Source organism: Rhea pennata, chromosome 1, assembly GCF_028389875.1.
Source record: "Rhea pennata isolate bPtePen1 chromosome 1, bPtePen1.pri, whole genome shotgun sequence".
Classification (NCBI taxonomy): domain Eukaryota; kingdom Metazoa; phylum Chordata; class Aves; order Rheiformes; family Rheidae; genus Rhea; species Rhea pennata.
The window spans coordinates 86,610,875-86,671,822 of NC_084663.1; the positions used below are offsets into that span (position 1 = coordinate 86,610,875).

The 60,948-nt window shown below is 46.3% G+C and overlaps 5 protein-coding genes and 1 non-coding gene across 15 annotated transcripts; 2 read left to right on the forward strand and 4 right to left on the reverse strand.

Annotated features, from left to right (window-relative positions):
• Nucleotides 1–3,034: 3,034 nt before the first annotated feature.
• LOC134138173 (C-type natriuretic peptide 2-like) lies at nt 3,035–5,075 on the reverse strand. The gene is made up of 2 exons (XM_062571447.1): nt 4,977–5,075; nt 3,035–3,307 (listed from the first exon to the last, which is right to left on the reverse strand). The coding sequence occupies exons 1-2, from the start codon at nt 5,073–5,075 to the stop codon at nt 3,035–3,037; spliced, it is 372 nt and encodes a 123-aa protein (XP_062427431.1).
• Nucleotides 5,076–10,854: 5,779 nt separating this feature from the next.
• NCAPD2 (non-SMC condensin I complex subunit D2) lies at nt 10,855–34,016 on the reverse strand. The gene is made up of 31 exons (XM_062572621.1): nt 33,890–34,016; nt 33,694–33,769; nt 33,492–33,550; nt 32,857–33,038; nt 32,501–32,640; nt 32,019–32,146; nt 31,811–31,934; nt 31,576–31,723; nt 30,803–31,000; nt 30,108–30,242; nt 29,537–29,621; nt 28,729–28,903; nt 28,346–28,467; nt 27,784–27,993; nt 25,963–26,137; nt 24,081–24,165; nt 23,786–23,919; nt 22,366–22,498; nt 21,088–21,172; nt 20,828–20,989; nt 20,362–20,579; nt 19,035–19,146; nt 18,423–18,546; nt 18,084–18,239; nt 17,701–17,878; nt 16,972–17,066; nt 14,032–14,112; nt 11,878–12,064; nt 11,548–11,674; nt 11,245–11,418; nt 10,855–10,979 (listed from the first exon to the last, which is right to left on the reverse strand). Exons 1-31 carry the CDS (start codon nt 34,014–34,016, stop codon nt 10,897–10,899), a joined length of 4,218 nt encoding a protein of 1,405 aa, XP_062428605.1. The 3' UTR covers nt 10,855–10,896.
• Nucleotides 33,113–33,431, reverse strand: LOC134135798 (small nucleolar RNA U85). The gene has a single exon (XR_009957382.1). It is a non-coding gene; the product is annotated as a small nucleolar RNA U85 (small nucleolar RNA).
• A 243-nt stretch (nt 34,017–34,259) lies between the features above and the next one.
• Nucleotides 34,260–34,997, forward strand: MRPL51 (mitochondrial ribosomal protein L51). The gene is made up of 3 exons (XM_062594808.1): nt 34,260–34,375; nt 34,468–34,575; nt 34,730–34,997. The coding sequence occupies exons 1-3, from the start codon at nt 34,303–34,305 to the stop codon at nt 34,924–34,926; spliced, it is 378 nt and encodes a 125-aa protein (XP_062450792.1). The 5' UTR covers nt 34,260–34,302; the 3' UTR covers nt 34,927–34,997.
• A 2,859-nt stretch (nt 34,998–37,856) lies between these two features.
• Nucleotides 37,857–53,080, forward strand: VAMP1 (vesicle associated membrane protein 1). Of its 10 annotated transcripts, none has more exons than XM_062594417.1 (5): nt 37,857–37,899; nt 38,209–38,338; nt 39,152–39,310; nt 39,538–39,589; nt 52,766–53,080. In XM_062594417.1, coding segments are annotated over exons 1-5 (381 nt in total). In that variant the 5' UTR covers nt 37,857–37,897; the 3' UTR covers nt 52,804–53,080. The 10 variants fall into 10 exon arrangements, with proteins under 10 accessions (XP_062450401.1, XP_062450386.1, XP_062450366.1 ...); XM_062594402.1 differs by lacking the exon at nt 52,766–53,080 and adding an exon at nt 48,968–49,080; XM_062594382.1 differs by lacking the exon at nt 52,766–53,080 and adding an exon at nt 48,153–48,510.
• SCNN1A (sodium channel epithelial 1 subunit alpha) lies at nt 49,788–56,552 on the reverse strand. The gene is made up of 12 exons (XM_062594372.1): nt 56,188–56,552; nt 55,516–55,771; nt 54,485–54,672; nt 53,578–53,678; nt 52,790–52,953; nt 52,364–52,462; nt 52,069–52,186; nt 51,706–51,784; nt 51,338–51,395; nt 51,157–51,212; nt 50,474–50,549; nt 49,788–50,243 (listed from the first exon to the last, which is right to left on the reverse strand). The coding sequence occupies exons 1-12, from the start codon at nt 56,535–56,537 to the stop codon at nt 49,917–49,919; spliced, it is 1,872 nt and encodes a 623-aa protein (XP_062450356.1). The 5' UTR covers nt 56,538–56,552; the 3' UTR covers nt 49,788–49,916.
• Nucleotides 56,553–60,948: the final 4,396 nt, after the last annotated feature.

Here is a 60,948-nt window from a genome sequence, read left to right on the forward strand (position 1 = left end):
GCGCACCCATGCTCGAGGCCCCCCAGCATCCTCCTGGGAGGGTGCGCGCAGCTCCTTGCCTGTGCACGGTAGCGAGCTGGCCCTCCCTGGGGACGAAGGGAGGCTACGTGACCACAGCAGCCCCTCTGTTTGGGGAGGCTAGAAAGGAGCCTGGCGTGGGGTTTGGCCTCTTGCTAGCGAGGGGCTGCTTCCCCCCCAGGCACGTGGCTGCGCACGCCCAGGCCTTGCCCAGCCACAGAGGGAAATGGCGCCCGCTGCTTTCCCTGGCAGCACGGCAACAAGGGGGGTGGCTGCAGCCTGCAGCGCTCCCCGTACCCGCCTCCAGCCCCCCTGCCCCCAGAGCCGGCGGGGAGGGGATGGGAAGGGCCGCGCTGTTGCCGGGGCCATGCCGAGGGCGCAGCAGATTCCCCCCCAGCCCAGCCCAGCCCCCTCTCCCTCCGCCTCGCTGCGGTGCCTGCTGCCCTTGGCCTGTTCTTGGGGAGGGGGCTGCCGTTTTGCACCCACGCTGCCCCCCTCCCGGCCTTGCCTGGCCCCGAGCTGCCCACAAGCGTGCTAGCGAGGCGCACTCTGAGGCTGCCGGCCCACCCAGCCTCCCTGCAGCCGCCGGGCAAGGCCCCGATAGGCTGCGCCGCAGCAGCATGAGCACCGCGCTAATAAGGAACCGGGGAGGCTGCTACCCGCGGGACGTGACTGCGGAAATCCTGCCTACTACCCCGGTGCTGCCTGCTCGCATCCGCGCTGCCAGGGCGCGCTCATTGGCTGGGGACAGGCCAGGGCCTGGCCGGGCGAGGAGCGAGTGCTCCTCGCGTGATGGCCGTCATTGCCCTGCATGCCGGCCAGCTCCTCCGCGCCGGCTGCTCCCAGGCAAAGCCAAAATCCTGCCGGCTCTGCATTGAGACCTAGAGCATGTCTGAGAGCGGCTGTTCCCTGGAGAGGGAGCTCTGAGCACAGAGAGTGTGCGCCCAGCTTAGGCATCCAGGGAAAGGAGCGTGTGGAAATACGGGAGATGTGGAGCTGGGCCCGGATGGTGCAATGAGGAAGGCTGAAGCCTTCCCCCCTTGCAGCTCAGCTGGGCAGGGATTTAGGGTCTGCAGAGTGGGATCCCCAGGGATGGGAAGGACGCAGTGGGCTGGGGGAGAAAAGCAGATACCAGAGGGGGGCTGGAGACGGGTCACCCAGCTTAGACGTAATTCAACGCTCCTTATCCTGCTGCTATTCCCGGTGCTGCCAGGGAGCAGGCAGCTAAGTTTAGCCCCAGCCGAGGTTACAACCTTTTCTTAAAGGCCATGGGGCATGGCTTATGTGCTACAGCAATGAAGCTAGAAGTTGCAGGGAGACTGAGGGATCCTGTGCCTCATTCAAAGCATCCCGAATGTAACCTGGGAGGGGCCAGAAGAGGGGTCGGGGAGCTTTTGTGGGGTGCCTTAAACTTTTGCACAAATAGGAGGCCCAGTGTTTGCTCAGCAAACAGAGATGTTGCTGAGTACTCTGTGCAGGGGGACAGAGTGCAGGTGGGATGAGCCAACACGGCAGCTCCCAACCCTTATGCCCCTGAGCCTGGCCCACAACCAGGATTTTGGGGCTCCCTCTCAGCTACCGGAGACCTGCGCTGGAAGGGAGGATGCCAGGGGGCCCTGGCCACGGTGCTTGCAGCAGCAGCTAGGAGCTGAACTCAGCTCCAGCCAGTGGGAGAGGGTGGTTGTGGTGTGGGTGGACTGGCTTGGGAAAGGAGGTGGCAGCATTTCCAGCCATCTCTTAATTTCTGAATTAGGTGGAATCTGTGCACGTGGGTTTGGCAAGGGGCGCAAAAGGGCCTGGTCATAACTGCAGGATTTCGGTAAGGCTCTTGGCTGTGTCTTTGCAGCCCTTTGGGGGGGAGGAAAGACAGAAGAAGTGTCTCTGGCTCAGGGCTCCCTCAAGGTTAGCCAGGGTGATGGGAGCCACTTGGCCGTTACGTAACTGCTAGGCCCTGCAGGGACGGCCATGGGGTCACTCACAGATCTCAACAGCGGCGGGCCGCCGGAGTGACACAGGCAGCTCCTCCGGAGGCGCAGGGCTACAAAATGCCTCCCTAGGCCTGTGGTTAGCCGGCCCCCAGGGAAGGGCAGCGTGCACCCAAAATGGCCTCGGGGCGTGTGAAGGCCGCCCCGCCAGCGCCACCGCCCGGGGAGGGGGGAGGGGGGGACAGGACGCACCAGGCCTCGGGCTCTGCCGCCACCTCCCGGCGGCTGCCTGCCGGTGGGTGCCCGGGCAGCGGGCGGGGAGGGCGGGACGGCACGGGCTTTGCCAAGCCGCTCGCCAGGCCTGACAACAGCTGATGGTGCGTGCGGAGGTGGTGCTGCCGCCGCCGCCGGATTTGGGCAAACGCTGCCGAGCCTGGCTGAGACAAACGAACGATACAGCTCTTTTTGGTTAGCACGTCAGTTCTTAAGCACAAATGGTAGGAGAGAGAACAGGCAAGGCCTGCGTGCCCCTGCCAGCTGGGCAGCAGGACCTGCTGGCCCAGCGGGGAGGGGGGCGGTGCACGCCTGAGAGGGGTCCTGGGGCTGCAAGGCAACCCTTGAGCTCAACCTGCTTTGCACCACTTCATAACTTCTCTGCCACAGTGGTCCTTCAGCTGGCAGCCTAGGGCAGAGGTTTTCGGGCTTCAGCGGCAGGTATGCCATGCTCACTCTGATTTTGTCCCCGGTAGGTTCTCCAGATGCCTCCGTCTCCTGCGCCTGTGAAGAAGCAGTGCCTGTGAGCCTGGTGGCGGTGTGCAGCCCACCTGCTCCTCATGTGCCACCCAGACTCTGAGGGCTGGTAGCACAGAGGTCACTACTCTTGTGTCCCATGGAAAGAGCAGCCTAGCTCTGACTTTCGCCCACCAGCAAGTCAGCTGGTATCACGCTGTGCCCTATCAGCCCCTGAGTTCAGCTTGCTCCCCTGTTGCCCAGGTCCCCCAGCTCCTGGTTCTCCCCATGGTTTGTGCTCTGGAGTCCCCCTTCTCTGCTGCCCGCACTGCTGTCTCTCTCACCTCAGAGTTTCTCCAAGGTTAGCACCCCAAACCACTGAAGGTCCCAATTCGGTCCATTTTCAGTCCAAAGCAGCCCCTGGGCATGGCCTTCCAGGCCCAATCTCCAGCCAGCGCCCACTTGCGATTGGCCAGAGTCTTGCGCCAGAGCGAGAGCCAGGAGGTTCTGGTCCCAGGTGGGAGGAAAGGGAGGCTGGAGGAGAGCAATGGAGGTCCAAAGCTAGAGCCTTCCTTCATGTCCTCTTCGGCTAGCATGGATTCAGTGTCCAGGGGCAGCAACTGGGAAAGGAGCATCTGGGAAGGTGGGATAAACAGAGAGAAGACAAGGGTGAGAATGGTATTGCCTGTGCTTCTGGGTCTCATTTCTTTATCCTAATGATAACCTAGTGTACCCAAAACCTGCTGTCCTGCTGCCCAAAATCTTCCCTAGGATGCAGGCAGGACTTAAATGGGGTCTGTACACAAGGTGTTGTATTTGGACATGGGAATCACCAAGGGAAGGGCTAGACCAGCTGCTCCTACAGTCTGCAACAATTTCTCTGTCCAGCGCAGGAAGTCGCTGTAGGTCTGTGTGTGTGTGTTGCTTGTCCTGCTGTTGTCGAACAGGTCCTCCTGTACTTCAAAAGTAATTTGAGTCTTCAGTCCTTGGTCTTCTTCTTGATGTTGAGCAGCTGTTTATTCTTCCATGTGCTCGGACTGTTTTCTATCACTTTTTTTTTCCCCAGAGGGCTAGGGGCAGGGCAGAACAGATCTACTTGAAATACCTGGTACTAAAGAGGGGCAGGAATGGCAGTGTCACAGGAGCGGGTGTGAAGAAGGAGGCTCCTCACCTGCTGGGGAGAGTGTAGCCTATCTGGGCTGGTGGGGATGTGCTGATTATACCTCTAAGTCCTTGCAGTGCTCTGGCTGCCGGGAAGCAAGGGTCAGGAGATGCGCTGGGCCCAGGGGAATCAATGACCCAGCGTCTGGCATTACTGCCCAGGGAAGCAGCCCGCAGTAACCATTCCATATCAGTTCCCCCTCATGGTTACTGACTTAAGGCTGAAGAGCCTTTGTGCGGTTCAGCTCCATCCTTTTCAGTAGCAAGTTGACTTAAGCAGACGAAGGCATTTTCAGCAAGGAATAAAAGCCTTTGCACGGTGAGTCAGAACAGAATCAGTCTTGTTCTTTTTTTAGTTCACATCCTAACTAATTTACTGTAGCTTTTCTTCTTGGACCACATGGTAATGGCGATGTTAGTGCAAGGTGTTAGGGTTCTGGGTAGATTTGGGTAAAAGGGAGCTGGGGAGACTTGAAAACCATAAGCAGTGTTTCTGTAATGGGTGATGGTAAAAGATTTGCTAAATTGAAGAAGCCCTTAGCTGGTGTCCTGATACATACATATGCAGGGGGCCTCTTGGGCTTTAAAGAGGGGCAGCAGTGGAGCAGTACCAAGCTTAGGAGAGAATATCCCAAAGTAATAGGGTGCACCTTCCCTCTGAAATGTGTTAGAACTAGGTCACTGAACATGGTGGATAGCCACCAGTTACAATACTTGTTGCAGCTGATTGCATTTGTACAGAAATCTCTCCACATACCTGCTTGTCATTTAATGCAAGGGACGTGATTGTCACTTCTGATCACTGCTGACATAGGGCTGAGTTAGCACCAATCTCTTTATGATTAAAAGCCTCTAAAGGCAACATGAGGAGCCCCACAGTCAGCCATACCAAAGAGTACTGAAAAGCTTTTATCTGTCTCCTTACCTTGAAATGCTCATGCTCCTCCAGGGGCTGAGTCAGAAAGATACAGTCACCCTAGAGCTGAAGCTGATGGGCTGAAGGGAAGGGAGCAGCAACAACAGACAACAGCCTCTGGCTGCTGGAATTTGGGATCACCACTCATTCCAGGTTCAAACACGACCTCCCCAAATTGCTCCTGACACTCCTGAAACCTCCCTCAGCTCTGTCCCAGTCCCTCCTACCTGTAGCCTCTGTCCTGGTAATGACACAGATTGAACGCTTGCAGAGAGCAGAACTGGGAGGAGGAAAAGCAAGCAAGGCCACGACTGGAGCCCCAGCATCTTCTCCTTGTCCCAGGCCTTGTGGGAGGTGAGGCAGGATCTACCACATCTGTGTCAGATGCAGTCGCTATCTTCTCTGTGCCTTTATAGCTGGAGTTCTGGCAGGCGCCTGGCCCCCAGCTCCTATTGAACTACCCCCTGGAGCTCCTTAACCTTTCAGCCCTTTTGTCCATGGTGATATATTTCAGGGTGAGCTCAGCAAAACCCCTTCCTCTAAAGAGAAAGGACACAAAGGTATTTACTGAGTGTCTGGGAAGACAAATGTGAGTTGAGCTGCTGCTGGCCAGAATCTGGAGGTGTCTGGCAGGGTCAGGAACAGGGTGAGACCCTGAGACACATGCTGAAGAGAGATATTTAAGGCTGCGGTATATAGGTGATATTAAACATCCCCCTCTTGGGCAGACTGCCGTTAACATTGTTTCTCTAATCAATGTAAGCATGGACTACAGCTCACCTAGCGATAGTCACCCCACTGACTGCACAAAGCTGTCACAAATTCAGCTATGCGGCAATACAGGTTCTTGTTCTACTTTTTAACATTTATATGTTGGTGAGCGAGTTGGCCTGGGAATGAAAAGCTCTTGCTGCAATGAGTGTGACTTCCAGCACTAACTGTGTGGAGTTTGTGGTAGTGGGTCTAGTGCTAGTGTGCAGATAATTTGCACCATGGTTATCCTGAGTCATTACTCAACATAAACCATCTGGAGGGCCTGAGTTGCGTTTCCAGAGGAACCAGCACAGAATAAAGCTCATCAAGGCTGAAGCGCAGGCACACAATGGAAGTAGGACAGCAAGGAGCAGATTCCTACCTCCTAAATCTTCTGGCGATTAGCTCTCTCCGTTTGTTTGCCTCTCCCATTTTACAGTAGTTTCTCACCAGTTGAACAAGGCAATGAGGTCACTGTTTGGAGACCAGAATGCAGAAGTCAGCCTGGGCGGGAAGGCAGAAACTAATCAGGAAAGTTTATCAGGGGAGAGAAAGAGGGGACCGTGCCCCAGTACAAGACCAGTAGTGGGTGTGCTGGGTGACTTTAATACTTTAAACTTCCTTTGCATCACAGAATGTAATTTGGGCAAAAGTTGACAGGAAATAGTCTGCTGTCTGCTTTTTGCTTATTTTGTTAAGAAGAAAATTAAAAAGTAAGTCTTTTGCAGAGATAACAAATAGTCACAGCTCAGCTATTTGCCCTGTCTTGCTTTTCATCCCTCCCTCCCTCCTCCCTTCCTTCCAAGTATTCTCCACTTGTAAATGCAAGCTTGTGGGTCCTTCTCTGACCAAAGAGCCAGACAGTTTCATGCACCATTATGCATCATTTCTTCTCCCTGAAAAGCGAGTGCAGGGCTGCCGGCTGGAGCACTGAAGCTGGAGTGCAGGCAAGAGATTTTGCATGGGTAGGGTAGTGGCGGGAGCACTCCAAGCGTGCTGTCTCTGCCTGATTCCTGTGACCTCTAGCAGGTGCTAGTTCCAAAGCAATGCTCTGGTGATCCTGTCTAGCAGTCCTGTATGCCCCCTCAGGTGGAGCAGCTATCCAGTGCATGCCAGCAAATGGAGAGGCTACCTAGGCACATCACTGATGGGTACCACTAAGGCATTTCACAGGGACAAGATGACTCTGGTGCCAGCTCTTGAAAACCGTAGAGGGAAGGTGACTGCTGGATAGCCACAGGATGTGCTGTCCGCATGGGCACGCACATGGAGAGTATGTGCGACCTGCTAGCACTTGAGGTTGGAAACACTTTAATCTAAGTGGCTGGTGTATGATGTACACACACAACCAGCCCCTCCCTGGGCTGGGAGAAGGTGCAAAAGTTTCAGAGGGGTAGGGGAGAGAAGAAGGAGGACGGGATGTGGGCATGTGTTTATCCCACATGAAAGATATCTCTGAGGATTTTGTTCTGTACTCCCTTTTCACATTTTACTATCCTGAAGCAACTCAGTCAGTTTGCTGCAGTGTTCCTGCTCCTGACAAGTCAGCTGCAGGCAGATGAATTTCACGTTGAATTCACTATTTCCAGGAGTCATCTCTGTCCTGAGCAAAAGGTAGTAAAAACGTGACACTTTGTTTTTGATACCAAATGTGATGGTGGTTTGGTCTGGCACCCCTTGAATGTGGTAGCTCCCAATACTGCAGGAAGAATGACAGAAATGTGTTTGCAGTTGCTCTGAATTCTAGTGCACTTTCATGCAAACTGAATTGCAGGGATGGATAGGCTTTGAGCTCTCAAGGGAAGGATCCTCTCCTTGGATCCAGCAAAATCTGGGCCTGTAACCAGTGAAGGAGTTGCTATATCAAGAACATTTAAGGACTGCAGAAAATTTGCAGCAAAGCCCAATGAACTGCAGGTATACCCTTGACTCAGGTGTCACAAAGTTGCAGCTGGTCTGTATCTCAGCGTGATGAGGTAGGACCTTGCTGGGACTGCAGTACAACTGAATGGTTGCTTTGTCATGTCCTGGCAGTGCCTGTGAAGTAAAAAGGCTTTGGCAGACATGCAGTCCATGACTGCCCCAGTTTTCTCAGTCTCAAATGGGTTATTGTCTGTCTTTCCGCTCTGGTGCTAGCAAGTTTCCCTTTTAAAAACCCTCCCCCCTCTGATGGTGGGGCACCGATTCTATAGCTTGAAAGACCAACAGAAAAGTGGTCTCCTGCTGAGTCAGTCTTTTATAAGCAGAGTTGCTTAAAAGGACAGGAGCAGCGCAACTAGACAGTAGGAGGACTGCAAACTAGGTGAAGTACCCTGGGAACACCCTGAGGTCCATGGCAATGCTGATGGTTGCTGCAGGCTTCAGGAGTAAGAATGATATTCCTGTCATTCCCCTGGTACCATGGTTAGTAGTTGAGACTTGGAGGCTTGGAGTCTTCTAGAGAATGGTGGATTGCACTGATCTTGGCCCTTAGTAATGTCACTCCCTCAGAAGAGAGACCATTGACAGTGCAGGCTGGTCCCTTCAGTTGTCCTGGTGCAACTCATGGTCACCATAGAAAGAGGTTTGCAGGGGACCAAGGGGCAGCAACTAGCTGCTCAAGGCAGCAGTCTCTGTTTAACTGTTCCAACACATCTTATTTTTTCCCATTTTCTTCAGGACTTCCTTTGTTCATGATACAGAAGGTCCCTTATTCCTTCAGTGCCAGGGGATTTCAGTGAGGTGAAGGATACTCCACCCGAACAGCCTGCAGAAGAGGATCAACAGGAGCTCCTCCTTGCTGAACTAGTGCTTGCACTGTTGTTCCTGACAAATTGCAAAGGCCAGATTGCAAGGCACTGAGCAAGCCAGCATTTCAGTCCAATCACTAACTGCCAAACCCTCACCCCATACTGGGAGGGAACAGGTGTGTGGCTCTCCTAACGGATGTCTAGCCACTGTTGTAGAAAAGCATAAAGCATGGCTTGAAGGTAGGTCAGTGCTTAGACAGTTTTATAGCCATCTTGCTATGTCCCACACCATTCATAGTCCCTTCACCATGGTATTGTCATTGTGTTATCTCTTATATATATGAAAGATTTAATTCACAGGCTTGTAATGCCTTGAGCCTGGGTGTAAATCCGTATATACTGTCCTTTTTTTCTTTCATTCCCAATTGTGAGTGACATATCCCAGCTGGAGGGGTGGGGGGAAATCATGTACAGTATGTGTGACTTCAGTATTGTATTGCTTATTAATGCAATAGCTGCTGCCTCTGTCTCTTGTAGTCTTCACTGAATCTTTACCAGGAAGGATGGGAAGGGGGACATCAGCGCTGTAGCTTTTTGATCCTTGTATTTCATGCAATTGCCTTGCATTTGTGGGGGAATTTACTGTAATCTGGCTGATTTACACAGTAGAAGCTGCAAGGGGAGGTGAATCTTGCCAGTGAGTTACGGGGTTGGGGGAGAATTCTTGGTTCACATGTCCCCTCCCAGTAAATATCCCTGTCTCCTCATGGTTCTGTCATGTCGTTTGGAGAGCCACTTTTGCCCACCTCTGCCTCTTCAGTCTGAGTATTAAATGCCTGCCTAAACATTGTTCCAGGCTCACGCTGTGGGAACGTGGAATTGGAGAAATCATTGCAAAATTTCAGCTGCTGCTTCCTTCTGTTCTGTTCTTGCACTTCATGTAACACATTGAACGTTTGCCTCTGTTGCTGCCCAGAAAGTAGCTGCCTTCAGGTGGCACACAGGAAAGCTAAACTGTCATCCACTCCTGGCCATACATTCTGTTTTCAGTGCCTTGCTTTTCTTACTCTTTTTGTCCTTAAAAGCAGCAGTCCTTGCTGTAACTGTCCAAATCCGTCTTCCTTGTATTTTTATTTTTTTTTTCATGTTCATTCCGAGACAGGGAGATTTTCTTCTACTGGGCCCAGGATGTCTGTAGTTTCTCAAGTGTAAGGGGAGTTTGCAAGGGCAGAGGAGGGGATTGTAGCTCTGCAGCTTTTGCCATTGAAGACTGAGCCACCTGGTGAATGGCTGTTCCAAGATTACCAGTGCTGCAGTAGCTACAAGAAACCCAGAAGTTTATTGGTTCTCTAGCTAGCAGGCAAGGCCAGTGCTAATCTTTAGGTTGTAACAAGCAAGCACAGGCTTGACTGAGGGGTAAGAGGGTGGCTTTAATGGTCCTGTTTCTACAAGCTGTTAACATGTTTATGTCCATTCACATATTGACATAAAAACTATATACCCAGCTCAATGCAATTTTTGACTCTCCTTTCATGTAGGACTCAAAATAAGCAATAGAGATGCAAGTTTGTCACTGGTTTTGCAGTGGAGCCAGAGAGGGGCTGAGCAGCAGATTCCCCTTGCTGCTGAACCAAGAATGACCACAATGATTGCAGGAAATGGGCAGAACCTCAGAGACAGAGAATGGGGAAGATCTGCAGGAACCTGCTGAAAGAAGAGGATGTTTCTGATTCTTGCCCAACTGGTCACTGGCTACAAAGGGAAATGACTGCATTGTCTGAGGTGTCTGCTTTTTGGGACACTGACATGTAAAAGGAGATAATTCTGTACTAATAGGCCTGGGACAAATGCTACCGTACTTGTGAGAAGGAAGGTAAAAGCACAAACAAGGTATGGCCAAGAGGTGCTTCAGTCAAATCTAGGGCTCTTCGTGGCAGCAGGGGCTTGAGCACTGATGCAGTATTCCTGGAAGGAAACAGCTGAAGTGCTGGTCTTATTTGAAACACAAGTGGATTCACAGCAGTGTAGTGCAACAACCAATGGTATGAGTATACTTAGTAACTTTGATTGAACAAGTCAGATAATTCTGAAGTCCTTCCTAATTTGTATCGTTTCTTCCATTTACTTTGTTCTCTAATGAAGTACTCTAGTTATAGTCTAGGTCAGTCTTTATTTTTGCATCCCTCAGTCTTCTTGTAGAGATCTCAAAGAAAAAGATCCAGGTAATTTTCCCTCAAAGCCCTGCAGTGCAAGAGCCTCAGCAAGGATCAAATACATTTTTGTGTTTGTCCTGTGTTACAGAAGCAGAACGGTGTGCTTACACCTGTGAACAAAACTGGAAGTAGTTGCATTAAGTGAGCATTTTGTACTCAGTTTAGTTTGGCTGTTCTTAAAAAAAAAAAAAAAAAAATCCCCAACAACTCTCCCCTAAGGAAACCTTTGTATCAGAGCATTTTCATGCACCTGCAAAGCCGTGAAAGTGGCAGCCACATCAATTACTGCCTTTCTTTGAAAAGATATCAAAAGACAGCTTTGCAATACTTTTAGCCTGGTGTAGAACTTCCATTTTGTCCTAATTTAAAGTGCTGCAAGATTATAAGGCAGTTGAGAGAAGACTGCTTCATAAAACCAGTTTTATTTTTAAAGACAGCAGCAGATGGTTCCCTCAGCACACCCGGCGGGCTGAAGATCTGGTGATGGGAGTTGTTTTTGTGGGGGTTTCTTCTTCTGTTAATTCTGCTGGGAATTCTAAGAGAGTAAAACATGTGTCAATAACCAGCACTTGACTACCTCGAACAGAGGAATTTGCTGGCAGCCCAGACAGTGATCTAAAGTCCTGAGTGCCCTCTGCCCACTCCCAATGATCATCTGTGCATAGGAGAGCATGCAGCAAGCAACTGAGGATGTGCATTACACTGCAGCTCTCAGCCTATGGAAATCCTTAAGGGGCCAAGATCAGTCTTCCTCTCCCTCTCCCCAGTTTATTCTTTCAAGCACATGTATAATGTCTTACCATCCTCAGAACTGTTCTCCTCATCACTGGAGAAGGTGATAATAGGTTTTTTGGGTGGACGGCGCTTTTGGGTACACTTATGGTTCTTATGGTTTCGGAGTGCCCGAGGTGGAGGTGTGACAAAAGGTTCACCCACATTACTGTTGGCTGTGCTCAGAGGCTGGCGGTGTGAGCCTGCCAACAAAAAAAAAAAAAAGTAAAGGCAGCAGCTGTTTTGTCTGTAAGGGTGAGGAAAAGGCCCTACCTGTCTCTACTGTACTGCAGGATTGGGAGGAAGACTGCGGTCCTGCAAAAGGAATATACCTTCCACTGGTCTCCGCTTGGCTGGCTCTGGCAGTAGAGTTTCATTGCCTTCCTGGCATGTCTCTGCTGATTCCAGTCCTCGGCTATTGCAAGCTTGCAGCTTCTGCTCCAGTTCTTCAGCCAGAGCCTGATGGACGTGTAAGACAGTGGCAAAGAAAAAGGGGATTGGGAGGAAGATATTACATCCATAACACAACCATTAGCATTTCTGATACTTTGTTGGGGGGTTAGGAACAGCCATACTTATTATGGAAAATTGCAAGTTTTTCTAATCCTTGAGTGTAAAAGCAATTGTGCTGTCCTGGCTTGGACACTTTCCCCCATCCTTACCTTGGACTCAGTTTTGCTGGCTGCTCTGCGGAATCGAAGTAGCACAGCTTGGAAACAACTGTAGACAGCTGGGTCTTGGAGCTTGTCTGCAAAGCAGTCAAAATTGTCTTGCAGCTTGTGAAGGCCCCGTTCCGTGAGGGGAAGCAGAGTAAGACAGTGAGACAGATCCCGATATTGACGCTCAGTTCTGGGAAAGACAGAACGCCTTGGATCATATGTGAAGGTACATAAAGATGAGCACATCATACTTAGAATAATAACTGAGCTTGCCTGTAAGCAAGTAAATCTCATGTTCAGCAGGGGAAAAGCACTGCAGGAAACGCTTTAGCCCCACATGCTGCAGTTCTGAGTGCCATTCCATATCACCCACTTAACAAGGGACATTGTATTCCATCAAATACAGTGATTTAGTTGTGCCTAGTTGTTTTGTCAGAAAAAAAAATTCACTGCACCATTCAAGAACACAGTCACTCATTTAAAAAGTGTCACAAGTTACTGTTAGCTAAGAGGGTAAATATAACCAGCCAAGTGAGAGGTCTTCCTGAAGAGAGCCTCTCTCCCGGCCAGTAAGAGGCAAAAAGTAGGCCATTTTCATTAAGACACAAAGTGAGAAATTGACAGAATGCTCTATCAAAGTGAAGACTAGTTTCAGATTTCAGTGAAAGTTGCTATTAAAAAGGAAAAAAATCTGAACTAACCCATTTAATATAGCTTGCTGTGACAGAATGAGAAGAAAAGCTAGGCCAAAGCCCCTCTTATTAAGACGTACAAAGCAGAGGGCCAGAAGTCTTTCTCACATACACTCTTTCAGAATGCACTGTCCAAAAGCAGATGGATGGAGAACAAAGCTGCAGCACCAAGGCCTTGCTTCCACACTTGATATTTGGCATGTAGCTATGTCTGGAATTCCACAAATGTCAGAGGGAAAGGTGGCTGCAAAATTTTTTTCTGTAAGATCTCTTGTTGTAGCCTGGAATGAGAGTCTTGCTCCAGCATTACCTCTGTGTGTTAAACTGATGATCTTTGTGGTACAGAACTATTAGGACACGTTAACAAAGCTGAGGCATGGCTTACACTCAGATGGTTCTTTACAAATGAAGTCTAAAGAGCTCAGTGTTCCCCAGAGGCAGTTTTGGAGAGAGGTGCCACTCTCCATTCCAGCTCAGAAAAAAAAAAATCCAAATATTACATTTCTGGGGAATATAAAACTCCCTGAGGTAACTGAGCAGGTCACATACCCAGCTACTGTGTACAAATGGCCAAGATAAGCAGACACAGCTTAAACCTCAAGGGCAAAGTCACAACAATGGAGAAGGAAAAACCACAGGAATGGAAGAAGGCAGAGTGTACCAAACACAGTAGAAGGTAAAATGAAGATAGTGAAAATACATGACAGAGGCAGATAAACGTCTTATCTTCCTTCTAAAAAAAGTATATTTCTGCATCAGTGAAGTTCATTTTCCCCTGCTCTCCCAGCTGTAACAATAGAAACTCAGGAAGCAAAATGATGTCTCAGAGCCAGGGATGGGTCCGGTACAATACATCCACAAGCACCATAAGCAAGGCAAGCACATCTTGCAGATAGGGCACAGGTGTAAGTGTCTTATGGCACAGGCACTCAAATAAGGAGATGGAGTCCAAAGTACAGAGCTACTTCTGAGCAGCCCATGCACAGAACAGGGACTGGCCTTTTACCTAGGTGGTTGAGAACATGTCACACAGGACCTGTGGGCTGGGGAAACCCCAGCTCCTCAACTAAACACATTCATTTTTTAGCTAAGATGCAAGGGAATGGCCTATGGAAAGGACCAAAACACTGGAGTCAGTCTGCCTCCTTGCATAACAGTAACACAGCTAATTTTAACAAAAGCTCTTCCCAAAGAAAGGTGGGGAGGGTAAAGGGCCAATCAGTGTAACACAAGCAGAAGCCGTAACAAGTTATACATACTTATTCAAGCATTTTTAGGAGGAAGAAAAAAAAAAAAAAAAAAAAAAGAAGGAACTAATCAAAAAATATTTCAACTTTCGCCTTCTTACGACGTCGGAAATATGATAGGAGTCTGGTCATCACCACTGAGTAGAAGTAGGTTTATTCTAACAATTCTTGAGCAACAGACTGATTTATCTGTCAACAAAATTAGAATCAAAACTCACCTGGAAGTCCGGAATCGCTGACAAAGTTTCTCTACCAAGCTCTCTGTCTGCTTGTCTTTTGTGATATATGAGAACAAATGCCTGAAAATAAATAAATAAATAAAATCAATCATGAGAGCCCAGAGAGGAAACTCCATTTCTGCCTATACCATGGGATGTTTGCAGCTGTCCTACCCAGTGATCTGATGGGTGGTCCTCCAAATATGAGGTATACAGAGAGCTCTGCAAGCCTCAGACTTAGTTCAGGAGAAGCTGTAAGCATACACCTATTTCAAATAGCAATCACAGTCCCTACTAGGGGACAGCCACTATGGCATAACATATAATTAAAATGCATATTTGCCTAAGAGCAGCCAGCAACACCTGCTAGGAATGTAGCTAAAAGATCCAGCTAAATCAAAATACCTTGCAAGCAGAGAGAAGTGCCAATGTCTGCACGAGGTGCAAGGCAGGAGGGACAGAGAAAGCTGCAGTGTCTACTTCCTATCAGCTCCTTCCAGTTTTTATGGAAACACAACACCTCCAGACAATCTCCTTGCCTCACAGCTGTGCTGACAGGCTGGCATGCCAGAGAAGCAGACCATGTAGTATTTTTCTTTCCTCAAAAGTGTTCCTTTTTAATATTAATATTGTGCTGGGGTCCCATTGCTGTAATTTGGATCAATGAAATGATGAACTTTTTACACTGAAGTGGGAACAAAGCCTAACAGAACTTAAAAGCTAACCAGATTCCAGACTTTTCTCAGCTTCTTGAGGGAGGGAAAAAGAATTATATATATAAATGTATGGACTTCAGAGTTAAGTTTTCTGTATTTTGCATATCATCCTCATAAAAATCGTTGGATAATTCCTCTGTATTAAACAGGCACCTGGCCTCCCCTTTTTCTTACACCAACATTTCTGTTAGCTTAAGCTCAGTCAAATTGCCAGTGCTCTGGATATAACTGCTTTACATACATCCTCACTTGGTCTTCGTTTGTTCCATTTACAAGTACCACACTAAGCTTCTTTACTTTTTTTTGTAATGAAACCCTATCCTCAAAAACCTTCCTCTGCACTTGCTCCTGCTTAAATTTATCTTTCTTGAATCTAAGTGACCAGAACCGTGACAGAGCTCCAGACAAGGTCTCACCAGTACTACCAACACTTTCCTATACATAAACTTGAAGCACACCGTTGGCTGTAAAAAAAAAAAAAAAAAAAAAAAAAAAAAAAAAAAAAAACTTTTACTTAAACTTTTTAGCTGTAACTTTATAACATGGTTTGAACGATAATTTCTAAATACCCATTCTTTTACTTTTTCTGCCAGTTTTCATTTCAGTTTATCACTGTTACCCTCACATTTTCCATGAGTTAGTTCTTCCCTTTAACAATGATGCTCCCCAGCATTTTGTCCATCAAAGTTTTCACTACCCCTCTCTTTTTTAATGCCTCCTTATTCTCCAGTCTAGTAAGTATCCCTGGAGCATAAGCCACTGCTTCCTCCCTAGCCTGTGCTTTTGTCCACCACAGTTTGTAAGTTAAACCCTATCCTTTCCATGCTACAACCATTTCGTATCATGCTATATGGAGAAACAGTTCCGTTTCAACTATTATGCCCTACTGTCCTGTCTAAAGTGTATGACTTGGTGGGCTAACAGATGATCAGGTCTACCACACAATTCTGTAAAATTCATTAGCTTCAGACTAATTTGATACCTGCCTTCTTTAAGGTAATATTGCTTTTTCTCTTATTTGCCATGTACCTCCAAGTTCTCTCCCTGTATGTTGCTGGAGATCAGTTAAGTCAGTCTATAGCTGCCTTAACTACACCGATTCCTCTTTCAATGTAATGTAACATTTATTATTCTTTGTGGTGATGTCTGTGGTAATACCTCCAGTTTGAGATTATTAAAAACATACAGCTGTGTATCCTTATTCTTTTCATTTACATCTTCTTCACAATGTTTGACTGTGAAGATTTGCTTCTACTTCAGATACTGACTCCCCCTTATATATGTACTATCAGTAGCCATACGTTGCTTACCTTGCTATTTCACATTATGCTCCTTACTGAAGGCTGAAGCAAAACATTCGTACACTCTTGCAGCCATAAATTATTTTCAGTCTCAATTTCACTAATTTCTCACTAATAGACCTTCTGAGTGCCCTGCAATTCCTGCCTTTCCAAAATTCCATCTCTCTTCCTAAATGCACTGGAGTCTCATGGATGGAAAACAGAAAATCGCTGGAGGTTCTACTGTACTCTGCAGCAACACAAATGTTTGTATTTTACCAGCACTTCCCTCTGCAATCCACAGGGATTCAGACAACTCTGGGGAAAAAAAAAACCCACGTGGCTAAGAATCAGAAATGAGTGGAAAATGTCTGTAATTCACTCACTGAAGAGGTTCTGTATAAGCTAGGTTAAGTCTTAAGAAAAATTGAGACCTCAGTAAGCACTCTTTGTACTGCCTATAAGCAGCAGATGCCCTCAGACTGCATATTGTAATAGGTCTCTACAATATAGAGTAAAGCTTTAAAAAAACCCAAAATCTATTACCTCAACTACAGTTTTTTAATATTGCTACAAAAATTTGATAGGTCATCAAAATGACAAAGAGGGCAGAGGTCTTTAAAGACTGTTGTATTCTCCATATGTTGCACATCTCTGTTTCACACATCAAAACCAACAGGATTTTCCTTTTTCTAGGAGGAAAATCCTTTCGAAAGAGTCAATAGAAAAATCTCTTTGTGGAGTCTCTCCTCACCCTCAACTACGTGACTCTTCAGAAATGATCCACCTTGACATGACTCCCATTTTAGGTGCAGACTGTGAAAAAGATCAAGGAGAACAACGGAAAAGCATTTTGTATATGTCACTGAAGTTTCTGTTCCCCTGATCTGGCATCCCCTTTGCATAAACAGAGTCCTGGACAAAACAGGTTTCCCCTAAAATACCTCATAATAGTACGGAAGGATTCCTCGTCCACGCCGCAGTCAGGATCTGAGAGACGACTGATGATGTCCGGAAGCAGGTTATAGATGGCATTACCCTGTGAGGGACACAAAGTTCTTTATGAGATACAGAATTAGGAAGGATGGCTCAAGCCAAGCCAGAGAAGCTGCCCGTCTAAAATTCCTTCTCCCCACCCCAAAGCTACTGACTGAAATCATCAGCTTCTTGAAACCAGTCATACACAGCCAGCCAAACCTATCTGAGGCTGCTAGGCTCCTAAGTGGTAACATTTGCTACTATTCTTGCCTGCTTGAACTGTAACTGCCTCAGATTTAGGTTTCTGTGTCACAGAGCCAAGAGCAGCTTTGCAACTTCTCAGAGACAATACATTATCTGAGCCCTTAAGTTGGGGAACGCAGCTGTAAGGCCTAAAGGTAAAGCGCAGAAAACTGTTTCAGAGCCTGAACTAGATGCAGACACAAAAGCAAAGGGATGAAGTGCAGATTTGGAGCCTGCCTTCTGATATGAATGGATGAGGTCACTTTCAGCAACATCAGAGTTAAAACAAAACTAGTTTTGCAAGATTCCCTTTATTTGCCCCCATTTACGCAATACAGAGGAGAGAGACGACTGCTCCAGCCACTGATACACCTTCCCCAGCACTCCTAACAACCAGCCTCCCTCAATCCCTCTCTGCTCTTGTTCATCAAGATCCTCAAATGTCCACTTGCCTTGTTGGAGAGTTCACTGAAAAAGTTCTGAGCCAGTCCCACGATTGCCTCCTCTGGATCTATGAGCAGAGCTGCCATTTCACTCACTTGCCCTTTCACCTTTACCATGTCTTTGAGGATGAGGTGAGTCATCACCAGTCCAGCTGTCTGCCTCACATTTTGGCAGGGGTCCCGCAACCTGATGGAAACAGTTGCCACAGTCAGCAACTGAGCATCCCTGAACTACTGATATCCCACAACAACTTGCTCCACAGCCCAGGTTCATTGTATCCCTGCTCTAACATCTTCAAATTCGGGCTTCTGGAACACCCCGACCTTCCAGAAGCCCAGTGTCACCCATCCATCACCTCACCCACTGCTCCCAGCAACGAGCACAGCATCACCTGGCATAGAGATGTGATGTCCAAGGTTCCACCAGATTGGGGAAGCGGATGGCCAGATCTCCTGCTGCAATCATGAGGTTGGATCTCACACCAGGTAGAGTGGACTTCTCCATCATGGTGAACAGCAAGCGCAAATGGGAGTCACAAAACTCAGAGCTGATGGGATAGGGTGGAAAAAAAGAGAAGATACAAAAATCCTTTCTCAGAAGCTATATTGAAACAAAAGCTAAGAGTGCTCTTTTTTATTTATTCCCTCCACAGCAAAGGATTTGCAACATTTGCTTGTGCTTCAGTTACCAGGAAGAGCTAGAAGAAAATACCATTATGGTTGGACATTACCTGATCATGCAGACTTTGCCAAGAGTCAGGGCTGCAGCAGCTGAGAGTGCTGGATCACTGTAGAGCCCGGGGTTGTTGCAGATCTTGAGCACCAGTGGAACAAAAGCAGAGAACAGGTGTTTGCCTAGACAGTGAGAAGGAAGAGAACAGATCTGAGCATAGTTCAGACATCCCTTTTTAAGGAGAATTATTTTGTCTATCCCAGAACTCCTGGAGACTAGACAAACTGGATAACTTACTTTTGCCATTGAAAAAAAAATCTTCTCCAGAGGCAGAACAGTAAAATGGACAGCCTACACCAAAGTTAACACTGAAGAAAAACTACAGTTCCCTTCTGAAGGAAATTGTCTTCCTTATTTTGGACCTGTTACCCATTACATCTGGTACAGGTTGCCTAGAGAGGTTGTGGAGTCTCCTTCTCTGGAGAGATTCAAAACCTGCCCTGGATGCAATCCTGTCTAACACGCTTTAGGTGACCCTGCTTGCACAGGGGGTTGGACTAGATGATCTCCAGAGGTCCCTTCCAACCTCAGCCATTCTGTGATTCTGTGATATCTGCTCTTTCACATACAGCAGGCAGAGGCAGTGTTCTTTACTGGCAACTACACTTACCATCTAGAAGCTCGGTCTCACAAATGCTGCGGATGAGCTCAGCCTCAGTATCATCAGCTGAGGCTCCCACAAGGCCCAATTCCTCCTCCATAGTGGTCTCATTTCCTGTGCTCTGTGCAGAAAGGAAGACTGTGAAGGAGGGAGTTATGTTGCCTGTCTTCTTTTTCCTTTTTCTTTTTTTAAATAAACAAACAAACAAAAAATAGTGTATTCTTCTCTCAAGAGAGAGGTGCTTGTGTATTACCAGAAGCATGACTAGAGTCTGGAAAAACAGGCTGATGGAGAGTCTTAAAATCCACTTTTCCCTCAGATTTAAATGAAGCTATGATGAGTGATCCAGGATTTGCCAGTCCATGTGCCACAGACACAGGACACAAGAAGTCTAAGCTACTGAAGCTACTAAGCAGAGACAGAATCAGACACATCTACCACCAGGGCCAAAGTCCAACACAACTCAAGGGACTTGCAAAACCTAGAAGCAAAAAGATTAAAGCAGCCTTCAAACTGCTAATTTTGTGAGCAAGAATATGGTAAACCTTGTAGCAGGAAAAACAAACAAAAACCCACAACACAAGGGAAGTAAAGAAACAAGGTCTTTGCATAAAGGACCAAATTTGCATCCAGTTGCTGCTTCTGGAAAAGCCTCTTAGTAATCTCCTCCAGTATGAGAAATGATAGTGACTGATAAGCAGGATGAATGATGAATTAAAGCATAGTGTCTCTGGACAGAGTAGTGTAGGCATCTGACAAAGACTGGATACCTAGGGATACAAGATATTTTCCTTTTCTCTATAAGCCTCAATGCACTCTGGAAACCATCCTGAGGCAGCTCTAACCAAACAATCTGAGTTTTTCTATTATGCAGATCTCGTTACAAAGGCTACTTCCATCATTATGTCTGAGAGAGGTTAGAACCCTCAAGCACTATGGATCAAGGTTCCAGAAGCCCTTCTGCACAACTTGGGGCACAAACAGAGGTTTTTCATCACTAGCAACTATTACAGAAGATTGCAATGTTAAGGAAGGAGGTAGTGGGGAGAAAGAACGTGGTTACTGGGAGCAGGAAGATAAACCTGTCCAGGACATGACATTTCATTCCCAGCCCTCTCTCTGTTCAAAGCCCAAGGGCAGCCAGACAGTTTTACTGAACAGGGTCAGTCAAAAAGATCTCAGCTCCCTGTCAATCCTGTATTACTGTACAGCTCTATACACAAAGCATGTGTTACCCAAGATCTCACACATCTTCAGGACTCTGTTCCCCAGAAGTTTGCTGGGGAGTGGTTGGGACCTGAGAAGCACTGCCCAGAAGAAAAAGCTCAGTTCTCACCCGAGGTCTCCGTTTCTTTGCGCTGCCTTCAGAATGCTGCTTGGCCTTCTGCTCCTCCCTGAGGATGCGACGTCTACGTAGCTCTGTGCTCACAGATACTTCCAAATACACTACCTGCTGTAGTGCCACCTGCCCCACAAGGGACACCAGGTGCATCAGCAGGAAGGTAGGGAGACTGCTAGCACTATCAGAGACTCTGCTGGGAGAAGCCCCTGGCTCTGGCAGAGAAAAAGTACTACAGTTCAGTGTAGATCTAGATTCCTCCCCCATCAGTTACCACCAAACCTCACTGACCCTACATCCCATCCCCATGCTCTACAGACCTCTTTCCTTTTGCTGCATTCTCATCCTCCTGCACCAATAGCTTCATGAGCTCCTCAACTCTGTGCCCTCCCACCATTACTCCAGGCCACTTGATCACAGAACAGGAAACCATTGGTACAGACTTCAGCAGCTTTTTCCTCACCTGCTTTCTGCGCATCAGTATCCTGCAGCTTCTCCAGAGCCTGGTGACTGCATGCCTGCAGGATGTGAGCACAAATCTCCTCTGGTCCTTCTGCTAGCTGGTAGATAAGTGTTACTGCTGTCTCCATGAAAGGAATCCAGTGACCATTTGGCTGGGAAAAGCCTAGTGAGGGGTAGAGGGAGCCAGGTGTCACACATACAAGCAACACCATAGTCTGTCTCACATCCCCACCTCCAATCCTACTGCTGACTTGAGCTCACCTTTACTTACAGCCTCACTTAGGCTGCCAAAGAGCATGTGTGTCTGTGGCAGCCGAAAAGGTGCACTGCTCTTCCCCAGTGCTGGCTGCAGAGAGAAGAGATGAGTTACCCTTGCCACACAACAGTCACTTCCCCACCCCCTTGCCTTCCCCAGAATTTAATCTTCTTACATGCACACTGCTAACCAAAACCATGTTAGGCTCATGGGAGAGACATTCAGTACTGCCCAGCAACAAAATACGCAGCAGGCACATTATTGTCACTTTTCAGGACATGGTGGCATATCAGGCAAATTTAAAGCTTGGCCAAAGGATGTTCCCAAGCCAACCCAAGCAGTTCTATGACTTTCCCTTAAATCAAAATGGCTCCTTTGGAATTGTATGTTATTTTGTTCCCTTGTTCTCCACAAGGGCCAAGAAAAGAGGAAAACCCTTACAGTATCTTCAGAGTTATCCAAAGTTTTCTGTAAATCAACAGGATGCCCTTGCCTAGGGTTACTCCAGAACCACAAGATCTTGTTTAAAATACCACCTCACATTTGGGCTGATACAAATGCTCTGTATCATTTCCACTGTGTTTTAGGTTGAGAAAAAGAAAACCCAGAGAATTACTAAGCTGAGTATGACAATGCCTGAGATATCGCAGCACATCTGTAGCAGCCTGATCAAGGTACACTTGACTGAAACAAGCTACTGCTTGAGGAATTAACAGCTTTCAGGAGCTCAAGACAAAACGTCTCAATTCACTACAATCCCACACTCCCTACTGAAGTTTTGGACTTTTTTTTTTTTTTTTTTTTGGGGGGGGGGGAAGAGACACGACCTGCCACATTCATTCAAGTATCTATACTTCAGTTCCTTCTCATGTAGCAACTTAACTGTAGAGTTTGCAACAGTTTTGGAATAATGCTTCCTTCCTTCAACAACAGGAATAAATGTCGCAAAGATGGTTATAATGCAGTTTTAGAGCTCTTAAGAATGCTATAATATACACTAATTCAGGAAGGTCCTACAGTAACGTCCCCAGTGGATGGGACAAAAACAGAATATCTGTTCTGTGTGAAGAAGGACTGCTTTATATGCAAATATTCTTAGCACATGTTTTGTGAAAGCTTTCCAGACAGTGCTGCTGAAGGACTTTAGCCCACTTCATTTCAAAATATTTATTTTTTATGTTATGTTTATCACATCTCTCTCTTCTCAGTATAAACCACTCTTCTTTTTTCTTCATTTCTGAAAAATGATTGTTCCAACCCCAAGGACAGGCCAAGAGTCTTACCTTAGGGTTACTGGCAAGTTTGGAGATGGCATTGCACACTTCTTGAGACAGACGATAGTCTTCACATACCTTCTCAGACAAACCTACGGTCACCAAGACATCCAGGTTGCTACCTATGATCTCTGGCTTCCCTCTGTGAAATGGAGGGGATGGGGGATAGTATGCAAGTTGCTGCTGAAAGTTTACAGTAAGTATGTAAAACCAAGAGATACTCCCTGTGCCTTGGAGAATGCAGTAGTTTGAGTTTGGGGGGGCCAGCGAAAATCCACCAAATGACTTGAAATATAGCTATAGCAAGCAGTGTTCCACAGAAGCCAGTATAATCTGTATTCTCCTAAAAGGACAAGGTCTCTGAAATAGGAAAAACTGGGCATAATGACTCTTTATACAGAAAGAAGATTCTTGACTCCTCTTTCCTATCAGGAAGGAGTAAAACTTAAAAGGATAAGGAAAAACAAATCTTGGAAAGTATAAAAGAGCCCAGTTCAGGACTGCTGAAATCTAACACTTCATCCCCCAGCATGTCTGTATGGGAGGAGGGAAGGGGGAGAAAACAACCCCTCAATATACAGTTAATTAAGAAGGTAAGAAGTGAAAGTAATCAATTTAAACAGACATCTAGAGGACAAAAGCAAAATCACTCCACAGATTCATGAAGAAGGCAATGCTGTTCCTTTACATACACACACACACACACACACACTACTTGACACAGGAATTCATGCAATACTCCTAAAATCTACAGTTTTGTTTAAATCCCATGATTTTAGGGAAGCAAATTAATTTTGAGATTATGTCTACAATTCTGCTGAAAGTACCTGGGATGTGACAGTAGAAACACCTTGAAAGGAATGTCTAATATTCAAGTTATGGAGCTGGCTGCGACATCAAGAAATGGCTCCCCCTCTAGGGCCAAGAACTTTAAGATCATCATTATGCAGGCCTGTTTTTGACTGATGGACTGGAGCAGGAAGAGCAAGGAGGAACTAGTAGGTAAGCTCAAGGGCTACTTGCTAGGAAACTTAGAAAACAAAAACCTCACAGTGCAATCACATTCTTTTTGCCCATAGAAAGAAGGGAAACAAATTCAATTCCCTCAGTGCCAAAGGCTCTAGACATCCCTTTTCAGCAGCTTCTCATTGTTCCTATTCAAACACAGATAAAGCTGCAGAACTGTGACACAGTAAACCCTGTGAAAGGATGGACATTTAGAGCACAAAGTAAGTAACATCAGCGTACTTATTCAGACACCCATGCTGGTAGGACCCACCGCACCAATATTAACTCTCATTATCCCATTATCTGATTACTATTTTTAAGGCTGCAAAGCCAAGCATCAGCTGATGCAGCACCCACAGTTCTTACGATAAAAATCAAGTCCCTGTACCTCTTTCCAAAGGGTTACACTGCCTGCACTCACCGTGCCATCATCCCCAGCAGCATCACAGCAGCACGTCGTTCCAGCAATGAGCACTGAGACTTTTCTGTGAACTGCTCCCAGAGCAGCTGGATCGCAGCAGGTTTTATTTCATCTTTCTGCACAAACTCTGATATCTGTGAAATAATTGAAATAGAACAAGTAGGGAGAGGCAGGGGAGGATGAACTTCATAATCCAAACCCATACAGACATTTAACTACAGTGAGTACCATTTTGAATAAAATAAAGATCTAAAATCACAAATACAAACTAAACCCAGGTAAGGAAAGTACTCACTATTTCTTCTAAGCATTGTATTGTTCCTAGTGAGGCATCCACCATGATGAGAGAGAGAGACTGCACCAGGCTCTGGGCCCTTGCCCTTTGGGGAGGTGTGTTGGGGAGGGAACAGCAGAGAGAAATAGAGAGAGAGCAGAAAGAGGGGTGGGGGGAGGGAGAAGAAAAAGCAAGTGTCATGATTACTTTCCTATTCAGAGCGCTGAGGCCTTATCTTTGACAACAGAGCTGATTCTTGAGAATAAGAAAAACTGCCCCCACCATGAATGGGAGGTCTCCAGGCCACCCAGCTCAAATTCAAATGAACACAAATGGGCTCAGAAGTCCACTGCCCTGTGTCCTGCCACTGTGCTTGCTGCTCCTTGCTGTACTCCACACAAAGGCCCAACAGGAGGCACTCACTAGCCACTTCCAGTTTCTTCTCAGCCACAAGTCAAAATACTCTTCCTTAGGGCATAACGAAAGGCCATCTAATTATGAATGAATAAGGCCAGAGTTCAAACTGCAGGAGAGCTGTCTCCAGTCAATATTATCAAGAGGAATCAAGAAGCAGAGGGTGCTTCTTATGGCCCAAGTGATGCGCAAGGACATGGTGTAATGCATCTCACCATGAATCACACTTAAGCCAATGAATGTGCATCCAACAGGATTTGTACGAGGCAAGTGCTGGCAAGGGGCAAAAGCACGTCCCTGAGACACGTATCCTCTCTAGCATGGAAGAAATAAGCAGGCAAGTGGCAACCAGCTCCTACCCCAAACCTACAATAAGGATCAGCAACAAATAGAGACCACAATAATATCCTCCTATCCACCATACATAAAGATTTGTAACAGAACGACCAAAATTGATCTGAATGAATTATGAATAGAAACATATATATGAAAACACTCCCTGCCCCCCCATCCCCCCTCCAACCTCCTACATCCCATCCTCTCCCCCCCCCCCCAAAAAAAAAGCTGCATAGAGTGGGGAATAGTAAATACTGAAAGCCAAGGACATGAACACCACCAAGAAAACTGGTAAACATAGAGGAATGCATTGTTTACATCAGAAGCAGAATGCTGGAACTCAGATAAAACCACAGCATATAAGACAGGGCATAAAGTCAGCAGCAAGCCTGAGCTCTGGTAACAGAAGATGACCAAGTTCACAGCACACTTATACCATTCTTATTCTGCTTATCCCAATGGGAAGAGAGCCTATAGCCATAAGATACTCAGAGTGAGAAAACAGGGAATGGTCAACAACCTTTCCCAAGAAGGATGAAGCATGTAAAATTCTGAGATAAGGGGTCACCCCCCAACAACAGCTGATTGCCTGTGTTTAAAACACATATCCAAAAATCAGCTCATTACTGCCAGTCAAGAATCCAGATGACATGACAAACATTCAGCAGCCCTTGTCCTCTGTAGCACACAGTGATCCTACCCAGGTCATTTGGACACACACATCTTGGTACTTGATACAGTGTTTTGTGTGAAAGCAAGTGCAATTTAAGGGAAAATTAAACATGAGCGATTGAAATCAATTTCATTTAAAATAATTATCAGCTTTCCCTTCCATAAGGTCTCACATTGAGTTCTGCTGCATTAAATTTCTTACACCTGAACCCTACAACAAAGCAAGAGCAGAAGCTCAGCAATATGTTCCACAGGAATATTAGGATATCCAGATGCATAAGAACGTCTGAAACTGTACAAATGTTGAAAACAGCTCAAAGAGAAAGCCTCTTCACTAGCTGGTACAGATCACTCATTTCAGCTCAGTGAAGTGTAGCAACTTTAATTTTACTTCCTGTCCATATCCCATTCCAAAGGCTCCCCAAAAGGAGGAAAAACAAAAAACAAAGTGAGAAAAAAAAGTCTCATTAAGAGCCCATACCTCTCTGAATCCCCACGTGGGCTGAGATAGAGACGCCTGTAAGCATTCAGCACTGCCTCCTTAATACCAGGCTCTTTTGACCATATGAGGGGGAGCATCCTGCGGACTCCAAGCACTGCCTGGGGGACACTGAACTGTGAGACTGTCACAAAGAACTCAATAGCTTCTTGCACCACTGCAGAGGGAAGAAAAGTTACATTAATGAAGTTCCTTCCTATCTTCATTAAATGTGCCACTAAAACAAATTCATAGGTATACTGCTCTCACAGCTAGCCCTAAAAGCATCTAAGATCACTCTTAATGTCTGTAAAAGCCCTCAGAATTGGGGCACTAGTACATAGATCTAGATGTCCTGGTGGAAACAGGCACTGGTTAACAATGTTAGAGCTAGATGTAACATGATGTATCTAGGAGAAAAGCACAGAGGCCACAATCGAGAAAGCACAAAATTTTATTCTGGGAAACAGCAGCTTCAGGAAAAAAGATCTCATGGTCACAGCAGATAAAAGCAGCTGAACATAAGTCCCAGTTCAATGCTGTGACAAGAACTAAGTTGTCTAATGTATAAATGAATAAGAAATACTGCATTTGATTCCAGCTTGACTACTCATGGAATATATTGTCCATAAACAAAACAAGAAATCCCCAGTAAGTGGGAGATGATTCACAGAAGAGCCATACCAATGGTTAGAGGGCTTATACAACAGTCTGTAAACCTCCAGTAAGCTTATACCTGTATGGACAAGATACCTGAATAAAGAGGCTGTATGCCTATGGGACATGTAAATATTTGTATCTAGACAAACTGGTATGCTTCTCCTGCCCTCAATCAGGACAGAAGGCACACATTTTTACAAGAAAAAATAAAATTAATTCTTTAAATCTTTAATTAAAAAAGTTAACCCTCTACCCCACAGCAGCATACCATCTCCAGAGGGGAACAGGCTGGCTAGCTGGGTTTAGCCCAAGTTACAAACTTTTGACAATATTACACGTGGTGCAGAGAGAATGGGAGTTTTTGCTAAAATCTCAGTAAATTCAGGCATTCAACTTGCCTTTCCTGCACTACAGGATAAGGCAATAGGGAAATGGGAAGTAAAAATTGCCCAATCATAAAAAAGCCAACAACAAAACCCCCACAGGTTAAAGTACCAGACGAGGGGCGCCCTCCCAGCTTTGAACTTCAAAATGATTTGTAAAACAGTGAACTCAAAGGAGTTCGTACTTGTGTCTGCTAACAGCCAACATCCAAACCTTGCTGGAGAAGCCAACGTGCTTATTATGGGTAATGTGTGAGTTCTTAATACAGGTGAAGTGACCACCAATGAAATCCCAGATGTGTTTGCATGAAGGTTTGGATAGCAGTAGGGTGCTGTGGTGCCCAGACCAACCCACACTTCAGAACTATGTGAGTGGTTGGCAAGCAGATGGGGCAGGGAAGATGGGAGAGCAGGGAGTTTTTATGCTCTCCACTTCATCCACCCCTAATGCTGATTCATGTCAAGCACCAAACAAACCAACTAACCAACGAAGAAAAATAAAACTAAAAACCAACACTCTAAACACTTGGCCTCAATCACGCACAGCCACCAGATCATAGTCCCAGTGTAGCCCTCTCATGCCTCTGCAAGACATCCTTTAGATGGTGCTGCTGTTCCAATGCTCTGTAAGTGACTGCGACATCTGCTTAAAGGGGTAGCATTCCCTCCAACCTCTTCTCCTTCCCCTGGAGGCCCATTACACCCACATCTCCTTGACAGCCCAGGGGAGAGACCTGGAAACTCTAAATGGGAGAAAGCGCCTAATAGCCACTTCACATACCTGAGACAGAATTTTCATACATCATCTTGCTGATCAGACTCAGGGCTTCTGTGATTTTCATTGAGAAGTTGTAAGCATCTTGCAGATACTGCACCAACATTTCCTGTTTGACCAGATCTGTTTGAGGCTGCTCTTCTAGCATAACATCTTTGATCACAGGACTACTGCTGCCATGTGAGGCATCCTCAGTGTTCTCACCTGGGCATAAACCTGCACAGCAAGAACACTTGTATGTGAACAGGTTTGGGGGTATAAGAAAAACGGGCACAGCACAAGGCATTTTAACCTTCTCTATCTACCCCACACCATGATCTTCCAAGAGCCAGGAGACTCCCACTGAAATGCAAATTCTGATATCAGAGTTAGCTACGAAGAGAGAATCTCAGCATACTGTATAGCAAATTCCAGTAACACAATGTGATGCACTACAATACACACGCTAAGATAGGGTTGGAGAAAGTCACGATTCAAAATACCCAAACTCCATTAAAATGCTAAAGAGGTTAGCCTGAACTTGACAGCAGCCCCAGAAAGTGCTAAGCACCTGTTCCAAAGCAATTACCTGTGTAGAGTCTCTTCAAAACATCCAGGATTGTGGCCTCCTTGTTTCCCTCTTTGGGGCCATTGAAGGGCTCCAGCCCCTGGAAGTGACATAGAGCCTTCTGTGTAAGGTGAATCGCACCCCTGGATAGTGACATTGCACAACAAAACGTCAACAACCAGGTAAGGGAGAACACAAGGAAAACCAACTGAATTTGCCCTGGACACACAGGAAAACAGCTCAGCATCTTGTTCTGAGCATCCATACATTATTCTGTAGGAAAAGACAGAGGTAACTTGAAACCTTTACTTTACCCTGGAGCTCAAGCCTTCTATCAACAAAGAGCAAGAGGCTAACATATCACTTTAGATAAACTCTTTCTCAAACTGCAAGAGACTTCTTACTTGTAGTTCAGTTTCCTCAGCAACCCAGTAATTCGCTCTGATGTACGCTCTGCTGTTTCCTCAACTTCCAGTACCTCTTCTTCCTCTCCCTGCAGTGGTTGAATGAGTTGTTGCATGACAGCCCTAATCTCTGGCAGCATTGCTTCCCACTCTTCCTCTGGGGTGATCACTGCAGCTATGAAGAAACAATGGAGGGAATGAAGAATACAGGCTCAGATGACACCTAAAGGCAGGGAGAAACTCTTCTGGAACTTAGGAATTCTACACTTTTTTCACCAAATCCCATGTGCATACACTATTCCCATCACTAATCCTATCCATACTGAAGTAAGGACAGACAAGAACTCTTCACTATAAAAAAAGAAAGCACTGAGGAGAGAAACGACAGGGAAGACAGAACCATCATGTGCTATTTATTGCTTTGTAGGCAGCAGAAGATCCAAAACTATCAATGTTAAATTACTATTTGATCAAATTTCTGACTGAAATAGTCCTTGAATGGCTGACAACAGAAACCTGGGAGGATGTTCATAGGTATTTTCAGTACTTACCCTGAAAATAGGATACTTAGCCAAATTGCCTATTGATCTAGGTACGGCCATTCTTATATTCCTTTTATTACCCCAGTGCATGAAACTGAGTTCACTACCAGAATTCAGCCTCAGTCTCACACGAGTAAGACCTGAGGCAAAAGTCACCACAGCCTGAGAGCAAATGCAAGACACCAGTGAATCAACCCTGAGGGAGTCCTGCTGGCCAGAGCACAAGGTTCACCCTGGGAAAGGGAAACAGAAAAAGAGGAAATTACCAGCTGTGGCTCTGTGCTGATTTCTCATTTCTTGCAGCTTCTGCACCTCTTTCTTGAGTGGTTCAACTAAGTCAGTACAGCTTAACTGGAAATATCAGGAACAGAAGAAGAAATATATTACTTTATCCTTCATTTTCTGAAACAGGAATAGCAGACTCTAGCCACCATCCCAGAACAAGAAGTGCTGTAAATTGCCAGTCTGAGGTTCAGAAGCTCATGAAAAGTTTGAGGTATTCATAAAGAGTTGTAGCTCTGTACTGCATTTCTTAATGCCTAATCCTGATCCTATGGAGAGAAATCCCAGAGCTGACTCACCTCAAACTGATACAAGTTTTTCACAAGAAAGATGACATCCCTCTTAGCCTTCAGCATACCTATCAGTTACACCAAATGATGGAAGAGCCAGGGAACGTAATACTTGAATCTGGGAAATCCAGAAGGCTCCAGAAGTCAACAACTATGTAGGCCTTCTCAGAAAACAAAGAAAGCCTACTGTTCCTGCTCTAGTACACTGCAGATACTCAGCATGCAAACACACAACTAGCATATTCAGCACACTAGTAAGAATTACCTTGCAGGAGAATGGATTATTGGATAAAAACGCAGCCAAGAGCTGGATGGCATTTTTAACAACCACCACAGATTTGTCTTTGAGACGCCCAACAGCCAGAGATACCACGGACTGGAATCGAGTCAAAGGCAGAGCCTAGTGCACAATGAGAACATAGACAAAGGTAACCAAAAGGCCTAGAAATGCATGGAGAGTTACTTTACTGCAAATGTATTATTAAATGCACATGCTATTCTGCTTTGCCTTAGGTACTGAAAGGCACAGATCGCAGAATCATAGAAAAGTCTAGGTTTGAAGAGACCTCTGAAGATCTTTTGGTCCAACCTCTGTTGGAAGCAAAGCCCTAGATTAGGTTATCCAGGGTCCTGGCAAGTCTTATGTATTTATAGCTAGGGAGATAGTTTCCCTTAGCAATGTCCAGAAAGAGAACATGTAAAGTGATCTCTTTCTATTCTCTCCAGGTAATAAGAAGCAGCATATGCTTTTTGATTCCCCCCGTTTCCTCAATCCTAGGATCTTTGGGCTCTTAAGCGAAAAGAAATGGCAGACACCATACAGAATGCACACAAGGACAATACCTTTCCTGATTAAACTTCAGTCTCTGCAAATAAAGGAGAAAGTAACAGAGATCATCCTTTCTCTTTTCTGCTTTCTAAGGAAACCGAGACAACGTCATCCCCCCAGCACGGACTTACCTTGCACTGAACGATTCGAGTAAAAAGCTGCAGTACACGACTGCGCACAAATCCATTGATGTCACAGATATGCGCCTGCAGTATATCCAGGAACTGGTCCCGAGTACCACGGGCAGCTTCCTCTAGCTTGTCACCATTCAGCACCTTCAGCAGTGCTTCTGCCACAGCTGTCAGAATAGCATTTCGCATCATGTAATTCTGTAAAACCAGATTGAATCAGGAACAGAAAAAAAAGACATGAGTCGGTGTGCAAAGAAAGACTGCCCAGAGCTTGGAGCTTTTAAGTCTCAGATTCCAGCCTTAAGTTAAATAATTTCTCTATTATGGACTTTGTATTAATCTTGGCAAACATGGCTGTGCCTACAAGGTAGAGAGACAGATATCCTGCCCTGCTATCTACCTCAGTCCTCAGACACCAAGGACTGATGTAAGAGGCACTTATAGCTTTCAGGGACAGTTTAATACAAGTAACACAAATCACAACCATCAAATTCATTCAGTATTGAAGAATAAGAGACAAAAACTGGGATCTCAGACCAGCAAGCAGCATCCAGTTTTATCTAGTGTATGGAAGTAACAGCCAGACAGTTGATGTCACGGTTTCTGCTTTCTTTGTATCTTTTAGATAAGGGGAGAACCTACTCCAAAGGGCTGGGTTTTGTTTCTTCGTCTCTGTGAAAGAAGTTCTGTTTTCACATTAAAAAAAGATACCACTACTTAAACCATTCAACTTTTCTGGACAGGTAAAAAATAGCTCCCTTTCCCAAACATACCTCTCCATCCAAGTGACGTAGCAGAACACTCATGTTGGAGAGCACCACAGCTGGAATTTTTTCAGCCAGTTCAGTTATAAAGACAGCATAACCCTTGATTCCAGAAGCATCACGGGCCAGATCCTGTGGACATTTCTGTCCAATTTCTCTGCATAGAAAGATGGAGTGAGGAAAAGGGTGCCCCAAATTGCTAGGGATAGAAGTATTGGAAGAAGCCTTGGAGTATTTTTCTCACCTCAGCAGTTCGCCCACCATGCTTTTCAGACCATACTCCGTAGCCCAGAGGCTCACAGCCTGAGCAAACACTGGGGCTACATGTTCAAAGTGCTGCAGCATCTGTGTGATCTTCAGAATGCCACCTATCACACATGAGGAGGATGAAAGAGGTCAGAGAAAATAACTTGGAATTGCTTCCGGAAGAAAATGGAAAAGCAGGAACTCACTGAACATGTGATCATAATGAACCAAAGCCGCAGCAAGCAGATGTGTCACTGCCTCCCGTGTGGCTCGATGCTTCTGAAGACCAATACTTGGGTTCTCCAGGATACGGTAGCAGCTTCCAGTCATTAAGCTAAAACCACAGTACAGAGACAACCAGTCTCCTCACCATCACACCAATGCCATTCTAGCAAATTGCACTAGCTGAAAGTTTCTCTTAAACCAGAGGTATTCTAAAGCATCCCTAAGAAACTGAACAACAAACATCTTAATTTTAGAGGCCTACATGAGGAAGGGAAGTTGTTCCTAAATATCTTGCTTTTGCCCCAAAAGTGTTTCCTCAGTCTCCTAGAGATCTGCACCTGACAGAACTGTAATACTAGCTCATTAGCAGGCTTAACAATTAACCCTTTCCTCCACAAATATACTGCCACCCAACTCACCCTTACATCCACTCCATCCCATCACTTCCCATTACTCCCTTTACCTGACAAATTCTTCTTCTACCACCAAACCACTCCAAAGTCGACGGAGATCCAGCTGCAGCAGCTGTGTGAGCAACCGTATGAGCGGCTCTCTCTCCTCTTCCCAGGAGAATCCATAGGCCTTAGCACGGTTCTTTTTGTTCTACAGAGGGAATTATGAGGTACTCACATCAATACCTTAACAACAGGAAAAATGCCATCACCATTCTGCTTACCTTAAACGTGAAGCTGACTGTCAAACTCTATAGCTCTAAGAGGTGTACAGAGAGATGTGTAAGAAGGCTATAGGCTCATACTGCAGAATTCAGCAAACTTACACCCACTTCCATCTTGTTTTCTCCTCAGTCCCCTCACCTACCTTTCCACTAGGATCCAGCTCCACCAAACCACTCTTGCAGGTTTCCATTTCAAAGGCCTCCACCAGGCCAGTCAGCAAATAGCAGCTCATCTTGAGAGCATTGAGGTGAGCAGCACGGTCTGCATGGCTCAGGCCAGAATCACCCAAGATGGCAGGAAGGTCATTGGAATGACGAGACACCACTTGAGAGAGGTAGAAAAATCATAAGCGCACCTGACCAGGCCCTTCAGCCACCCTCCTGTCTGAGAATTACAGCAGTTATCAGATTACCAAAGACCTGTGCTCACATCTCACCAGCTGTAATATGGACTGCACCCTGCAACCCAAACCGTGGAGACACTTGCCTGTCCTGTTCCCACAGCCCTGGTCAGCTCAGAAGCACTCACTCTGAGTTGACACATCCCAGCAATGCATCATCCAGGGATACAGGGAAGGGGATTTGCTGTTGGCCTGCCCTTACAGCGAACACGCACAGCTCTGCATTGTCCACCAAGATTACAGACCTGTATTGCTGGAATGGGCTGAGGGTGCAACCCAGCTAGTGAGTCACATTAGCCTTTATATCATCATTGAGCTGCTGAAGGAGAGTAACTTCTCCATTATCCCTGCTTCAGCCCTAAACGGCATGTACTCACCTTGCATCATCAGTTCCAGGGCATCCTCCTTGACGGCAGCACCCACAGCTCTGAAGTGGCTACATGGCAAACATAACACGTAAAGGTGCTGGGTAAACACGGTCAGGGAGAGCCGTGACCGTCGGGGCGCACCAGCCTCTCCCCGCTCTCGCCCCTCCGCGCGGGCCGGTTCTCGGCAGCGCACCCGCCATCCCGTACTTACTGGAGCAGGCTGTAGACGGGGTCGAAGTGCTGCAGCACGGCCAGCGCGCCTCGCGTCCGGAAGGCGGCCCGGAAAGCTGCAGGGAGACATTGGGGGGGGGGGGGAAGGGGGGACCCGCGGTCACGGCCACCAGCCGGCGGCAGGGCCAGGCCAAGCCGCATGAGCAAGGGAGAAGGAGAGAAGATTTTGCCTTTACCTGCGAGTGGGGCTGCCAGCTCGCGGGCAGGCAGCACCTCCTGCACGACATAGCGCCCGGGCCCGGCGCCCCGCAGCAGGTCGCCAGGGGCCAGCGGCAAATGAAACTCCCACGACAGAGACGACATGGCGACCCTCAGCCACCGCGGCCCCCTCCCACCCGGGCACTCAAAACAGCGCGCGCGGGCAGCACTCGCCCCGCCCCTTGCCTCGCCCTATCAGCGCCAGGCAGCCCCGTCGCGCGCCAACGCCTCACCCAATCGCCGGCTCCCTTTCCTCCCACCTCCGTCGACCGTTAGCGTGACGTGTGCCCGACGGCCGTTTCCCGACAGCCACAGCAAGCGGAGGGAGCAGGGCGGAGCCGAGGGCCCGGACCGCCGGGGCGGGGCCGAGCCCGCCCGCGGGGGCACCGCGATGGCGGCGCTGGTGCGGGCGGCCGGGTGGGCCCTTCTGGGCCGCGGCGCGCCCGCGCGGAGCATTCACTGCGGTGAGGGGGCACGCTCAGGGGCGGCCCGACTCGGGGTCCGGTCTGGGCTCTGAGCGCTGCCCACTGACCGCCCCTTTCCTCTCCCCTGGCAGGGCAAGCCCGGGTTCCCCACGTGAAGGAGCCGCCGCAGCCGAAGCAGGTGGATCGCTGGACAGAAAAGCGAGCCTTGTTCGGAGTCTACGACAACGTGGGGATTCTGGGTATGGCGCCCTCCTTCCCCCCACCGTGGCCTTAGGGCGAGGAGGGGAGGGAGGCCGGACCTACCTGCAAGCCGTGGGCTCTGCGGGGGAGGGTGGTTGGGGCCAGCTCCTTCCAGGGTCTCTCATTCTCTTCTCTCTGTCTTTCTGTTCTCAGGTGACTTCAAGGCCCACCCTAAGGACCTCATTGTGGGGCCCAGATGGCTGCGAGGCTGGAAGGGGAATGAGCTGCAGAGGTGCATTCGCAAAAAGCAGATGGTGGGAGATCGAATGTTTGTGGATGACTACCACAAACTCAGCAAGAGGATCCGGTACTTGTACAGGCGCTTCAATCGCACCGGGAAGCACCGCTAGGAGCATCCATGGGTTTGGCACATGGAGCGTGGTTTTGTGGCGTCGCACTCTGAATAAAATCAGCTTTCCTACAGGTGTCTCCCAGTGCTTTGTAAAACTTTTACTACGCATTTCCAGGCAAGCCCCCAAATCTTCCTGCTGCTCTAGGCCTTAGCTCCTCTTTGTGAGTTCTGCCTTCTTATCCATCTCTGATGTACTTCTTACAGTCAGCTGTCCAGTCTGTGTCTTTTACTTTTGAGAGTCCTCCATTCTTGGTCAAGCTTCCAGCTTTCTTTCATTTTCCAGGAGCTCTGGGTCCTTCTTGGCAATTTCAGTATTTTTTGTCATAGATTCTTCCCCATATCCAAATTCATAAGCTAGCCGTAAATGTGCCCCCTAATACTCCTTCCTGCTGTCCCCCTTGCCCTTCACTTATCAGTGATTAATACTAACTGAATGATTCAAACGTTAGTTGAACTGCAGGAAAGCCTCTCTTTAGAACAGGATTTGTCTTTGTTTTCATGTTGGTGGTGACTTAATCTCCATACTGAATACACTTTTTAAGCATGTAGTCTTTGGTTAATAACTTAGTGAAGCTCTGCAAAAGTAATTCAGGCAGCTTAAATGTTTATAAAAGCTGTCCAACTTCTAGAAGTTTTCCTTATTTTTTTATGGATTCCTTTAGGGGGAAAGTTATAGGAAAGTCAAAGCTGAGAACCCCTGTAGTCTAGCATCCTGTTTTTTACAGGTTCTTCTATTCTCTGCTTCAGAAAAAACTGTAAAATGAGCATGCATTTGTCTATCTTCTCTCTGTCAGCTGTCAACCTGGCTGCCAGGTAAATGGGGACCTATCTGGTGATTTGATGTATTCTGTTACAGAGCAAAGCTGTTACATCTTTAAAAGCGCTGGGTTGCAAGAGGCAGGGAATGAAAAGAGTCTCCTTCAGGAGTAAGCGTTAGGAAGATCAAGCTGGAGCCTGTATTCAAGCAACTGTGACGTCTACATTCTTTGGAGCAAGGTAACAGACCTGCTGGACTCTGTGACAAATGATGTTGTGGACTCAGGAAATTTGCATGGTTTTGGCAGGGGGAGAATGAAGAAGCACCTGGGGGAGAGCCACTGGGAGTTACTACCTAGATAAACCACATGTGCAGGATATCCCAGCCTGAAAATAGAAACCGGAAGAGTATCAGGGGAACACTTCTTGTATCTTGTACACTTCCTCAGCTCACACTCCTTATGCACTGACTTGTCATGTTTAGGGACAGGATGCTGCACTATATGAGCCTTTGGTCTGAAGGGGAACATGAGCTGAGTGAGCCACACCAATGGTTCGGTCAGCTCCATTTCCCGTTATTAACAATGGCTATTCAAACAGTCCTCAGACTACTGCCTCAGAAAAGATCACCAAGCAGTAGAAACTTTTCTCACAACTTATCCCTTCACCTTGTCTAAGGGTGCAGCTTAAAAGCCTTCAGTTCTGCTGAGGCTACACATGGGTTGCTCTTTAACACTCAAACAGTTCAATCTGCAAATCATCTAGCTCTCACTACAACCCTTTATCAAATTCTCATCTTCCTTGTGCCACAGTCTTTTGGCTCTCAGAATATAATTTATTAGGTATCCACCTTGTCTATCTACTAGTCTTCTAGGTTTGTCACTAAAACTTTTATTTATGGCCTGTTTCATTTTATGAAAGAAAAAAGGTAGTTCAATGTTAGTCTGAAACAGCCATTTGCTACCCTACTCACCACATGGGAAGCTGTAGGGGGAGACTTGTTCCATTATGTTCTTACTTCCCTTTTCATCTTGAACTGATGAATCCTCCCTTCTGATCCAGTGCGCTTTTCAGAATCTTTAGGGGGGGAAAAACAAAATGCATAGCTGTTGTTGAGGCTGCTGCTGAAGCCTAATTTCCCTCAGCTTGGCATCTAAGGTTCGAATGCAGCCGCTTCAGGGATTCATTCACATTTTCTTTTATGCCATACTGTATGATGGAAGCACGCCAGCAACACCATACCTAAATTGCAGCAACACCAGCAGTGACTTAACTATAGCCAATAAACACATTACAGGCATGGGTAAAATGAAGTCATTCTGCAGCACTAGCTTTTAAAGACAATAGCACATGCTGATTTTGGAAGGGCAAAGAGGATAGGAAGAGGTATGGTCTCCATAATCACTTCAGGACTTCTGTTAATCCCTTTTTCTAAAAGGATAATAATCAGATGGCCTCAAAGCGCGTGGTGACAAGGCTATGGGGCTGTCACGCACGCTGAGGGGAGGGGGATAGGCACACGCCCCCTGAGAGCAGCCGCAGCCAGTGCCAGGTAGGGCCAGACCCCGGCACAAGGCTAAGGGCAGGGAATGGCCTCTCCAGGCCCTCTGGGGAAGGGGCGCTGGTATCTGCGGACAGGGACCGCCGCCTCAGGTCGGTGTTAGGTGACATCTTAGGCCCGCCGTTGGAGCCCCCTCGGGCCTGGCACCGCTGGAGGGGCCACGTGAAGCAGACGGGCAGGCAGGGCTGGAACAGACCACAGACCACGCCGGCCCGGAGCAGGGACCCGTCCCCTCGCCACGCGCTACTCACCGCCGCGCGCCCCGCCGGCCCCTCCGCAGGGGCGGGGCGCCGCGCGGCTCCTTCACGCCTGGCTACGAAGCAGGGCCGGAACTCTGCTCCGATTGGGCAGCCCCAGGCGGGCTTCAGGCGGTGGGTTTATCTCATTGGCTGAGAAGCGAGGGGGGTGGGGCGTGGCTCAGACAGGTTGCGGGACTTCTCTCTGCAGGAAGGCTGATTGGCTGCGGGAAAGAGGGAGGGGCGCTGACCCGCGGAGTTGATTTGCTGGTCTCAGCCTGCGGCCACCTCTCATTGGCTATCCCTTTTGTGGGCTGGGCCTCAGCCGCTATATAAGGCCGAAGGGCGGGGGGGTGGTTGTTAGTGGTGTGGTGCTCCACCTGTGGCTCGACAGACGCTCCAGGCCCGTCCAGGCGATGTGAGTGCGCGCGCGCGCGGGGGCGGGCGCGCGCGCCCATCCACCCACCCGCCCACCCACCGGACAGCTGCGCTGCTGAGTGGCGCATTGCGGTGGCCGCGGGCAGGGCCGCGCGCCCTGCCCCGGGGGGAGGGGTCCTGCTGCTCGCGGGTGTCCGGGGCTGGCGCTGGGCAGGGCGTGGGCCCGCTGCCGCAGCCGTGAGGCTGCTCTCTTCTCCGAATTGAGGCTCGTACCGCGTACTGAGCCTCTGTTCCCCAGACAAGAGCACCTGACTGGACTTTCTCTTTGCTGGTATGTGTTTCCTCTCAGGTCTGACCCATCCCAGCAGCTTGCTCCTGGGGCCCCAGAAGGGGGAGCCCCTGGAGGGCCACGCCCCGGGCAGCCCTCCAACACCAGTAGCAACCGTCGGCTGCAGCAGACAGAGGCTGAAGTAGAAGAGGTTAGTAGCTTGCCAGCTGTGCTCGCTTCCCAGGGGCGGTGGGGGCTCTGTCCTCCTATTGCTCTGCAGCAACTGCGTTCTCGATCAGTGTGTTGATGGGATGGATGCTTTCCTAATGCAAATACTACAAATACATATTAAGTACTTCAGAGGTATGTTGGTAGGCCTGTGAAGAGCCTGGAGGAGAGTCAGAGGTTTCCTTACCCTTAAAAGCTGCCCAATTCCTGAGGTGTATTCTGAGGAGCAGGTATACTGGACTCTGTTACCTTGAATCTTGCTATCATCGTGGAAATAGAGCTGTGCAGGATCCGGAGCAGCTCTTAAGCACTGCCAGCTGCTTTGAGAGAGAGCAGTCTGTGTGCATACTTAGTGTGTGGTGTGAAAGGAACTGTGATTGTCATACAGGTCCGGGGTCTGTAGTGTGGCTCTGATATGTAGTAACCCCTTTTGGCCTCACCAGGGCAGCAGCATATAGCTCTTGCTCTTTCTTTGTGGTTATTAGAGACTGAGGATGTGATAACTATGTTGGGGGAGGGGGAGTGACACAGGTTTAATGGACTTGAGGGCTTCTCAAAGCAGGTAGGAGTGGGGCTAGGAAACTAGTGAAGTTGTAGGAAGCACCTGATAGCATGATATCTAGAATCTTCCCAGTTGCAAGTAAGCAACAGTTCTAAAGCTACTGCTTATCTTGCCTTTTTCTCTTGCCTCAGCCTTTCACCTTTTAGTAACTCAGTGTTATAAGCCAGGATTCTGTTCTTACATCAGTAAAGAAAGTTGAAAAAGTAACTACTGCTACTGTTATTCCTTCTGCAGGTGGTTGGCATAATACGTGTAAATGTAGACAAAGTGCTGGAACGAGACCAGAGACTGTCAGAGCTAGATGACCGGGCAGATGCACTTCAGGCTGGTGCCTCAGTGTTTGAAAGTAGTGCAGCAAAACTCAAAAGAAAGTACTGGTGGAAGAATTGCAAGGTGAGTTTCCTGGTGCCTTATCTCCTTCCTGAGAAGAAAATTAGGTGAGTCTTCTGCAGGACTCTGAGAGGGTAGTTGGGGTTTAATAACTACCTCAGATGCTTAAAATTCTTTCATCGTGGAAAGATTTGAGGCCTGGGCTGTCCTGCCTTCAGGTTGTGGACTATTTCCTGGCTGTCAGGGATCTGTCAATCTGAGTATTAACCTCTGACAATATCTCTCTCCAGATGATGATCATGATGGGAGTGATTTGTGCCATTGTGGTGGTGGTGATTGTAAGTAAGTACCGACACAAAAGGTGAGGGAGCCCTAACTCTAGGATACTCAACTTTCCTTTTTGGTTTAACATCTGGAGGGTCTTGGTTGCAGGTCTTCCAGCAGCACCATCTCCCTTCCCAAAGAAGGGATCTCCCACACTTCTAGGGTAATGGTATGTTTTACATAATGGCAAAAGGGATTGGGAAGCCATCCCTGTAGAACTGGGAACTTCTGCCTGCCAGGTCAGATTACTCTCTGAGTGAGAGGGGCAGCTATCTTGGAGTGGGTGGGTTGATGAGTCCCTTGGTGGGGGCTTTGGAGGTCTCTAGGTAACTGGGGGACCCTTTGTGTAACTTGCCCTTTTGTTCTCTCCTTTTTTTTTTTTCTATTACTTTGTTTCCAGTCTACTTTTTCACTTGAATGTAGCCCCTTCAGTCTGCCACTGTCCCCTGTCACCTTGCCTGTTTCTTCTTACCTCAATCTTTCCTTTCCTTCCCTTCCACCTAGCTTCTTCATTGATTACTGGTTTTGATTTATCTTCTGGATAAGATTCTGAAGTGGTCTCCTGAACATGGGTTAGACTCTTCAACAGCTGCTGCAGCTCTAAGGAAGGTTATTTGAACTTAAGAGGAAAGGGAAGTTGAAGAGGATTGGGTAGCTATTATTCCTGCACTTCTGTAGGGAATGTGTGGTTTGTTTTGGATGTGAGCTTGTCAAATAGTGCCTCTGGCAATATAAGAATGCCTTAAAGTAGTGCCTTGGGGAGATGAAGCTTTTGAGCATATGAGATTCTTCAGCATTCTGCCTAACAAGTGTGGCAGCATGACTTAAGCTCTTCATTTAGCTTCTGAAATAAAAGGTAGTTTGTTAATGTGTGATCTGCGTGGCTTAAACAGTCATTTAGATAAAATTGCCATGAAGAGGTGAGCACTTCTAGAAATGATTTTAACTTACCTGCCCTTTGGTTAAGATGATGTGCTCTCTTAAAATGGCCATCTTGGTGATTATATAGAAGACCTGTGTGATTTCCTCAGTCAGGTATAATAACTAAATGCAAAGTAGATAGCAGTAGAACTTGTTTCAGTTAAAAGGCATGTATGGGAGTAAAAAATCTCCTGACAGAAAAAACAAAAGGATAAGAGTAAGGAATATGGTGGGGGAGAGGGTCAAAAATGCTCCTTTCATCTATGCAGACATAAAAAGCCACAGAATCTTGGCTTACTATCTTCTGGCTTTCTGGCAAAGTTTGGAATGGGGTGGAACAGGAGTGGGCATAGGAGTTTTCGTTTAGTGTTGAATGTCCAAGAAAGTCCCTTATGTGATAGGTGGAGGTGAAGGAGGCTTAGCAGAGTTTTAGATGAGATTGAAAAAGCCACTTGAGAATGCCTGCTCTGTTGCTCTTACCCCAAAGCCCTAACTTTCAGCTGGAGTTATAGAAAAATAAGAACAGCTTATTAAGAACCTTCAAAGGGAAGTGCTGTTCTGGGCATGTGCATTGCGAAGTGATAACAGATGCCCCTGTGTGGTAGATACGTCTGGCTTATTAAAACTGAAATCTTCCTACTTGCTATAGACTTTCTCGGACTTGAGTCCATGGTGGTCTCTGCTAGAAGTTAACTTAGCACATGGAACTCAGTGGCTTCCTGCAAGCAATCCTCATCTTGTTCTCCTTTGGAATGAACAAGAATTGTGAATTATTTAAATACATTGTCAAAACTAGGGTTAAACGAGCTGCTCTGTTCATCAGTTTCTGCAGTCTTTTGAGGTGTATACTACTTCAGTTTTTTCAAGCCGAACTGAAGCCTGTAATCTAGCCCAGAGAGAGGGCTCTGATTTAGGATGTTCTATCTCAGATCTAGGATGCACTGGTATCTGCCTAGGCTTAAGGAGGTGTGAGGAGGCAGAGAAGAACATGACTGGAGCTTCCAAGTGGAAGAAATAAGATGGGTGGAGCAGATGTTTTTTGCCCTGAGCATGCTGGGAAAGTTCCTTTCCTTCTAGGGCATCTGGGAAGGGGCTAGGTTTTGCATGCTCACTTCCATGCCCCAGCATTTCATCTGTGCTGAGTTCATCTCCCTGCAATTTCATCCCTCTCCAACTTGGGTGAGGGCAGAGATGAAGATCTGGAGTGAAGCAGCTCTCGTCCCCTGAGCACTTTCCTAATTCCCGGTGGAACTGAGATGTGATGGATGGTCAGAAGTGCATCTACTGAAGAGGAGCCAGGGTCTGCTTATACTGCTTGCTGCTATTTACATTTAGGGTGTGGGCATACAAGCTTGAGGCTCCCAGGCCAGCAGTTATTTTGACTTTTAAACAAGTGTTTGGTGCTCCATTTCTCTTGTTCCTCGAGGGGGGGGGGGGGCGGGCTGATGTCCCACTAGGTTTTCTTCCATTGTTTTTTCTCTTGGATGTTTGTTGTATATTGCCTCTCTTTTCCTCTACCTTCTCCTCCTTTGTGTGTCTATGCATGGGGGGGGGGGGGGAAGGGGGGAAATGACCAAGACCCTATGAGTATGAAGCAAGGGACTCTCCTCCATCCACAGCATTTCAGCCACTCATGCATATGCAGTTTTTCTTCTGTAAACAACTGTAATCTCTTCTGGCATGTTACAGTAATCAGCTTGTGTACTTTAAATAGTCTCAAAGAAACACAATTCACCACCTCACTGAGTCTGCCTGTTTTGTCAGGGGTGGGGAGGGGCACTTGGATTCCAAACTGCTTATGGAAGAGCATTTTTTTTCTTGCTGTTCTTCCATACTATTTGCACATCTGAAGTTCTGCACCTCACAGGAATGGACAGTCTTGCATTGCAATGATGTTAGTTGCAGTCATACCGGAAGCATATGCTGGACTGACCCAGTGATAGTTCTGTAATAAAATACAGGAGTTAACAGCTCTGAGGGAAAGGCAGCCTGATTAAATTTGGCTTCCAGCCACCATAGGCACAACCTATGGTTAGTGCATGGAGGTAGGCCCTTGAAAGGAGGTGTGCTGGTTGGCTTTAGTTCCTCAGGCTGTGCTGCCTTCAGTTTCAATAACTGATCCTCAGCTCTTTCAACTAGAAAATATTCTCCTCTTGGGGTGGGATTGAAGTTGGGAGATGTGCATTCAGGGGCTAAATGAAGAGCTCCAAGAGCAAAATGCTGTTACAGTGTATCTCAAAGTATGATGGAATAGAGGTAAGTGACTGCCCCTCTGGTTTTGCTTCACTGTACACTAAACTCATTAAATAGTTAGGGATAAGAGTCTTATCCAGTGCTGATGTATTCTTAAAATGAAGTGTTGGTGCCCTAATTTGCCCCTTCCTTAGCTGAGGTTGCCAAACAGTATTCACTGTGGCTTGTGGTTCTCTGGTGGTTAACACATCAGTTAGCAGAGTCTCAGCTCCAGTCCAAGCATCACCAAGATAATATCATAAAAATATATGATAAATGGTGAAATTGATGTAATGCAGATAGTCTAAATATTGCAAAGATGAAAGCCATCTTGGGCAGTAAGTGTCTGGACTGTCCAGTGATTAAAGCTGTATGTGCAATTTAAACTTCAATACAGATCAGCCCTGCAAAACTTGAATGAGTCCAACTACAATTCCTGCCAATTAGTGTGCCTTCTTCTATTATCTTCCTCAAGCTTGTTCTGTTCTTTTTCTTGCTTTTTAAGAACACAAGTGTCCAGACCACAGACTACACTGTCCCTAGCCAATCCTAGGTACTTGAGTGCTCTCTACAACCAGGTGCTCTGAAGGACAGACCTGTGTGCTAAACATGCTGCCTTGTTCCCAGTAGGCCAGAAACTGTCCTGGGGGTTGTCCAGCTCATGAGTCATGAGAGGCAGGCCTGCAAAATGTGCATGTGTCTGACCGTAAATCCTGTTGTAGAGGTTTAAAGTTCCATGTTTTGTTGGGAGCATCTTCTGTCAGAGGTGCTATCTCTTTAAGTATGTGCACTTGCTGCTCCTGTTGAGTTTCTAATCATGGACAAATGAGCACTCAAAACAAGACCAAAGCTTTGGCAAAAGGTAATTCTTTGAAATGGCATTTAGAAATCCAAGCTCTACCTTTAATTGTGCAGCTCCCCTATCAATTACTGTCTTCTGAGGGGCTGCAATTCCTTCAGATTTTTGGGGGGAAAACCTCAATTGTATTGCTCTTTAAATGGAGCATCTAAATCTAATGGAGCATTTAATCTAAAACCTTTAGATATTTCTAGATACTTTAGTTCTTGCTCTGGCCTTTCCTCAGCTCTCTATCAGAGCCTATAGATCAAAGTGTGCTCCATGCCTGACAGCTCTCATCAGAAGCAATGGATCAGTTTCTTGTTCTCAGCTGGGAAGTAACCAAAGAATAGTGAGTAAAACAGAAAGCATTACTCTAGAATAGGAATACAGCATCAACAGTTTGTTAATGGAACTAACTTTCCTGTGAAGTGATGGAGGGTCTAGCTCTGAAGTATCCATTGAGGTTGGAAGCCTTAACTGGTTAAGGGAGACAATAAAGATAACTTTTGTACTTCATTGTTCTGCCCTCTGAGCAATTATTTACCATCTCAAAGATCTAACAGCTAAGGATGTAAGTTTCCAAAAATAAGCAACTCATCCATGCCTATTGGATACTTGAATTCAGGCCAGAGTGTTTCTTCCAGACTCCGCAATGCTGCTTGGAAGATGTAAAACTGTAGTACACAGGTGATCTCATATGTGGTAATGCTGTCCCTTCATGCAACTTGTTCCCCAGTTTACCAGCCAAAATGAAGTTTAAAGTTGCGTTTCCTGGCTTCCTATAATTTCCTTTCATAGCTTTTCTAAGCTCTGTAACTAGGAAACTGTCCCTGTACTTCGTAACTTGCCTAAGTCCTTTCATGCATCCCTTTGTTGTATTAGTTTTTATTAGAAATGTTACTTTTCTATCTGCCAAATTGCAGACTGTCACACTTTTGAGGAACAAATTTTCAGTAGGTCTCAGGGTATATATGTATATTGCTCCCTCTCCCATTGTTTCCTGCCTTTTCAACCGGTCCATAATTAATTTTCCTTCCAACCCCACTAGAGTTGCATCTTTGCTGCTCTGTGTAGCTCTTCTATGTTGCCATGGTGAACTGGTACTGTTCTCTTCACCCTCTGAGCTGTGCGTGGCCTCCAAATTCTCTAAAGAGATTCCTCCACAGTTCTTAAAATCATTGACCGCTTCTCTCTCTTACAGGTCTATGGCCATTCACAAACTTCACACCCTTCCTTAGCCTTCTCATGTTCTTGCTGTCCTTTCCTCAAGCTTCCCTTTGTCTAGACAAATACACTTGTGTTGGTAATTCTCCAACAGCCCTTCCCTCCCCAAATGTTTGTTGCTGTTTGTTCCCCAGCCTGTACTGCTGTGTAACGCTGTTCTAGGATCCTGGCACCTCCCACCACTCTAACTACTCCCCCCATTCAAATGTCAGTGCTGCTTCCCAACAGTTGTGTAATTCTTTTCCATCAACCTATATGGTCTCCTCTTATTCCTTTGCCCTCCAGTCTTGCCTTAAACCATCTTGCACACCCAAATTCTTAAATTCTTGCTGAAGGGGCCTGGCCCTTCCAAACTCATTCTGCTTTCCACCCAGCTCTTCTCCAGCGCCCTTGGACAGCTGCAGCTCCTCTCTACCTGTGTTTCTTGGTGCCAGCTGGCAATTCACATGACTCTTCTCCAGTAGATCCTTTCTCCCAGAAGGCTGTTCTTTCCACCAATAATTCTTCAACCTCCTCATCATTGGCTTTTCTTCCCTTTCCCTATAGTAATAATGTCAAAAAATGCTCATTTCACTCCTTTACTGTGCCCTTTATGCATAACATCCTCTGTTTCATCTAGATCCCCATCTCCTTTGACACCACCAACACACCACTCATTTCCCTGCAGTCCAGCCACTCCAAAACTGGCTGCTCCCAAAAATTGAGTGCTTCTCCAAACTGTCCTCTGCTCTTCACTCACTCACCCTTCTGCTGTGGTGTTGCTCTCCAGTTAAACAGTCCTTCCCTTCCTAATCCTTCTCATTCCTTCCATATGCTCACCTCTCTGAGTTCCCAGCCTTACAAAATAAGCCCTTTAGTTAGACACACACTAAAAGAATACTTTACTCTTCTGGCAACTCCTCTTTTCTCAAAATATTCTCATCTTTTTATATATATTCTTCCTTTAACTAAATACTTGATCCTTTCCTCTTGTTATTCCCTACTTGCTTCAAACAACCACCAGCCCCTCTTAGGGTCCTTGTTTTTCTATATGTCCTTTTTTTTTTTTTTTCCTCCAAATCCTTTAGACAGCTATACCTTGCTTCTCCTGCAGTCTTTTTTTTGCCCCAGAAACATTTGTGACTTTCAAACTCCAGGGGTTTTCCTTAGCCTCTGAATACTTGTGTCCATCTCCTTCATTTCTCTCGTCCAAATACATCTATTCCAACTTGTGCATGCTCAGACTCTGTCAACATACTCTTTTTTTGTAGTCTCTCCTACCATCAACAAAGTAACCCAAGGCAAGGGCACTTCTAGGATTCCCTTTCTATTCTTCTTTCACTCAGTACTTCTCTTTCCCCAGTCTCACACCATCTAACCTTTCTTCTTAGAAGTTCTCAGGTCCTCCAAATTCATCTCATCTCAGCAGTTCCTCAAAGCCTCAGAATAACTTCCATGTTGTTCTGATATATCCCTTTTCTCTTTTAACACTTGACTTTCAAGTCCTCTTATGGATTTGGGTAGGTACCTAAGGTACTTTAAGTCCTCTGTCTGCTGGTTGTTCCCCATCCTGAAGGAACTCACAGCTCTTTTCTTCTACTTCAGCAGCACCAAACACTTCCACAATTCCCTGCTATTTTTAAGCTCCTAACCACTCTTCCCTCTTCTCCTGTTGTAATTCCCCAGCATCTTTACATAAACCTTTTTTCTCATTCTCTTTCTTCTCTTTAAACATATGTGACTATCTGCTTCTGTGCATCTTACCCTGCAAAGCAAACCATTCTTCTTTTATACCCTAACTCCTCCATGAAGTGATTTGTCCTCTCCCACACTTCCTTTCCCTAAGTGCATTTATTTCTATTTCTCTGCCTTTCACTATGTGACAGATACTCCCAGTCCAAGAACATGCAACTTGCCTTTCTTGGGTGTCGTCGGTTGCTCCTTGCACATTTTCCACATGCTCCAAACAACTGTGCTTTCCTTCTAACACACCTATGACTACTAAGCATTTACATCCCCTCAACCTCTGGTATTGATTCACCCCACTGAAAGCTTAACTCTTTCGTTGCTATTTTGCTGACCCATCAATCCCTCAAAAAGCAAACTTTCTCCCTTCTTTCATATTTTGTATTTTCAATGAAATACTCTCCCCCCCCACCATGTATTTTACTTTCACCCCAGCACTGCTGGATTTCTGTCTCATTTTCAGACAGTCCAAAACCACTACACATCTGTTGAGCTGGTGATTTGTGGTCTTGTCTGTCTGAAACAAATGGGAGAATCAGCTATCTCTCTCCCAAGATGGTAATTCATGCACTGATACCCAGGACAGGTAGGACTGCTCTAATTAACAATTTGTATAACATCACGTTTGTAAAGCCATTTAACTCTGGATTTACAGCTCCCCAAAACGAGGTCATTACTTTCTTCAAGTTCATCAAAGCCCTTTCTTTTAACACTTTAACAAAAAAGATAAATAATGCGGTGTGGGCTTCTTCCAGAGAAAACGTTTCCTTCTCTGCCTGTACTTTTTTAAGAGATTGTAAAGAACTTCATCTGTTTCTAGTAGTTATGCCTCTGATTAATCTTCCTTTAATTACCCTCTTATTTCTGTGTGATGCAGTTGGTCACATCTATATTATGGTTATCACAAGGCACCTTGTCATGTGAGGAATCTCTTATTCCGGAAGGTTCTTGCTCACATATGAGTTATATAATATTCATGATATATGGAAACTGTTTAAATGTTGCACCTGCTATTTCTCCTTTCTTTGTTTGAGGGTGGTCTTGTAAAACAAATGCATTTATGTGCCCAGTGATTATTCCCTATCTAGCTGTTAAAGTTGTACTTTTTTTTTCCCCCCTCATTCACATGCCAGCAACTTGCTAAGGCTGCAGTCTAGTACTGAATTAATGACCAAGAACTGGGCTGCAGGCACAGCATGTCCTAATTGCTCTGTTTGTTTTTTTTTGTCTTGTTTGAATTGTGACCAAAGTAATTTTCATTTTAATTACAATTCCTAGTCACTAACACAAACCTTTATATTTGCCTCTCGAGCAGTGTGTTTTTGCAGGACAGAGAAGTCCCTACATTAAGGCAACTTTGTAGTTTCACACTTGCATTAATCACTTTCTTTTACATCACTTAAATTGTAAATACAATACCTGTAAATGCAAAGTGGTTTTTTTTTCAAGTTGAAAAGTCCAGATTTTTTTCCAGTGGGGGCCTTCTTTGGGGAATATGTGTTTCCACACCTCTAAATGCCAGTTTCTAAAGGGGCTGCCACCGCTTCCTGAGTAACAAGAGCTCCTAAACCTATTCCCCCTGCAGAATCACTGGGCTTTTCCTCCCAGTGGTGAAACATCTCTCATCTTTCAAACCAGGGGCATCAGCTGTATATAGGAGCTTGAGAACAGCACTGGGATCAACGCTGAGGAACTATTATTTTTGTAATAAAGAATGCACTGTGTGTGTCTGCAAGCAAGAAAATCACTCTGCTGGAAGTGAAATGTACATTTAGATAATGTTCAAGCAATGCAGAAGCAGTACAATAGGCATATGTTTAACATTTTAAAGGGAAGAATTAGGCATCAATTTATATACCATAGTAAAATACTCAAGTTTCCCAAGGATAGTGCATCTATCTTAATATTTAAAATTTCTGCAGTTTTCATTTTATGTCATCATTAACTAGATTCTAAATTCAAAAGGGACTGTTTGCATTTTGATTGTTTGTATGGTACTGTGGGTCTTTGTCTAAAATATATTCTTAAAGTCTGGTATCTGTGTTTGTCTGATCAAGTGGACAATCCTGTTTACTGAGGACATCACCCTTGCTCTTTTGATACCGCATGAAGTGCTGTGTAATCATCACTGCAGTAGAAGTCTGCATATTTGTAAAAAATAGTATAGCTGTGCTTACTGCCAGAAATAAGATGTGTGCTATTATGCAAAGATCCCAAATTAGTTCCGTAGAAAAGGGCCATCACCACAATTTAGATATAACCTTTGTCCTGGTCTTGAATTGTCTATTTGGTTCTTTCTTAGTATGATAAAGCTTTCCTTGAAAGGTTCTTAAATTAAAGCGTGCTATCTCCTATGCTTAATAATCCTCAACAAAGGCCCATGGCTGAAGCAAAGGAGATTGGACTGGAGTAGGGCATTGCATGATCTGCACTATTCTCATCCTCTTTTGCAGGTGTTCATGGGGCTTGCGGTAACAGAGTCACTGTTTGGGATTGAGGGTTTGCATCACCCTGTCAGAGACTACTTTGTTCCCATAGCCCCTTAATCCAGGGAGGGATAAGCTAACGTTGAGATCAGTTTATCCTGAACCCTTTAGCAAAGAAGCAGGTGGCTGATCATACAAGTGTATGTTTTATCACAAGGAAGCAGACTGGTATAGGGCTAAGAACTGCCAGTGCCTTATAGGCAGCCTAAAAATGGAGGCCTTATTCTGAAGGGATGTTTCATCCTGACCTGAGAGTGGCACCAAATGTCAATCACTTCCCCCAAGTATCGTGTGTAATTTAGATGGAGATTATGACAGTGATTGTCCTTGCTTAGGGCTGTACGTGTAACCTCTCCTCTGGGGAACGAGGAGAGGAGATCTAGCTTGTTCTTGGAATCAGAGCTGGCCATGAAGAAATAGAAAGCAGCAGCCTGTTTCTAATCTTAGGAAAAGCTAAAGAAGTCTCAGCCTGCTGAGAGGTAAGGCACGTGTACCCCTGCTCAGCCTCCATTCCTGTCCCTTGTGCACACAGAGGAGGCCAGCCACACCTGCCAATCCTCTTTAATTAATGGCTGATGTGAACTGTGGCAGCATCCTTGTTACAGGGACAAGAAAATGTGTGCACGAGTAGGTGAACACATACAAGGAGTATAAGGAAACTGAGTTGACCTCTTCCACATACATAGACTAGATCAACTCTCATTCCTGGTGATTCTCCAGAGCAATAGTATTTTATGAGACTGAAGAATTCACCTACAATAGTGAAAGCAACTAACCTATGGCCAGCCACAGTGCAGTCTTCTGCTATGATCCAGTTAGAGCACCACAGAAAGAAGGAAATGCAGGTTTCACAGAGAAAGTGTGCAGTCTCTGTTCTAAATGCCACCCATCTATATTGTGGAATAAGCCACTTCCATCACTCACGTCCTATCTCGCCATCCCTGCTTGACCCATGTGGTTCCAGGCTGTTGTAAGATGGCAGCATGGTCACTACAGCCTCTACAGTAAAGCGATGTGGAGCACTGAGACCCGAGGTCTCGTCTTGGAAAGCAGTGTTGACCTGACTGCTTGAATGTGGCCCTGGTGGGGAATGCGTCTTGTGGGAACGGAGCCAGCGGAAGGCCAAGATAAAAGTGATGGCAGTGAAATCCAGAATCAGCTCTGCAAGTTCCATCACAGAAAGTACAGAGGATCCAAACCAGAGACTCCACTGATTCCCAAGCTGGGACAGCAGAGTCACTACCTGCAAGAGACAGAGAAAGGACAATGAGAACAGCACTTGTTTGTGCCCTTTGCCTCCCTGTCCGCTCCCAATAGCAGTACCCCCATGGTGCTGGGAGGATCTTCCCATCCTGCCAGAGGAGAAGAGGCTTGATAGCCAGTAATACCTTTGGAACAAATGCCTTTCAATTCAGAGGGACACCATAGTGGTGCAATAGGTGGCTAGAAGGGACAAGGTGGTGAAGTATGTACCGTGAAAGCTGGAGATTCCCCACTGGTCTTGTAATTCCATTCCTCAAAAAATATATTCACTTTGGCAACTCCATTCCTGTTAATGAAATATGGGGCTGAGTAACCTGCAATACCTGCATTTCTCTACAAAGCTGAATTCTTTCCTCTGTCCCCTTCTGCCCCCTATCTCCCTCACACACACATCACCTAGAAGCTTTTCCCCATTTCAGCAGTTCTTTCATTCTGCAGTCCAGTAAAGTCAAGTTCAACATTAAGACTAGCTGCCTACCTCATACTGCAAAACAATTTTTGGCACTTACAGGACATTTCTGAGACTGCTGTATGAAATCCAATGTCTGTGGTGTCTTAAATCAGTAGTAAGCAAAAACTCCTGCATGGCTCTCCTTCCCACTCTTCCACTAGCCTTTACCATGACTCCAAACCACACAGCAGTGACCTGGAGCTTACTATTTTCAGACTAGCAGCTGACCTTTTTCAGATTCTTCATTTGGATTTCCAGTCCTTGCTGAAGCCTCAGTTACATGCACTCAGACTCAAATCCATTGGCCTTGTCCACAGGTCCTAGAAGCCCCATGCATAATCTCTTCCTATCAGTGACTTAATCTGAATTCTGACCCACTCACACACAAACACCACTGGGACTATTTCTGGTTTTGATATGACCTCTGCTTACAGGCTCTCACCTCTTTGATGTGATATTGTATTTGTTCTGTTGTGAAAGCATGTAAAAAACCCAGTCCTGAAATGAAAGTGCAAAAATTGTATTACATGATCACTGTTACCGCTTGCAGGTTTAGTACCAGCTGAGGGAGGGCTAAACTAGAGTTTTGAGTGGTGCTGGGAGCCAGGACACCATCCCCTTACCTCTGAAACAGCAGAAGGCCAGCGAGAGTATCCAGCTGACAGCTGGTATTCTGTCATTCTGTAGGACAGGAGACCATATTAGCTTCTAAGGCTGTAGGAGCCCACAAGACCAAGTCTCTAAATCCCCAGGCACAGCTGGAAACTCCCTCCCATGCTGAAGTTCTGCCCACTTCCCACTGAGCTTCTGTATAGTTCTCAGGAGCTCACCCCAGAGCTGACGCTGATGTTCGCCAGCCATTTCGGTTTCCTGATGGGAGAAATACCATTTAGGTTCGCAATTCAGCTATTGACTCAAGCTTGTGCCTTGGTCAGGGAATGTTTTCCAGCACCTCTAGGGATAGAGTTCATAGTCTGTCTGACAAACTTACTTGCAAGGTTTCCGACATTTGTGGAAACAGCCCAGCACATCAGCTTTGAACTCAGCCAGGAGTTTGTAATAGCAGTACCCTGAGTAGCAGAGAAAGTAAAACCAGATGAGCTCACAGTATCTATACAGAGAAAGGTAATGTGCGACAATGAGAGGAATCCAGAGAAGGTTTCCTTCAACAAGTTCAGAAAGAGCAACCATCCAAGAGAAGAATGTCTTTTGGATGTCTCACAGCAGAAAGCCAGGAAGCTCATTGAAGACAATGAGGAAAGTTATTGGGGGCATGAAGTGGGCAAAATGAACTTTACTGTAATTCCTTTGCTTATTTATTTACTTATAGTTCCTCCTCTCTGTCAGCACTTACCCCAAGCTATGTGCTTCATATAGTCACAGTACTTTGCTCCAGCAGGTAAGGGGTAGAAATAATACGCACAGCCACAGCGCTCTACCATGTTGAGCTGAAAGCAGGAACGAATGCACACCTGGGGAGGCATATGAGATGGAAAAGGCTGAGCAAAATAACCAAACCCAGTGTAGTCTGTATTGTATCACACCATTAACAGTGTCCAAAAAAACGGACAAACTTGACTGCTAGGGGATTGAAACCTCCCGGGAGAGCAGGGAAGCAAACTGGCACCATACCAGTCCTAATGAGTTACCTGTTCAGTGTAGCGAGATGAGTACAGGTTTTGCACTGGCACATCACTGCCATCCTCTGTACAATCACTGTAACTGCCCCCAAGACGCACAGTCCTCTCCTAGAATATCAAATAGTCATTATCCAAAAATGCCTGGAACTTCACTGTCTTCTTTTTGTACTTCCATGCCACCCACTGCTCATTCATCAATACCTGCTCCTTATGCTTACCTCTGGATGCCAACACCATCCTGCTTTCCTCCATTTCATTCTTCTGTAACAAACTCCAACCAAATGCGTCTCATCTAGTCCCATAAGCTGCTGTTCTTTTCCTCCTTTCAACCCATACGATTAATTCCCTCTCTTAATACCTGTCCAGCAAGCCAAACCTCCCCCACTGAAGTCCTTATCTCCACTGTCACAGCTCTTACTGCTGCTCTGTCCTCACCTTTCTCATGCTGATGGAAGTCTCAATACCTGGACGCACATTGAAACCCCCATCATCCATGAAGGCTGGCTCATTCTGATCATGAACCATGACCCTAGCTCCTGTCACCGTGGACAACAGAGGGATGAAATCATTCTGTTCAGTGCGCACCACCAGAGAGAGACCTGAAGAAATGAGAGATGACAAGGGAGATCATGATCAGCCATGACAAACATCAATCAGGGCTGAACCTAAACTGGGCAGGAAAGGAGGGTGGCTGGAGGGAACCCGAGGACGAAGCTGGCGGCTCCAGAAGAGGACAGAGAAAAATGGATTTCTTAATTGTGGCTTAGGAAGGGCAAAACTAGGGGTGGAGAAAGTTTTCATGAGGAGACTCAGAGCTTGACAGGAGGAAAGCTTGAAGGTGGGGCCTAGAAAAAGTTTCAGGACTCACTTGCTGGGAACAAGTTAAGTGGTGAAGGAGGAGATCAAGAGTAGGTTTGCAGGAGCACAGCACTACGAATGTCACAGGGGGTTTAAGGAAGGGCCAACACAGGTCCAGCATGAGCAATGACTGTAAGGACCAGGCACTAATGGGGCAACAGTGAGGGAGAGTCATGTGCATGTGACAGCCATGTTCAGATGGGTCTAAACAGAACTTGGACAAAAAACAATAGGGCTGCAATCTGTCACCACCAAAGGAAGTAAGTACAGCAGGCTGCCCATAATTCCTTCTGCCACTTGGACCCTCTCTGTGGGCAAATACAGAGCTGAGCAGTTCTAGTCACCCACTGAAAAGCCCCTCTCACCGTTATTGATCCCAGGCAGTGAGGATGTCCACAAGCTGCTGCTGTTGTCATTAAAGGTATAGCAGTTCCCATACAAGGGATGGTGGAAGTGGGTGTAATTCCTGAGACAGGGACAGAAATATTCATACCAGGTGAGAAGGGCTGTGAGGCAAAGAGGAAGGACATTCTAAAAGGAACAATTCTGTTTTACACCTGCACAGAGAGGGGCTTACAGCAGATGGGCAGTATTTGTTATGTAAACTAACTCTCAAGGGAAGAGCAATTAAAATGTACTGTAAAAAAGTAATCTTGGAACTGGACAGGCTTTTACGAGAGGTTTTTCACATTGCTAGCTCTTCAGAGTTCAAAAGGGTTTTAGCAGAACTGGTAATTTCTATATCATCTCCTTAATATTAACAAAGCTTTTAGCTCTTCCTACCTCTTTTCTTACCTTGCTAATGGGTTTCATCTCACTGTCTCTTTGGGACTTTTTGACCATAACGTCAGCAGAGAAGTGGGATGTTTTTTATTGTCCTTATGTAACAACTTTATCTTATTCTCTTGTATGTGGGCTGATATGTACTGCTCTACCACTGGAAATCACTCTTAATGTGAAGAACAAAGAGACTTCTATATTGGTATATCTGTAACCAAACTGGGATCTGTACCAGTATAACTATTTCATATATGTGAAACCTAGAGAAAGAAGAGGAGAATCCATCCTCTAAGGCAAGAGAGTCTGCAACTCTGTTGAGCACAACCCCCTAGAAGACTCAGAGACATCATTTGAGATAACAGGAACTGAACAAAGAATGATCCCACCTTGGGAAAGAAGTTCTCTAATGCAGGTGTCTTGATTTTCCCTTGGACCCAAGCACAGAATATGAGTGCTGTTAGGAAGACATGGTGGGATATCTCCACCACTTACGCCTTGTCACATGTTGCCTCATTGAAGCGGCAAGCATAGATGAAATTCTCGAAGTCAGACTCATCCAGGGCTTTTGCATCAGGCATCTGTGCCAGGATATTGATATAGTGAAAGCTGTACCATTCTCGCACTGCATCCACCCCTGAGGAGTATGCCTGATGGAAACAATCCTTGTTGTTTTCACTGCACTGGAAGAAAAGAAGGAAAAAACAGCCATGTCAGGGAACTCTTCTTTAAGAGGAGAAGATGTGGATTTGTGATATCTGTGTTCCCTCAGTACAGGCAAGAAACAAGCCAGTGTGGAAAAATGCCATAATGCTCTCGTGCTTCACAAAAAGGCAGTCAATAGCAAGGGGGAAAGCAATTCCAATGAAGCTCCTCACTGGAAGGGAAACACCAGGTCAATGAGCAAGGCTGAGTTAAACCCACGAGACAGCAAATTACAGCAAGATATGCAATGTGATTGAAGTGGAATATAAACCAAAGCTTTAAATTCTTGTGTGGGGAGCCTTTCCTTGAGGGTGTGTCCAGACAAGAGTTTGTGATCTTCTGGGAACTCTAGTTAACTGGCAAGTGATTAGCTTCAGTCCTCCAGAGCCTTTGTAAATGCAAACACAAGATACCCTACGGCGGAGGCAGGGAAGCTGCTGCCCAGCAGCAAATACAGCCATGACCACATTTTACATGGTCCACAGCCACCCAATACTTTGTGGTATTATTGGGCAACATTAGTGTTAACATTTCATATGTGGCTCTCCTTCAGAAAGAATAAGGTTCCCCTACTCTATCTAGGAACTAATGGGTATTGAAAGGGACAATTTTCCTGAGGCTTGCATGAATGAGAAGAGGACTTGAGGAGCAGGATTGCATTGTGCAAAGGATTCAAATTTACCTTAACCTGTCATTAGCAAAAGCCAGTGCAGCTTAATCATACTTCCACATGGGGAAGGGCATGGCCAAAAGTATAACAGGTTAGTGGTAGCTAGGCAGAGACTGGAGTGGGTAAGACAGAGGGTATCCAGGAGTCTCACCAGAACAAAGCCAATTTTCCAGTCGTTCTTGTCCACTGAGGGACTGTTCTCTGGCAAACTGACTAAGTTATCCCGTTTCTGCCTTCGCAGCGGATGGCGCTGAACGTGATGGAGCAGACTCCTAGAACTACGTTTTCGTGTGGACTGAGTTGACCAGTCGCTTCGTGCCAGAGACATGTTGTAGTCATAGAGGTCTAGCAGTGTCTGATGGGTGATCTGGTCCAGTTCATCTAGCTTCTTCCGGATGGCGCTGTATCTGTACAGCAGGAGACAGAAGCTTGCAAGGTTAAAGCTGGATACATATAAAAAGTTCTGGATATGACCTGTGGCAAACAAAGTTTGATGGGGCGATTCAGGGCGTTCCCACTAGCTGTAAATCCAACCTCTTCTGGAAGCTACCATCCTCCTAGGAGACAAATAAATGCATCTGTTTCTGCTCCACTGCAGTACGCACTGCAGACTGTTAATGTAAACCACCAAGTAAAGTAGTCTAAACTAATATGCCTTAGTATGAATGCCCTGCAGCAGCAAAGGTCTATTAGAGGTTTCCCTTCCACCAGCACTGCTACTGAATGGGACATTCAAGGACCAGGAGGAGAATAAGAGTATACATTTTTATTCTACATCTACAAGAATCAAGGCAGTTGACAACTCCCGGAGTCGATTTCCTACCTGTAGGGATTGAGGGTGCATAGGGTCACGGCAGGGAAAGTCAGCCTGTCAGAGTTGAGGTTGAGATTGAGGTTGACAGGATAGCTGAAGTATTCCCTGTAGAGGATCCCAAACTGCCAGTACATTAAGCTGAAGGTGAGGAAGAACAGAACGGACCAGAAGGCTGTCTTCATCTTATTCTTTTTGGAGCACACTAGGCGGATAGCGCCATGGATGGTCGTGTTGCTACAGAAGAACTGGAATAGCTCCTGGTAGGAACCGTAGAATTCGATGAGGCCCTCTCGCTCATCTTCTTTCTGTTGCTGCTCGGATTCCTGCTTGCACTCACTCATTTTCTCTCCTTCTGGCATCTTCCCTGCCTTCCCGGACCCATCCTGCAGCCCAAACTCAGAATCAGCAACGCAGACACCCCTTGCAATGGTCGCAACTCCAGGAAGCTCTGCTGCCTGCAGAACCTGGCTCGGCAGCACTGTCCTCCCCCAGGCCCTGCGGCTTTGCCTCCCTCCCTCCTCCGCGACCCCCCTCCCTGGCGCCCTCACCGAGGCTGCAGCCCTCCGCGCTCCCTCTCCCGCCGCGCAGCGCGCCCATCTCGCCGGTGCCCTCCCCGGCCGGTGGCAGCGCCCCGCGCCCGCCCCAGCCCGGCTGCACCTGCGCCCCCCGCGCGGCACCGCCGCCCGCCGGCGCCGCGGCGCTGACGGGAGGCTCCGTGCCCATGGCGGCGGCGGCGGCGGCGGCTCGGGCTGCGCAGCGCGCCCGCAGCGCTGCCGGCTCGCCCGCAGCCTCCGCGGTTAGGCTGGGACTGGTTTCTTTCCAGTTCAAGCCAGCACCCCGCCCGGCTCCTACCCAGCCAGCCTCTCCCCGCCCACCCACCCCCCTTCCCCTTCCCCCCCCGTGCGCCTCTCCTGGGGAAGAAAAGCTTCTTTAAACTCTCAAGTGTCCGCGGCCGAGCCGGCCGGGCCGGGCGAGGTGACCTTGGCGCCGCCATCGGGGGCCGAGGCGCCGTCGGGGCCCCGCGGAGGCGGGCTGGGCCCCCCACGGGCGCGCTCCTCCGAGCAGGCAGCGAGCAGCCCAGCCCCGGCCAGGTGGGGCCCCGGGAACATCGTGTCCTTCCTCCCCCGCCACCTCCTCCTCCCCCACTGCCTCCCAGCAAGGAGAGGTGATGCAGAAAGAAAGTTGGCAGCGGCTGTGCCAAGGGCATGGGGACGCATCCAGTGCCAGCAGCACTGTACCCACAGAGGCACAGAGTGCATCTGGATGCTGCCTTGGTCCTTCTCTGTGCCTGCTCATTATGGGGACTCCTGGTGCTTCAGGGCTTTAATCCTTGACTTTTGCTCCTCAGTGGCAAAGTCAAGGGAGATTCTGCGTTTTGGATGATGGCGCTAAACTGCACGAGGGATGGGGTTGGTGCAGAGAAGGCTCGCAGGGACTAGGCGATACACATGAGGGAACAACACCTTTGCTGGTTCACTGACCAAAGAAATCTTTCATCTCCAGAACTATGTAGCCCAGCCATTGGGGGGAATGTATTTCTCTAATCTCTACCTAGGGAATTAAAGCCTCCTCTCATTACCCGAAGCCCTGCTATGCTTCCTCAGACCACAGAAATAAACCCATAACCGAACATGATCAGGAGTCCGTAACAGACCCCTGCTGTTAGGAACTCCTTCCCAGTCCTTTCTCCAGATGGTTTTGACCCAAGCTGTTTTGGGTTTTTGCTTCCTTCTTTCCTTTAGGAATACCTTTGTCAGATTAGTCCTTGTTCAGATTCTTCTGTACCTGCGCCTGGATTTTGTTGCTTATTTGAGTTTGGTCAGTGACTCAAAGTACACAGCCATTTTTACCTCTTCATGTTGCAAAATATCGTGCTTGAGGAAGGCAAGGAGTACACTTGTAAGGCTGGCAGAAAGCGACAGCATGCCAGGAACAGCATGATGATAGCTACTCGTTACGTATCCACTACTTAGAGTACTATGCAGCCACTACTTAGAGCCTTCCCCATGTCAGAAAACAAAGAAAAGCAAAAGCACTACTTCCATGTGATTCTAAACCAAATTTTGTCTCAAGCAATTTGTTTTGAACTTTCCTCATTATGACAAAAACAAGTTAGAGGAACTGGGACGGGTGGGGAGAACAAGCTAAAGCTGCTTCAAATGCCTGTCACAAAGCAGCTCCCCGCACGTGTTAAAACAGCCCTTCTGGATCAGACCAATGGCCCGTTCAGCTCAATATCCCGTCTCTGACAGTGCCAATAGGAGATGCCACTCAGGGAGAGCATGCCAGCTCATCTTACCATTGCTATTTGCATGTTTTGTGCAATATGTGGAAAATCCCTGAAGATGCATGTCAGCCTTTTGAACCAGCCTTGTCGCATACCGCTTAAACTCAGTGCACATACCCATTTTACTAGTACTGAAGAGGCATCAGCAGTGACACTTACCGGTATCATCTCGGGTTCTGTAATCCAGTAGGTGCATAGAGAATCTGTTTACAGCTTGTCTGACTTACATTATTGCAATTTTCTGAAATTACTAAGCTGCACTCACAGACCATCCTCCAAATCTTCCCCCATTATTACTGGAATTGTGTCCTGACAAAATTAATTTTGCCCTTGAAAATGACCATTGGTACTCATTATTTTAATGTCCCAACAGAGCAATTACAGCCAAAGTTGGTACAGCTGACAGTTAGATATTCTATGATTTCTTCAGTATTTACAAGCATTTTATACCTTTGCAAATTAGATCAGAAACACATTAGTCCTTTTTTTTTGCTGCGTGTGAGACAAAGGCAACTTACATTTTTTTGGTTTCTTTTGACTAGATGAAGTTAAAAAAATACAACATCTGGACTGATTTAGAATCTCAGCCAAATGAGATTCTAAATCAATTTTCTCAGCACGTCCATCATGGCTGACAATTTTTATCACTGAGCTGTTTGGGAGAACTTTTGGCCTTAGACAGCTTGGACAATAGTAATTGATACTTAGAGTGTGAGTATATGTATGGTAAGTTTTATATTTAGTCATGTATAAATATATATTCATCATATCTATATATTTATATCTATATACATACACATATACATATTTGTTTTATTTTTTGAGAAGACTCTTTCAATGTGTTATACTTTTTCTTCTAAAGAATTAAAAAATAATAAATTGTTGACTCTTTCAGGTTTTCCTGTTGCTGTGTCAGCTGTTACCTAAGCGATTCCCTTTCCCTCCTCTCTCATGCTGGTGGTGACCTGCTCAAACTGCCATGCATTAGCTGCTGCTGTAGCACACCTCAGAGCCCTTATCAGCCCTTGAGGTGAATTCCCATGGTTTCAATCATACAGCTGTCACGGTTTGGCCATGCGTTTGTCAAATCATAAAGTTCCAGCGGTCGCACGGGTGTGTGACAGATTGATTGCCAGCTCACAAAGTAATCTAAAATTTCTAATCGATTTTAACATTTTTACAACTGCAATTACCATTTGATTTCCTGAATACATCATTTGTGCTTTTGAAACAATGCAAACAAGAAATCACCTACTTCCTTCTCAACTGCTGGTCTCAGTCCGTATTTGCAGAACTTCAGGATTTGCTACCCCTTCAAGTTTTTTGATTATGCTGTCCTCTTCACTTACATCTTCCCAGCTTTTGTTCTGTTTGTCTCATGTATAGATGAACCAGGTCATTTGCGTGACCATCTCCTGAACAAGATTTCCTGTCTTAGATTGTACCATTTTCGTCAGCCATGCCTCGCTATGACAGAAGATAGTGACATGAGATTATTAGTATAATCTGCAAGTGTTCACTGTTGATATTTTAGGTGATCAGATACACTTTTGTCTCCAAATTCCCTCACCTCAAGAGACTTAGTAATTTGCCCATCCACAAATATCTGGATATTTATTGTATATAAGGGTCTGTTGAGGCAAATCACATCTTTAATCAGATTTGCAGTATTTACTTGACGTCTAAAAAAAAACTTTGAATCAAGGACCTTTATACGGAGAAGATTCATTTCCTTCAACTGTTTGTCGCTAGGTTCGTCCCTTCTGAAATGGAAAGCAATGTGTTGCTCTGTGCAGTGATTCTGTATATTGTGTCTTCACAAGCTGGATGTATGATTGACTTTTATGGCTACTGAGCAACCTTTGAATAAGCATGAATCATTTTTTATGGAATCAAAACTGAAATATTTCCTTAGCAGGTATGTCTGTTATCTCCCCAAGTAGGAATGTAATAACAGTGTGTAATGCATACAAGATTTAAAAATAGAAGAAATTTTTTATTATACAATATGCTGCTATTGTGGTGGGAAAAAAAGTCTCTTGCTAATATTTGATCTTAATATCCTTCTGATATGGATACCAAATCACATGCATTTTTTGAACTATTTGAAAGATCTGTGATCAGTTTAGTTATTTTATTTTTATATATATGCAGTTCAGTTAGAAAAAGCTTTTCTTTCTGCTGCAAAGTAGCTGCCAATATTTATTTCTGGATTATTTACAATTGATTATATTTTTGCATTAAAACTAGCAACCCAAAATGTCAAGGAGTAGCAGCACAGCTGGTACTGCAAATTTAAGTGAAGTGGCCAAAGAAACACCAGCTTAGTGGCTGATAACAGTGCACAGACGTCGGGCTACCTTTTGTACTGCTGTTTTTCAGGGAAGAATTATTTACCTGGGATTCATGGATTCACTTCTGGCAGAGGTGGTGATCTCTGCAGAGGATCCTTGTTAAAAACCCATCAAGGATCTGTAGACCAA

Excerpts from the sequence above, each read along its gene's own strand:
- NCAPD2 (XM_062572621.1), bottom strand. The coding sequence starts at position 34,016 with ATGTCGTCTCTGTCGTGGGAGTTTCATTTGCCGCTGGCCCCTGGCGAC. Across the intron at positions 33,039-33,491 it reads CCTGGAACTGATGATGCAAG|TGGTGTCTCGTCATTCCAAT; the intron begins GTGAGTACATGC and ends ACCTCTCTCAAG. Across the intron at positions 22,499-23,785 it reads CTGCTGGGGATGATGGCACG|AGGGAAGCCAGAGATCATAG; the intron begins GTGAGTGCAGGC and ends TCCATTTCACAG.
- LOC134138173 (XM_062571447.1), bottom strand. The coding sequence starts at position 5,075 with ATGCTGGGGCTCCAGTCGTGGCCTTGCTTGCTTTTCCTCCTCCCAGTT. Across the intron at positions 3,308-4,976 it reads TACCAGGACAGAGGCTACAG|ATGCTCCTTTCCCAGTTGCT; the intron begins GTAGGAGGGACT and ends CCACCTTCCCAG.
- VAMP1 (XM_062594382.1), top strand. Across the intron at positions 39,311-39,537 it reads ACTGGTGGAAGAATTGCAAG|ATGATGATCATGATGGGAGT; the intron begins GTGAGTTTCCTG and ends ATCTCTCTCCAG. Across the intron at positions 39,590-48,152 it reads TGTGGTGGTGGTGATTGTAA|GGGCATCAGCTGTATATAGG; the intron begins GTAAGTACCGAC and ends CTTTCAAACCAG.
- SCNN1A (XM_062594372.1), bottom strand. The coding sequence starts at position 56,537 with ATGCCAGAAGGAGAGAAAATGAGTGAGTGCAAGCAGGAATCCGAGCAG. Across the intron at positions 51,785-52,068 it reads TATGAAGCACATAGCTTGGG|GGTACTGCTATTACAAACTC; the intron begins GTAAGTGCTGAC and ends TCTGCTACTCAG. Across the intron at positions 51,213-51,337 it reads GGCCTTCTGCTGTTTCAGAG|GACTGGGTTTTTTACATGCT; the intron begins GTAAGGGGATGG and ends CTTTCATTTCAG.
- MRPL51 (XM_062594808.1), top strand. The coding sequence starts at position 34,303 with ATGGCGGCGCTGGTGCGGGCGGCCGGGTGGGCCCTTCTGGGCCGCGGC. Across the intron at positions 34,376-34,467 it reads CGCGCGGAGCATTCACTGCG|GGCAAGCCCGGGTTCCCCAC; the intron begins GTGAGGGGGCAC and ends CTCCCCTGGCAG. Across the intron at positions 34,576-34,729 it reads CGACAACGTGGGGATTCTGG|GTGACTTCAAGGCCCACCCT; the intron begins GTATGGCGCCCT and ends TTCTGTTCTCAG.